At 37.0% G+C, this 66,147-nt stretch overlaps 2 protein-coding genes across 2 annotated transcripts in view; both read right to left on the reverse strand.

Moving 5' to 3' along the window:
* The window catches only part of AFP (alpha-fetoprotein), a 20,341-nt gene extending 4,028 nt beyond the window's left edge, over positions 1–16,313 (reverse strand). Inside the window, exons 1-11 of the mRNA XM_040481413.1 lie at positions 16,182–16,313; positions 15,357–15,408; positions 14,293–14,425; positions 12,298–12,509; positions 11,308–11,440; positions 10,275–10,372; positions 7,636–7,765; positions 5,714–5,928; positions 3,979–4,111; positions 3,109–3,206; positions 2,155–2,293 (exon numbers count right to left, since the gene is read on the reverse strand). Of these exons, the coding sequence (XP_040337347.1) occupies positions 2,155–2,293; positions 3,109–3,206; positions 3,979–4,111; positions 5,714–5,928; positions 7,636–7,765; positions 10,275–10,372; positions 11,308–11,440; positions 12,298–12,509; positions 14,293–14,425; positions 15,357–15,408; positions 16,182–16,266 (1,428 nt within the window). The 5' untranslated portion in view covers positions 16,267–16,313. The remainder of the gene's footprint in view (positions 1–2,154; positions 2,294–3,108; positions 3,207–3,978; positions 4,112–5,713; positions 5,929–7,635; positions 7,766–10,274; positions 10,373–11,307; positions 11,441–12,297; positions 12,510–14,292; positions 14,426–15,356; positions 15,409–16,181) is intronic.
* Positions 16,314–30,205: 13,892 nt separating this feature from the next.
* Positions 30,206–47,454, reverse strand: ALB (albumin). The gene is made up of 15 exons (XM_040481427.1): positions 47,324–47,454; positions 46,499–46,556; positions 45,486–45,618; positions 43,277–43,488; positions 42,590–42,722; positions 41,666–41,763; positions 39,952–40,081; positions 38,805–39,019; positions 37,492–37,624; positions 36,110–36,207; positions 34,924–35,062; positions 34,114–34,337; positions 32,527–32,659; positions 31,843–31,908; positions 30,206–30,365 (listed from the first exon to the last, which is right to left on the reverse strand). Exons 1-14 carry the CDS (start codon positions 47,400–47,402, stop codon positions 31,867–31,869), a joined length of 1,827 nt encoding a protein of 608 aa, XP_040337361.1. The 5' UTR covers positions 47,403–47,454; the 3' UTR covers positions 30,206–30,365; positions 31,843–31,866.
* Between the last annotated feature and the right edge of the window lie 18,693 nt (positions 47,455–66,147).

Here is a 66,147-nt window from a genome sequence, read left to right on the forward strand (position 1 = left end):
AGTCCCTTCAGTTATTTGAAATACGCTTCCAGTCACATACATACTTCCAAAGGCAAAAAATTATCTGCCCTGATGGCTTAAATCCATGGTTTAAATTTTTCATGTATATCTATCTAGTGGAACTTTCCATTTTCCTTTTGGGACCCAGAGAATCGCTTTCTGAAGGTACAATTTCACAAGCCTCATCCTTTCATATACATACATACTTGCACACGTCATACATGCATACAGGTATACATATGTATACCTGTATATATGTATACATATATGTATACATATGTATATGTATACATATATGTATATATGTATACATATATGTATATATGTATACATGTGTATACATATGTGTATATACATATGCATATGTATATGTATATGTGTGTGTATAATCCTAATTGAAAAGAAACAAGGCCAGCATGTGTATGTGTGCACGTGTGTGTGTCTTTTAAGGCTTTCCTCTTGTAGAGTCCTCCTACCTTCCACACTTCAAAGATATTTCTTAAATACCTGGTAATAACTTGTAATAATGGCCAATATGTTTTGTGTGCATACTATGTATCCAGCCAGTTCTGAACGAGTTACAGGGATTACCTCATTTAAGACAGTCATCCTATGTGGGTGGTACAATTCTTATTCCCAAATGTCAGATGAGAAAGCTCAAGCCAAGTGCTATAACTAGCTTTTCAGTGGTGACAGTGGACGGGGATGCAGGCAGGAGGCCTCCAGAACCTACACTCCCAATCTGCTACAACAGCCCATGTCCCTGCAGTCTCTCAGCACGTGGGATTCAATCAATGATAAAGGTGATGCTTAATCACAGGAATTCTCCTTCCACTCTTACCTTTTGTGGAAAATTCCAAGACATGAAGACTAGCTAGCAAATAAGTCCTTGGCACCCGAAAGAGGAAAGGGGAAATGATAAATGTACAATTTGGTTCACAATTATGATTTTAAGGGAAAAAATAATGAAAAAAATCAGCCTGTCATTTTATGACACTAGTGACATTAGAAAGTAAAGATGATTGGCATTACTAACGAGAAAGTCATTTTCTTATTCAGCTTACCCTGTTCTAAACTCTTTACCCTGTTAAAGGGGTGAGGGGGAATGTCCCTAATATGATAAGATGATTATACTACAAAAGGCAAAAATATAAGTATACTAAAAATAAAATGACTTATAGGGGCACCTGGGTGACTCTGTCAGTTGAGTGCCCAACTTCGGCTTAGGTCATGATCTCACAGTTCGTGTGTTTGAGCACCCAGTCAGGTTCTGTGTTGACAGCTCAGAGCACAGAGCCTGCTTCGGATTCTGTCTCTCTCTCTCTCTCTCTCTCTCCCCCTTCCCTGCTCATGCTCTGTCTCTCTCTCTCTCTCTCAAAAATAAACAAACATTGAAAAAGAAAAATTTTAATAAATAAAATGACTTACTTTCATCTATCAAAAGTGAAGTTTTTTTTTTAACTCAATTCACATTTTTTTCCCTTGTGTCCATTAGACCAAACTCAATGCTTATGGATGCACAGTGGAGTAACTAAGATCTATGTGTGAACTAGATGCAGTGGGATAATAGCACAGCAGCAGTAGAGGCATGTGCAACCAGAAAGGAAATTGTGAAGAAGGTATGGCATTGGGTGTTGGAGCCTGGGCTCTGGGAAGAGCTGCATATGCATTCAAATATCAGCCTCACCATTTACTACCTGGGACATGTTGGTAGTAATTACTAATTACTAATCAGTAATTACTAATGTAATTTCTTTGAGCTTCATTTTGCTATAAAATGAAGACGGTAACGGGGTATTTCAAAATTGATTTTCTTTGTCTTCTTTTTTTAACATTAAAGTATTTCGTGAGCAAAAAGAGGAAATCATTGAATTGAATGATGTGTTGGTTATTCTCTTTCCGGTTCATAAAGCTTGCTTAGACATCTTTGAATAAACTGGTTGCACTCCCCCAGCCTTTCTAGAAGGACCAGAAGCCTGGCCACATGCCCAACTGTTCAGAGCTGAGTTCATGCCCTCTCCAACTGTAACTAATCAAACAAGTCTAGTAAAACCATCTCCACAGTGGTTTTTACCATTTCTCCTAAATGGGAATTATGAGACCATTTCAAGTCAAACGGGGCAGAAACACAATGGGACTAAACAAAACACTCACCGCTCCCTCACCACAGGCCAATTGCTTGTCCTCACTGAGTTGGCAACAAGTGGCTGCTGCGGTTGCCATTTTCCTAGTGAAGGCCATCAGCTCAGGTGGGGTCAGCTGAGGGGCTTTCTTTGTGTAAGCAACAAGAAACCTGAAAGAAACAATTTTTTTTTTCACCAAATCCTGCTGAGCCATTCATGAGTTTTTGACTCCTCACTCGTTCTCAAAGATCCTCTCTTGGTATTAGAAGCCATGATGTCAGCTCATTTGTATTACCAACAAGGTATTTGGACCACCTTTCAAGATGCATTTGCTCTAACCACCACTCCCTATACTTCTATTATAGCGACATATCACAATGGGGAAACAAACTCTGGAGAGTAGACTGACACCTATTCCAACCTCCGAAGTTTCACTGATACTAGCTTTGATCTATTCAGTGATTCCACTCTGACAGACTGCAACAGAATAAATATCTTTTCTGCAAAAATCTGCATGATTTGGGGAACCCAGAGAAGTACCAATATCAGACTTTTATAAGCCATTCTTCTTGCTCTCTAGAAGAGGGGAATGGGGATGAGTACCTTCTCCCAAGGGAAATTGGGTGATCGGATTACACTGATTTCCAATATGAAATAGGGGCTGAAATTAGAGTAGCCCTGGGTGACTAATTTAGGTTTATATTTCCCTCACACTACAAAATTTGAAATCACTAAAAGTGCTGTTTAAAAAAACATACGCGTTGGGGCACCTGGGTGGCTCAGTCGGTTAAGTGTCTGAATTCGGCTCAGGTCATGATCTCGTGGTTCGTGAGTTCCAGCCCCAAGTCGGGCTCTGTGGGGACAGCTCAGAGGCTGGAACCTGCTTCACATTCTGTGTCTCCTTCTCTCTCCGCCCCACCCCCACTCATACTCTGTCTTTCTCTCAAAAATAAGTAAACGTTAGAAAAAATTGTTAAAAACGTACGCATTTTGTAAGTAATATTCTCCTAGTTTCTGGAAGAGGCCACAGCTTCGCTTTGCCAATGCTTGACTTTCCTGGATATATTTCTCCAATTCTTCTTCCTGAAAATACAAGCATTATTATGTACATTTTCTTCTCTTCCGGGACACATAACTTTGTATGTAAAAATTGACCAATAATATATTATTCTGACACCAATCTTAGAAAAACCAATTTTAGAGGGGTTTTTTTGTAATACTAAAGATAATAAGAGTGTGACTTGTGACAATTAAAACAAATGGACTGGGGCGCCTGGGTGGCTCAGTCAGTTAGGTGTCTGACTTTGGCCCAGGTCATGATGTCATGGTTCACAAGTTCAAGACCCGCATCTGACTCTGTGCTGACAGCTCAGAACCTAGAACCACAGCTTCAGATTCTGTGTCTCCCTTTCTTTCTGCCCCTCCCCTGCTTGCACTCTCTCTCTCTCTCTCAAAAATAAATAAACATTAAAAAAATAAAAATAAAAACAAATGGACTTTGGGGAGATTAAGCTTAAAACTGTGAATCATCAAGCTATGTGATGACAGAATTCAATGTTTGGATAAAGGATTACAGTTCTTTCTGTACAAATTATTGCTTTCCTGGAGCTGTTCAAAAATGAGTATTATTGTTATTCTGTGTGTCAAAGAACTTTTGGTTGCCATTTTTCTTCCTACAGTAGGCCACTGGTTGTTGACTACTAGTTAATAACTACTTAATATCTAGATGACTACTTAGTAGATGTAACTAGCTAACTACTAGTTAATAACTAGATGCTTTCATAGACACAGCATTTTTAATGGATAATTTCTATGCAGTATTTCAGACTCTCCCTAAAAAGTAAGAGCAATTCACCCCTTTATCCTGGCATTCAAGAGGGTTTTCAGACTGGGAACACTTCTCCAATAACTCCTGGTATCCTTTAGCCACTCTTAGAATTACTGGGACAGCAAGTTTAGTATGTCTTCTGGAATATTCATAGGTAAATCTGAAATGAGTGTGAAAAAATATCATGTTGTTGCAATTAAGAGACAATTTATTCCTGTGTTATATGGCATGCAAATGTTAAAATTCAAATGCATAAGCCTGGAAATCAAATATGACTTGAACTATATGCACAGTAAAACTATTAATACAAATTATAATCCATCCAATTGTTCTAAAATGCTATTTTGTTTTCTTTTGCACTCTTCACTTGGGTTTTTCAATTATGAGCTTTACAGTCATTTATTCAACAAATATTTTTCCAGTGCCTACTCTATGCAAGCATTTCTTTCAGCAGTAAGGATTCAGTAAGGTATAAGATAAAATGCCTGACCTCTCAAAAGCATACATTACAGGGAGACAGAAATGAATAAACAAAACTAGGTCATCGAATTCAGGTGGTGATAAATGAGTGAAGAGAAATAAAGGAAGACAGAATGTGGGGGGAGTGAGTCTTAATTTAGAGCATTGGTCAAGAAATGTCTCTTTGGGTGGCTCTTTTGGAACAGAACCCTGGGTGAAGGAAGGTACACAAGTACCTGGAGGAAGATCATTCTCAGCTGAGAAAATTTCTACTGCAAAGAACCTTTCTAATTGAAGAAGTGCTTCTATTAGATAAACAATTATTGTTGGATGTGTGGGTGGGTAAGTTTAAAGATAATTCTTGAATTTACTAATTGTATTTCCAAGTCATAGATATAAGTAATATTTAGTTCTGCCACCAATAAATTGTCAGTGTGGGTTTCTTCAATTTGGACTTTGTTCTTGTGTGTGTAATTTTATTTAGCAGTGCAAATTATGTGTGTCCAATCTGAATTCAAATTATGTATGTCCAATCTGAATGCAAGTATAGAGTGATATCCTTAGGGAATATGAAAGAGAAAACTGGGCCATTATTTTCATTATTACATTAGAAGCAGGCTTTTAATTTTATAAAGACCCTTGGAGATCATTAAGCCTGAAATCCTAAGAGCTACACAAATCCCTCCTCGAATAGTGTCCATAGATATACACTGTACAATAAAGGAAAATGTATTAACTTGGCTGCTTGCTTCCTATCAGTTATATTACAATAAAGTACTATACTGCAAGTATCTCTACACATTTTTATTTTCTTACAAAAATAAAACACATATTAAATAAATAGCAAATAAACTGTTCTAATAAAAGCCCTTCTATCTACCATTATCTATTGAGTTATACTTCGGAAAGTTTTGAAAACATGCACAGTGAAAAAGCACATTCATAACCATTAGCCCTTATTATCACAAAATATCCATATCCTATTTGGAAGCTCCGTAGTAGTCTTCATACGAGTAATCCATACAAAGACGACAGTGCTTCTGATCCCAGAGAAATTGATACAAAATAAAATATAGCTTCAGTTAGTAGCAGCAATAGTGAAAGTCTCATCAGTATAAGATAGATTTCATTTCCTTATTCCCTACTTATCTGCTTAAATAGATTTTGGTTCAGAACATTCTAGCATCACCCAAACATACTGAGTTCAAAACCTGTAACCATCACTCCCCATTTCAGCAACACAAAACTGTCAGCTACATACTAATCTTTACTCATGTGAACATACATTTACAGAGTGTGTTACCTTGCCATGAAAAGATCTTTTTCCCTTGAAGAAAATTGGTTGAAATCTCTGTCTCCTAAAAATCTATTTAGATTCGGAGATAATCCTTCAGGTGTGTCATCATTTTCTGCATGAATTATGCATTGACCAAGTTCAAGTATGGGCAATTTGCAGCATTCTGCTATTTTGCTTGACAGAATATCTTGCCGAGAACATAGGTAGGACATAATTTTTTCCTGTAATAGGAAGATGAGGGAGGAAGGAAGGGAGAGAAGGAGAGAAAAAAAAGAAATAGAAGACATTGTACCTTGTCTCTAATGTTAGTGCTTTCTCCCTACTTTGCTTTTCCTTACTCCTTTCTACCTACCCGTTTGTTCAATTCTTCTTTTCATAGTTGTCAGCTAAAATCTATTTTGTATTAGGAAGATTTTAAAAACAAGATAGAAATATACTCTTCAAACCAAATGACATGCACATAGGTATATATCTTTCTATTCCTATTAAAATGGGCTACTGGACAACGTTTGCTGTTGATGTCCTAATCATGGAGAGCAAACTTTCTGCTCCATGTTAACAGATCAATCTGCAGTGACCCAGTATGACCTCCAGAGGGCAGGCTATAGATGATGAAATTTCAGCACATCTAAGAATGGAACAGAACTTCCATATCCCTGTCACGGGACTAAAAATCCAAGCCTTCTCAGTAAGAACAATTAGAACCCATCATTCAGCCATTAAATCCAATTGACATACCATGTTGAAATTAATTTTTCCACTTTAAAGGAAAAGGGTGGTAATGAGCTCCAAAAATGGAAAAATAATTTAAGTGCCTATAGAAATCAGTAAAATCGTCTATTAAAACCAAGACAACTAACTTCAAAGAAAAACAAAGTAATTTTTCTAATATGCAAGTAAAAATTTGTAAAAGGAAAAATAAATGAAATAGGAAATCTGTCTTTGGGAATCTTCCCCAGCTTTTCACACCAGGACCTCTGCCTTTGCTCAGAGATTGCCTCTTTCAGCCAAACTGCCATGGGACTGGCTTAAATGAGCATTCTATCTCCACATCCAACCCTTTGGAAACCAGGTTCAAGCCTGAGTTTCTAAGCCTTTTGAATATCTAAGAGTAATGGTTTGAAGCCTTCTTGGAGAAGACGGTGTATCACCAGGGACCAGAGAGGAAGGAATTTGGGGATAGATAGGCCTCTTGTACAGTATCCAGGAAGCCTAAAGTTGGCCCAGAATAGATGAATGCCCTGCTGCTAAAATGGCGACTAACTATGGCACGTTTGAGGATTCTGTTTGGGGGATTTTCTTTTGGTTTTTAATTCTCCTAGAGCCCTTTATCCACGCCTCTCTCTGTGGCTTTGTATCTTGTGGAACAGTTTCTGGTGTTGTTTTTGTTGTTTGTTGTGTCATTTTGTTGTATTCATATCATAAATATAATAGAGCCCCTTCTGTGGCCCAGGCATCGTGCTGCCGGCCTGTGGAGATAACAGCAAACAGAAGGCAGGCCCTACATGCCTCATCTCTCCCATCAGACTGTAAATTCCCTGAGCGAAGCTTCTGCCTTAGTGTTGTTCATAGTGTCTAGCACACAGAAAGTATTCCGTATATATTTGCCAAATGAAATGATAAATGGCTAGAAAAACCAATTGGTTAAAAGTAAAGAGTCTCTCCCCCAAGATTCTATGTGGAGTTTATGATCATTGTCAGAAGAAAGAATGGGCCCTGGTGTCACGAGAGGAGAGTATCTCTTAAGTGAAAGGCAGGGTTAACAAAACACAGTTTCAGTTTTACTGTCAAGAAGTCTGCGACTTGACTCAGCCAGCTAGCTACCCTACCCTGTGACCAACTCCAACAGCCTTCTCCCATGTAGAAGGAGAGCCAAAGAAAGAAAAGGAAGTGGAATTATCTCTGTTTTGGGAAGCAAGACTCTTTACCCCATCCTGCAGACACTCCAGCACGTTTCCTCTGCAACATTCCTCATGTATGTGGGCCACATCCAGGACCAGTTTCTGAATTTCGGTAAAATTCGCTTTGGAAAACTTTTGACTCAATTTAGTAACAGTTCTAAAGGGGAAGGAAAGGAATTAGAAATCAATCCTGATTATCTACCAAAATTAAATAATACAGAGAGAATATTAATATAGTTGCAGTTCCAAAAAGAAAGAATTGAAATGCTTTCGCTGTTTGAAAAGAAAAGGGAGGGGTGCCTGTGTGGTTGCTTTAGGCTCAGGTCATGATCTCACAGTTCATGAGATCAAGCCCAGAGCCTATTTGGGATTCCATGTCACTCTCTCTCTCTCTCTCTGCCCCTCCCCTGATTGCACTCTGTCTCTCTATCTCAAAATAAATAAACAAACATAAAAAAATAAAAGAAAAAGAAAAGGGAAAGCATTATAAGTCTTGTCAATTCCAACCAATCTTTGAAGGCAATGGTTCTATAAAGTGACCCGTCCCCACAAATACTTTGGACATGATTTATTTGTCTTTAAAACCTTTCCTGTGAATTGGGATGAAATCTATCTTTTTGCTGCTCATCCGTGATGCTGAGTGCTTATAATCACCATAGTGAGTGGGTGGGAAAAAATTAAAAGGACAAACAATTAAGAAATGGAAAATTCCATGAAAATAATAATCATTTTTTTTTTTTACTTGGGAGAGAAAAAATACTCTGAGAATACAGAAGGGGCGTATATGTGCAAATACATGAAACAAGACAAGAAAGTAGAGCCCACTGAACATTCAGACATGTCAGCACACCAAGAATGGAGTGTGGCCAGAAGGGAAATAAGAAGTAAAAAAGCTTGTTCCTTCTACATATTTCCTTAAGTGTTAAGAGATGTCTAGATGAAACCACTACCCCCTAGAGCAACTGGTGTTGCTGCTTCTGATAAGGATAGATTTTCTTTATAAATTTGTAACATTTAAGCTTAATCACTTACGGATAGCAAATAATAAATACAACCATTATAATAATAACTTAATTTATATTTTATTAGTAAGAAAAAATTGAAGCAATTCACGAATCAGTCTAAGCTTCTAATAACTAGAGTTGGAAGGTAGTTATAGCAAAATCTGACCTATTCTAAGAAAACATTTTAGAACTAACTCCATGACTAACTTTAACCTAGGTCTCCACTATGTATAATAATTTTTAAATGTGTCATTTAACAAGCACACAAACTAATGAACTTTGAATGCATGTATTAGCCACATTAAAAGGTAAAGAGGAAAAAGTTAAATTCACTTTAATAACATGTTTTTAACCCAATATATCAAAAATGATGCCATTTCAACATAGGATTTCATTCATATGCAGAATCTAAAAAAGGAAACAAATGAATCAACCAACAGAAAAGCAGAATCAGACCTATAAAAATGGGGAACACACTGGTGGCTGCCAGAGGAAAGGAGGGTTGGAGGATGGGCAAAATGGGTGAAGGCAGAGGGAAATACAGGCTTCCAGTTATGGAATGAATAAGTCACAGGGAATAAAAGGCACAGCATAGGGAGTATATGCAATGATATTATAATAGGGTTGTGTGGTGACAGGTGGTAACTACATCTCTATAGGTGAGCGCAGCAAAATGTATAGTGAAGTTGAATCACTATGTCGGGCACCTGAACCTGGTGCAACATTGTGTGTCAACTACATGCAAATAAAAAAAATTATTTAAAAAAATATTTTAGGGGCGCCTGGGTAGCTCAGTCGGTTAGGCATCCGACTTCGGCCCAGATTCTGATCTCGTGGTCTGTGAGCTTGAGCCCCGCATCGGGCTCTGTGCTGACAGCTCAGAGCCTGGAGCCTGTTTCAGATTCTGTGTCTCCCTCTCTCTCTGACCCTCCCCTGCTCATGGTCTCTCTCTGTCTCAAAAATAAATAAATGTTAAAAATTTTTAAAAAAATATTTTAATACGCAGTTAACATAAAAACCAATTAAGAAGATATTATACATTCTCTTTTTCATGCTCAGTCTGTAAACTCTGGTGTGTAGTTTACACTGGGAGCACAGTTCCTCATTCACATCAGCCAAATTTGGAAACGGTCAGGAGCTACATGAGGCCAGTAGCAGCCTTGCCCTGTAGCACACCCTTAACCCCTTGGTAATTCTGATTCTTACATCTGATGCCAAAGTCTCAACTGTCAGGATACAGACAATTCGAGATCACTGGCCTAGTAGACGAACAGGAATCAGAAAAATAAATCACGATCAGGAGGTAGAAACACTGGGCTCTGAAGACTCACAGTGGGGTCCTGGGTAAATTGCTTTAATCTCTCTGGGTCTCAGTTTATTCCCATGTACAAATGAAGAGGTTGGACTGTCTTCCTCAGTATCCTTACAGCAAAGACAGAATATGAGACAGAGGTAAATTAAGTGTGCTTTATAAAGAGTTAAGCAGCAGACTATGGGTTAGCTTCCTTCCACTCCTGGGATTTCAGGATTCTAATCGCATCAGCTCTCATCAAAGGAAACTTCATTCTCAACAACAGAAACAATGAGAAAAATGAGCTCAAACTGAAAAATAGTGGTTTTGCACATATCACCCTCTTCCCTACTTACAGGGCGTAAACTTACATGGCTCGGAAGGTTCGGGGTCCAAAATTTCTCATCACTGCACATATATGTTGATTTAACAAACTGCTTTCTCTTAATTCTTTTGTAATCAGGGCTGTCTAGATATACAAGAAACAAGTTGTCAAGAAAGGATGTATTTTCCTTTGTAGGTGCTAATAATTAGAAAACCAACAGCTTCAAGGAAAGCATGAGACCATAAGGAATATTATGAAAATTGCAAACATGATACATTTTTACAGAACTTCATTTACTCTTTCTTTTAGGTTGGTTTATATACATCTATGCCAGACAGATTTATTAAAAATACTCTAAAACAAGAACATTATAACTTTCATACTTGGGATACTGAGTGCACAACTGTACTTTCATTAAACTAATTGAAACCTGATGATTTCTTAAATGTCTGCTCTGTCACACACACAAAAGTAAAGAAATGATAAGATCGCGTCACAGACTGACGTTCTGGGAATAATCACAGTCCTTAGGAAATTTTTGTTGTTTGACTTTTGTTGTGGCAAGTAATTAATTGTGGACGTTATTCTCATTCTCCAAACCCAAAAAAGCTGCTCACGTCTCCAAACCTACATTTCCTTTCATTAGGTGATGATGATGTTTACACCTCAAATTTGTTCTTAGCATCAAAAGAAATAATGAACGTAAAGTATTTGTCATAGTTTTCTTTCTCTTTTTCCTCTCTTTCTGTGCCTCCTTTTCTCCTCCTGCTCCTTCTACCGCACCTCCTTCTACCTCCTATTCCTCTCTTTCGTTTATGTTATGACCCGTACCTCTGTCTTCCTTTATCCCACCCCCAGACTCATGTCCTTAGTCATATAATACTTGTTGGCCAAAGGAATGAATACAAAACAGCAAATCCAGCTGTTTTAGCCCAAAGAATATCAGACTGCTAACATATGCTCTATTCTGAAAATGGTAGTCTGCATACAAAGCATATTTCCATTTTTAACTTTGTTTCGTTTTAATGAGCCATAGCCAGATTAAGGGATTGGTTCAGATATCTGTACAAATATAATACCTTTGTTTGGAAGCATTCGACTGCATTTTCAGTTTTGCAGCAAGGTGGAATTATTTTGCCATAGTGGGTAGCCAAAGAAAGAATTGTGGGTGCATACAGAAAGGGGTGCCTTCTTGCTATCTCATAGATGTACCTATGAAATGAAAAGGCACTGTAAGATTTACAAACATATAAAACTAGGACAACCATTAGAACTGGAATCCGGAATCATCCACCTCGACAGTCCCCATGGCAAAGATGGTCTAAGGGCAGGCTCTCTATTTCTCTGGCTTAGACATGCAAGACAGCAGCATGCAAGGCAGAAGTGATTGAGAGTTAGATATAGGATCCCCTAACAGAGAACCTGTGTTCAAATCCCTGCTTCGGAATGTACTAGCACTGTGCCCTCAGCCAATTATCTCAACTTTCTAAACTTCAATTTCCTAGTCTGCAAAATGTGAAGAAGAATGAAGTGAAAAAGGACAGGCTTCAAAGGCAGGTAGTGAGCACTAATCTGATCACGCGTGCCAAGCACAACATGGTCCTAAAAAACCTAAGTGTTCAATAGCTGCTAGCCATGTTTAACGTATCTTAAACATTCCTGAATCTCTAATTTTTTTTTATTTCCAGGTAATTTAGTGAACACGAAACACCAAGTATTTGGCTCCAGAAGGAACCACTTTGTGCGGTACTAAAATATTCCTGGGCAAACTCAAATGGAGAGATTAGAAGGAAGGAAAAACAAAACAAAACAAAACAAAACAAAACAAGGTGTATCTCACAACTGTTGGGTACCGTGAGTGTTGTGTACTCATCTACCTAGCATGCTATGGAAACAAAGTTGCGCTCCAAATGGTCCGCCTGATTTCCTAGTGCAGGACCTCAGCTGGTGCAAAATTATTGCCACTTCTCTGCCTTTTAGAGTACCTCTGTAAATTGCAGAGATACTAGATAACGCTTGGTGCTACTCTCCTTCTGGGGTTTTAATCTACCTTTAAATTGGATCCTTACCTGTTCAGGAACATGTCCCTGTTTTCTTCATATGCTTTACAACTGGTGACAGGTTCTGGAACTTGGAAGGGTGGGATGGATGACGGAGTAGCCTTTTTGTGTGCCAGTAAACAGTTATGTCTTTCCTCTTCACTTTGGCTGCAACAATCTGAGAGTCCATACTTTTCAGAAATTTCCTTCTCATGGCAAATTTCGTCCAGAAAGGCAGATAGCTATAGGAAATATTTGTTTTTAAAGAAAGACAACTAACTGTATTTTGAAATTCTGTGAAACACATGAGAAGTTTTCTAATACCCAAAATCAGAACTACAAATTAAAAATACAAATTCCAATATACTTTATTTAGTTTCAGCCAGATGAGAGTTTTCTCTCATGTCTTTTGGGAAGTGGAATTTTCGTGTCCAACCTTGAGAAATACACATGACTATTAAATTACTTTATCTTAAACGGGAAAACACCATGCAATATTTTATCCCCCCCAGAAAAAATATTTGAAATATTTCATTTTCCCCTCTTATTTTATCAACAGTTTGGCTCCATGATATCTATGAGCCTTTTAAAAATACGTAAGCCACTTTTTTTGTTGCCTTAATTTTACCAACATCGGATGATGAGACCGATAGTCCTAAGAATGCCTTAGAAATACATGTTTCATTCATCTCAGCAAATTTTATATAGCTTCTATAACTGCTAATATTTAGAGAATCCTACAGCTCTTAAGCAAGACTTTGAATTCTCAATCCACATAAAAATCATGCCTTTAAGTTTACAGTGATAAACCGCCAATCTGTAACATTAACATGAACCTCTTACTGGACGTAAAGTTGCAATATGGAATGTATTTTGCTTAATTTTTACATTAGCAGGACAAGCCAAAAATAGAGATGCAAAACAGAGAGTTTTATGAAATCACCAATTTCAGAGTTGCAAAGTATTTTATATCTTTAAAAGGGCATCTCCTCTAAAATATTCCAAATACATTGACTTTTGGCCATTCATCAATCCCACCATGAGAGAAGATTCTCTGGGCATTTTGTTCCATAATTGGGTAACTCTAATCATTACAAAGTTCCTAGGTTTTTTTTTTTTCTATTGAAATAAAATAAGCAATAATAACTATTATTTATTGATCTTCTACATTAAGGTATATTTAAAAAAAACTATTCATTGTTTAACTGAAACGCAATTATAAATGAGTTTCATATTTTGTTATTGTTTGTTAAATCTGGCAACCCTCAGTATGTGCCTCACTTTCACTACAGTGTAGAGTATAGTGTAATGAAGCCAATAAGGGTGTTAATTTTAAAGCCTGATGGCCTAGTTTAAATCCTTGTTCTGGACTCCCTCAAAAAAAGTTACTCAAACTCTCTGTGCCTCAGCTTCCTCAACTGGAAGAATAGCATTTACCTCCTAGGATTATTGTTAAGTATTTAATAAACTAATGTTTGTAAGCAAAGCTGATATTCTACCAGTAACCAGTAACCCCAGTGAGGGGTTCTTCTTGGCTCACTTGGACATCCATCTGAGTCATCAGTGCTATGCTCCATGTCATAAAATATTTTTATTATCGATGAGTATGTAACACTCCCTAGGATAATGTCTGTCACATTGTGTGATTAATAAAAAGTGACTTCTTCTGTTATTATTATATCGGTCTTTCTGACAAACCTGAACTGAAAGCTACTATTATTCCTTTTTTTACGGATAAGGAAACTAAATCTCGAAGAAGTTAAGTACCATGCTCATGGTCACCCAGATATTCAGCTTTCAGAACCTTCGCTCTTAGTCACCATGTTTATATTGTCTCTTTACAACAGGTACTCGCTGCTGTTTCTTCAACAATTCAGAATTAATCCAATTCGTCTTTCATCCAACAAGCGTTCAAATATTTAAGTGTATTTCTCATGGCATCCCTGTATCTGCTCTTTTGCCTGCTAAACTTTGGTCAAATACTATAGTGGGATAATATTATTATTATTATCATTATTCACTCACCTGATTTTCTAAACACCCTACAGGCTGCTCACCGCCCGGGGATTTCTCAATTACAGTCAGTATATCTTTCACCATTTTGCTTACTTCTTTGTAAGTGGCTTCTTGAACAAACTGAGCAAAAAATATGGTAGCTCTGGAACAAAAATACATATGAATGCTTAAGGAATAGACACGTCAAGCTGCTTTTCTTCAAATGTAGTTTTCGTTTGTTTTTGTTTTCTGTTATGTGACTTGTTTAGGGGATGACTTTTGCTAAAAAAAAATTATGTGAAATTAGATTCTAGTCATCCAGAAAGAAACGTCCGTCTTCTTGCCCCGTACCCCCAAAGTATACATATATCTATTAAAGAACTCAAAGTGGATTTTCCTTAAGAGTGGTTCCTGCTTTTGTGGTCACCCATCCACTGCAGTGAACCTACAGCTGAGGGTATCTATATTCTATAGTGCCTTTCAAATTTAAGCAAAGAATTGGTCATTAGACGTCTGCCTGTATCTACTCTTAGTTGATCAAGATCTGATCCAAGATGGTATTCATGGATTGACCAAAGAATCGTCTTAATAGGGTTCTGGGTACAAGCAGTAGCAATAAAACACTATTTTAAATTCCTTATTAGAAACTTCAGAAGCATAGAATAGACAGAACTCAAAAGAAAAACATACTCTCTACAAATAACAAAGTAGAATATTTTACCTCCTATTATTTGCTACTAGGATTTACATAGTATTCAGAATACAGAATATTGTAATATCATCCTATTGGTATTGATGTGAAAAACTCCTGCATTTATATATTGTGGTTACCACTGATCTGATACTAATCTTCAGTTTCTAAAATATGATTTGGTTTTTCCCATGGAATTTCAAGGACTCTAGAAGTTAATTTAATCTAAGGCATGGACCAACATTTCAACCTCTTCAATATCCATTTGATATCCAATATAAATAACTTCTTCAATTAACTTTTGTACTTTTCAAAACCCATAGGGCTATCCAGCCTCATTTAATTACCTAACTAAAATGATGATTGCTTTGCATATTTGAATGCATTTATGAGCAAAACTTACAGGTCAATGAAATTCATCTCTGCAGAACATTGGGAAGAATCCAATATGGAAGCTGGAAAGCAAAAGAAACTCCATGAGAAATGGTGTTTTCAACTGCAACCAGGAAAGTGATCGTTCTTACATGTAAATGTGTATGTTTAATTTAGAACTGCACAGCTGAGAAGACATTAGGGAGCATCTATCCAAACATCTTAACTTTGTACTTGAGAAAGCTAGGAAACTAAGGAATAGCTAAGATAACAAGAATAATTTATAGTAGACCTAGCACTAAAATTCAGTTGTTTGGTTTCCCCCTGTACTGTGATGCTCTAATTGGCTTGGAAATCAAAGGATTAAAAATACGTTTCAGGCCTCCTTTTGAACATGATTGCATCACAGTTTTCTTGCTTATTTATATCCCAGCCACATTGTTTCTTCTTTAGTCAAATAATGATCCATTTTTTCTGAAGTAAAGATAAAGATGTTACTTATTTTATCAGTCTGAGGGGGTTTTATATGTGAAGGAGCCAGGATTATAGACTCATATATAGAGATATAATATAAATATATTTCAAAGTTAGCATGTATGCCAATTATATAAATAATGTACAAAACATTAATTCAACATGGAATGTATAAGTCATTTGTAGATAATCTGGAGCACTGCCGTGATTTTGTAAACCTCTTGTAAAGCTACAAGTTTATCATACATTTAAAGATATTCCCCATTAAATATTTTTCTTCTGTGTGGAGCAGGAAGTATAAATAAATCAGGACAAATGAATAAATTCAAATGTAAGAATTTTGATGTAGAGAGAAGACAAAAAAGAAAACAAAATATCTTACCTATTCCATATGCATTTCTGTGCATTGTTCGGGGTTCAGAAAAATTTAGTAGGAAAGTTAAAAAAATTGATATGACCCACTTCATGGTTGTTAGTTATTTTTTCGTTGGCAATGATGGGGGGAGAGTATTGAAAATCATGCTGAAATTCTTTTATACCCTTCTCAAGCAACGCCTGTTAATTAGTAATCTTCTGTTAGTATATCAGTATATGTGTTACCTTATTTCCTTAGGTTGCAAATGGGACAACTTGTCGATAATTAACAGCAGAGGGATTATTTGCATTTTATGTCCAAGGACACAGACCTCTTTTCAAAGGAAAAAAGGGGGAAAAAATTTGCAAATTCATCCCATGTTGCAAGTGTTAACAAATACTCTTCTCAATCTACAGAGTATTCAAAGAAATGTTTTTTTTCCTGAATTGCACAATAATGAATATGTTTCAAATTAAAAATCTAATGGCGCCATAAAGATGAAGACTCCAGACTTTGTATGAAATTCAGCTAAATGCATTAATTCCTTTAAAAAATATTAATTGAATGCCTATAATATGCCAGGCACTGGACACAATATTTGACAAAATCAAACTTCACTGAAGAATACATTCATTGCTTGATTATTATATGGATTAACTCAAAAATCCTTTTCACCTAATTTCATGCCACTACAGTCCATTGTTAAGTATTTAGTATGCTGTGTATGGCTTAACAGAAAACTTAGAGCACAAACTCTGATGAACCAAGCCCTATAATAATTTTGTTTGTTACAAAATAATTTTGCATGTATGCCAAACTGAAGTGGGTCAGTTGCACTCTTCATTCAGCAACTCAAAATGATTTTGTTAACACTAACAAAGGAGCACTTACAAATGCCACCTGATTCTAGGAGGGGTTCACCTTGTTAAACCACTGGAGGAACTTTTAAAATTCCTGTTGCTTTGACTGAACCCCATACTAATTAAATCAGAATCTTTGCAGGTGGGATCTAGGCATCACTGTTTTCTAAAATCTTCACAGATTATTCACTATTCTAAAGTTAAGATTAAAAATAAATTAATTACTGTAGGAAATAAATAGATATGGTGCATTCATTTAAAAAAATTTTTTTAACATTTATTCATTTTTGAGAGACAGAGCATGAGTGGGGAAGGGGCAGAGAGAGAAGGAGACACAGAATCCGAAGCAGGCTCCAGGCTCCAAACTGTTAGCACAGAGCCCGATGTGGGGCTTGAACTCTCAAACTGCAAGATCATGACCTGAGCCCAAGTCGGACGCTCAACCGACTGAGCCACCTGGACACCCTGATATGGTGCATTCATTAAGTGGGGTGATATTCACCCACCCTAGTAATTTTGTGGCAGAATACTTAATGATATGGAAATATGCTCATAGTATGTCACAAAGTAAAAAAAACAGGTGTAAAATTACTCAGTTTTTGTAATTCCTCCTTCCTGCTCAAAAAAAAAAAAAAAAGTAGAAGACAGGAATAGTCGATGACAAAGTTATAACACTGGATTTCTCTGGATGGTGGGATTGCAAGTGAATTTGTCTCCCTCGCTTTCCCTCTCTCTTTCAAAACTTGTTCAATGGAAGTTTGAGTATGTGATTTAAAAATAAAATTTAAAATACTAATTGAGTGTATTTTTTAAAAATAAATAATACGGCTTAAGTCAGAGAAAGACACATAATATATGATTTCACTCATCTGTGGGATTTAAGAAACAAAACAAGTGAGCAAAGGGAAAAGAAGACAGAGAGAGGCAAATGGAGAAACAGACTCTTAACTGTAGAGAACAAACTGCTGGCTGCCAGAGGGGAGGTGGGTGGGGAAATGGGTTAAACAGGTGATGGGGATTAAGGAGTGCACTTGTCCTGATGAGCACTGGATGATGTATGGAAGTGATGAATCTCTGTATTGTACACCAGAAACTAATATTACACTGTAAGTCAACTACCTGGAATTAAAATAAAAACTTTAAAAAATAAATAAATGAATTACAATGCAACTCACTAGGGCAACCATTTAGGCAAAGGTTTATCAATGCCTTTTTACATAAACTTCTAGCCCTTCTGGGAGATTTGGCATAGCATCGACAAGTTCTTTATTGCTTGCTGGTCAAGTAAAATTCCCATTTTTTTGATAATGTTTGTTTATTTTCTGCCACGTGTGGCTACACTAGGTTTTGCCTCCTAAGGAACACACTAATGGGAACAAACCTCGTTCCTCACTCCATAGTGAGAGGCATTGCTGACCTTGCCTGCCCATTTGAGTATGGGTGGGTCACCACTCTCCTACTATCCCTGATGAGGAATCTTAACTCAAATATATGAAAACAACAGCATTAATTATGAAGAACTAACCCCATTTTATGGAACAAACTGTAAACAGTGTTGCTAGGCAGCGGCAAAATATCCCAAAACCTTTCACAGTGTCAGATCCATAGTTAACCCTTAGTAACATTAACTGAATGAATGCTGAATGTATTTGTTCAGAGAGGAATTTAAGGTGGAGGAAGACAGTGCATTTGGGAAATCTCAGATTCTATAAGCTCTGAGATCGTTGTAACTTTACAAACCATATTTCAAGTTTTGTGTTGGTGTGTGTGTGTGTGTGTGTGTGTGTGTGTGTGTGTGCATATATTCTGCATGGCTGGACAATCTAATGTCATTATTTCATCAAAAGGTTAGAAGGGTCACATGCAAAATGCCTAGCAAGTAGTAGGCATTTACTAAAGTGTAATTATTTCAATACGATAAATAGTCACATAACTACAAATACTGTGTGCACATCAGGCTGAGGCGTGTTGTGTCAGCCACCAATTGATCAGGCTGCTGACAAGCCTAAACCAGGAGTAACAACCTGTCTCATCAGCCCAGGTCCTATTTGAATCTTTCCTCTGATAATAAATTGGCTTTGTGCCATCCTTTGATCTCCTTCCATATTCTCCATTATGGAGCAAGTCTCTGATATTCCCTGCCCTGTGATCAGAAAGGCAGTAAAGTGTCACTGTTCAACATGTGAGCTCAGGCACCACGTTTGAATTTCTGCCCAACCACTTAGCCCTACATGACTTTGAGTGAGTTAGCTAATTTTTCCAACCTTTATTGTCATCATCTATAAAATGAGGATAGTGATAATACCTCATTCATGACTAGATGAGGATAAAATAAATTAATGAATGTGAATGGCTCAGAATAAGGTCTTGGGCAGAGTAGCACTTAATAGATGGAAGTTTTATTTATTCATTCAAAAAGTTGAAGTCTGCATACGAGACACTGTGCTTTGATGGGAATAATCAGCAAAACCTCTCACTTGGGAGTAAAGAGCAAGGACTGTTCCCGTTAGCATGTTCCTTAGGAAATGAAACTAGGGTGGCCACACATAGTTGAAAATGAACAGAAATCATCAAGTGAATGGGAATTTTACTTGACAAGTAACAGGCACCATCCCTGCTCTCACGGAGCTTACATCTAATAGGAGACAGACAGTTATGCTCACAATCACAACATGGCATGATGGATGCAGTGATAAGTGGGGTCAGGAGGAACATGTGACATTTTTCAAGGGGGTTAGGGAAGGCTTCCTGGAATAAGTAACCTCTCAGTGGAAACCAGACTAAAAAGTGGAGGTGGACCAAATAGAGGGAAGTGTGTGCTGGGCAAATGTACAGAACAGTGCAAAGGCCCAGAGGTAGGAGCATGGCATATTTAAGGAACTGGAAGAAATGCAATTTCAATGAAATACAAAGTTTGATGATGAGGCAACTTGCTCTCTAAAGAGAATGTCTGACACAGTTATCAGGGGCCATGTCTCAAAGACTTTTTACATCAAGTTTACACCTCCTCCTAAGAGAATGGCAGACTAAAAAGGGAGCTGATACAAATCACATGTGTGTTTTGAAACCATCTGTCTTATCATAAATGGGAACACGATTGTGAAGACCACTTAGGAGGTTTTTGCAATAAAGTGGTCCAGTAAGCAGCCTGGATAAGAGTAGTGCTAATGGGAAATGACAGTTGCAGGTAAAGTCAAGTGATATGAGTGAGATGAAATATATCAGTTTGGGATATATCGAGCTTAAGATAGAGTGGCCGGTTTACTCAAATAGTCCTTGTGTTACCCTGTTGACTTAGTGTAATTATTAAGCAGAGCACCTTGGTTTTGCATGTCGAAGTATCTTTAAGACCTCCAAGTGGAGAAGTTGATGGGCAGTTGAATAGTACTCCTTGTCCTTTGGAACAATATCAAGGCTGGAGATGGAGGTTCAGGAATCGTCAATTTGTAGAGGGTCATTGTAGCCATGTGATCGGAGGAGAAAGAGAGACCGTCGTGAAAAGTACCCTGAGGAACACCAAGTTTCAAAGAAGAGCTTTGAACCACAGTTTGCCTACTAACTGCAAACAATCCTTGATCTATATGTCATTGTTCAAAGTTTAGCCCTAAGTACACAGTTCACATCAAACACGTTTCCATTGGTTTGATTCTGATTCTGTTTACTTTTTATAAATTTGTGAAACTGCTCAGAAGCAACGCAACATGGTAAATGGGATTTTGGTATCAGATTCCAATCTTGATTGTGCCAATTATTAGCCATATAACATTTGGCAAATAATTTGCTTTCTCTGATCCTTAATTTTCTTACATATATAATGAAATGATAATATTTACCCTGAATTTTTATATATATTTATATATCATATAAATCTCTCTATATAATATATATTCTCTATATATAATATATTATATATACATACATATATATACATATATGAACTATACATATATATATAGAGAGAGAGAGAGAGAGAGAAGTAACGTACTTAAAGTATCTGATACCTAAAAGACACTTTTTAAATAACAATAAATACCATCATGATTACCATTGCTACTAGTGTTAAGTGTGAGACGTACTCTTCTTCCAAGCAGTTACACTGTATGTGTGTTTACTAGAAAAATGCCTTCTCTTATTCTTCTGGGATAATTTTCATATTTGTTGGTTTGAGTGGCTAGTTGTTTGAACATTTGGCTTTTATCTTTTATATCACTTTCCCTTCCTCACCAATGCTTGTAAAAACTTTATCTATCTTTTAAAGTCTATATAAAATAATTTTCCATGACCCCTAACTAGAAAAGAACTCTCTCACGTTTGACAACTTATAACACCCTTTAGACTGTTTTCACATGGTACTTCTTTCGACCTTATATCATGTTGGTAAGTTTACGCGATTCTTCCTGCATAGTTGACTTCTTGGATTCAAGAACTCATCTTTGTCACTCCTGCAATGCTTAGCATATTGTCCGGCACAGAGCAGAACCTTTATAAGTATGAAATGAAAGGCAGTGAGTCAGACTGTCATCGTCAGGATTTATGAACTAACTGCCCTCACTCATTCGTTTGAGTCAAATACCCTTCTCATGTTTACATTTATATTTTCTCTGATATTTGGAGTCTAAAAGCCCTGGGACGGATCTGAGAAGACGATAATACTGAGGGTCTTGGGAGGAAGCTGATAAGTCTGGTTGCAAGTCCTGTAGATTGAAACAAACTCTACAGAGAAGACATAAGCCACATTCCAGTAAGATGAATGTCTTCAAAGTCCTCTAGCCCCAGTTGGGTCCTCTTGCCCCTTTAGATTTAATTATATTTAGTCCCATGTTGATCCCACCTACAGAGAGCAGCCAGAATTACCACTGCTGCCCTCCCCAGTTTTCTAAAGCTCTGAAGTCTTACACTTAAGTCCCCCTGGGGACTACTGCTTGCATTTATCCTTAACATCTCTGGTTCTTATTTCTTGGTGCTGCTAAATTCTCTTTACCTGTGCTTTCTCTTTTCTGCTGTACATTTGCCTCTTCCCAACCCTGAACCCCATGTTGCATGTCCCCCAATCACTTTTTCAAAGAGCCCCCAACACAAGTTTGTATCAAAGAACTTGAAATCAAACATGAAAAGGGCTTTTCAGCTCTATCAATACCACCTGATTCCTCGTTGAGCCCTGACTGACCTCCTCCTTTCTTGTTCTCTCTTCAGTCCTCATTTCTTATCTTTTCTTATCTCGTTCTGTCTCCTACACTCCCCTTCCTATTACTGTTTTCAGGCAGAGCATATCATCTCTCCCTTTGCTTAATGTGAGCCTGTCTAAATTATGCTTTGGAGGGAAGAGGCCAGCTTTCACATTTGCCCCCCCCCCTCCCCAAGAAGCTATCAAAGTATTTTCCTTCATTCCTTTATCAAAGAGATTTTGCCTCTGGTTTTTAGAGGGGATTTTTTTCCTTCCTCCTACACAAAGAACAAAGTGAGAGGGGTCAGAATCAGAAAAGGCAGGCAATCTGCCTGTCAAACTTGAAAGGACGGCAGTGTCATGAGGTCAGTCAGCAAGGTGAAGGAAGACATCAGTATGAGTCAAGCACAGATAGAGTGAAGTCAGTTAAGGGTCGCTTGGAAATACATTTCGTAGAAACCTATGTTCCATTAACAGAATTTCTCCTTATATGGATCGGCTGTTTCTGGTAGGTTCAGCACAGGTCCTTAAAACAGCTGAACTGGACCACATACTCAAATAGATGATACTACTTGAGGAAAACAATCATACTTTGTGAGCATCTCCAAAAAGTCCTATACAATAACTTGTATAGAAAAAAAATTTTTCTAAATACTTTTTGTGCAATGACATACACTTTCTCTGATGAGGAAATACTTCTGACCCCTCTTTTCCTGCCTGCGATAGCAATGACGGGTTATGAGACATAACAAAGGCAGCCTTTAGCCTTACACCCTCATCAGTGTCATTACTGGATACTCTCTTTCCTTTGCAAGGTTGTGAGATGGCTTATTTTCATAGGAAATTTAGAAAATATCCCCTACATGATCCAGAGATTTCATATAATTCTTATGGACTGAACGTTTGTGCCCTCTCAAAATTCATGTGTTGAAGTCCTACACCCCAATGTGATGATATTTGGAGACAGGCCTTTGGGAAATAATTAGGTTTAGACAAGTTTATGAGGGTAGGACATTCATCATGGGAATAGTGTCCTCATGAGAAAAGACACAAGAGAGCTTTGTTCTCTTTTTTTTTTCCTCTCTCTCCCTGCCATGTGAGGACATTGCAAGAAGGTAGCCATCTGCAAGCCAGTAGGTGAGCGTTCACCTGAAACTGAACCTTGGACTTCCCAGCCTCCAGAACAATGGGAAAATACATTTCTATTTAAGCCACCCAAGTTAAGTTTTATATGGTATTTTGTATGTCAGCTAAGGTGGACTAAAACACACACAGACACACACACACACACACACACACACACACACACACAAATCCCTGTAAATATACATTCTTCTCCTGGAAAATACATGGAATACGGGAGGCCTGGGTGGCTCGGTCGGTTAAGTGTCCTACTTTGGCTCAAGTCATAATCTCGTGGTTTGTGAGTTCGAGCCCCGCATCGGGCTCTTGGTCGACAGCTCAGAGCCTGGAGCCTGCTTCAGATTCTGTGTCTCCCTCTCTCTCTTCCCCTCCCCTGCCTGCTTGTACTCTGTCTCTCTCTGTCTCTCAAAAATGAATGAATGTAAAAAAAAATTTTTTAATACATGGAATAAAAAAACTAGAATTATTATCTATTATTCTTAAGCAAATCACACTACTTCTCAGAACATAGACTTTATATTTCTAAACAAGTCCTCTTTATTTAGGGAAATGCTTCTTGCTTTTGATGTTCCTAAAAAAGCATAAGAGCTACGTGTTTCTAGTATTGTGTGGGAGATAAGAAGTTTGTAGTGGTTTAAACTGTGGCCCCACAATTTCTGTCACAAGAAAAGTAATAAAATGGGCCAGAGCATACCTCTGTTTCCATCCTCAATACCTCACAATCATTCTTGCATTGAATCAGCTTTGTTTCAAACAATAAATCTGTGGTCCACCCCATCACAAACTTAGAAAAGCTAGCTCTCTTACGCAAGACTGTTCTGAATATAGAAGAGCCATTCTTTCATCACTGAAAGAAAGCAATGGATCAAATATCTGGATTTTTTGTGGTGGTCTACATTTTTTTTCTTATTGCAATTAAAGAAAAATCAAGGGATCATCTTTCCAATAATGCAGTCTTCTTGATTTTGGCACATACTCTGCTTGATAGCCACTGGAGCTAACTCTGCACTCTGCTCTCTCATAGCCTCTGCTCTTGTGCCCAAGTGGCAAGCCCAAAGTCATAGGCTAACCGAGTCTGAAACTTTAGAGTGTTCTGCCTTGTTGAGGTCTCCTTTTATCACTGGAAGTGTTCTTGACTCCTAATACTCAGCTGTGTGGCTCTTCACATCACCAACCAATTATCTGACTCGAGTAAGAGCCTTCACCTATTCAGACAGGATGGACCTCCTGTCTCCGTCACTTACTACACCCTCCCCCCTCCCCGTGTTACTGCCTCTTAGTTTCCAGTGACACTGTCTTTAATTCAGTTCTTCCCTGGAGGTTCTTAAGACCAGCTCTGTAAGGAACCAGCCCTTAGGGTGCAGATATCAATGGATAAGCACATAAATGAAGAAATATGCAACAGACAGAACTGAATAAGACCTAAGTGGAGACAAAAAGTAAATTTGGAAAAATGATCTGTTCTTTGGCATGCAGTATTTTTCAGCTGTTGTCCTGGTAACTGTTTATAGTCTAGTGCTAAAGAAATTACACAGTTTCACATGAATTAAGTGGACAAAATGTTGTTAATCTATATGTCAACCATCATATGTAACATTTTATAAACAAAATTTTTTCATTAGGCAAAAAAGATTCTACCTTTCCCAAAAGATATATTGCAAAATGCTAACACACTTTCTTTGGTGTCATACAAGTATTCACGTACTTATTTGTCAGTTATGCACATAAGAGATAATTTGGGTAATTTTAGATCAATTGAGCTGATGCAAAAGTGACACCGTCAAATGGAACTATGGCTAATCAGCTTTAAACATTCAGTTCTTGAGGTATCTTAATTTGGGGTAATTTCCTTTATTTGACATTTTTAAATAAAATGTATCATTATTATTATTATCTTAAAGCACAAATTTGCATGATTCAAATTTGCATAAAATTCACTTTATTATATTTACTATTTCTGAAGTTCAAGAAATTATTATAAGCAAGGATTCTGTGATTTATACTTGAGAATATTTATAGCCCATAGCATAAATCAGTTTATTCCTCTAATTTTTATTGAATCTGCATTATGCAGCAGGTTATGTTAAATGCCAAGAGATATACATAGACTTCTTTTTTTTTAATTTTTTTTAACATTTATTGATTTTTGAGAGACAGAGAAATATAGAGTATGAGCAGGGGAGGGGGATAGAGAGAGAGAGGGAGACACAGAATCCAAAGCAGTCTCCAGGCTCTGAACTGTTTGTTACCACAGAGCCCGATGCGGGGCTCAAACTCACAAACTGTGAGACCATGACCTGAGCCGAAGTTGGACGCTCAACCGACTGAGCCACCCAGGTGCCCCGAGATATACAGACTTCTAATTGATGCCCTGTCTGGTGAGAAACACTATCTAGTTGGAGACAGAGATATATAAATGAACTGATACCATTAAATGGGCCTGCTCTCAAGAGTCAGAACCATGTGTATTCAAATTCCAGGCCTAAGATTCAGATTTTACGTTTCAAATGGATATAAAATCTATTATAATTATAATAAAATGTGAATGCTATAATAATTTAAGTACAAAGAGTGAAGGGGCATCAGGAAAAGAAGTGAGCCACTTAATGCAGGGAAGTTTCCTCAAAGAAGGTGACCTTTGAGTTGAATTAAACAGATAAAGAAGACAGAGAAAGACATCCCAGGTAGAAGGAAAAAGCATGCATAAAAAAGCATGGTGTGTTAAGGAATAATATGAAGTTCAAACTGATTAGAATCTTGAAGGGAGGGGCGAGTTAGTAGCTCAGCTGGTTAAGCATCTGACTCTTGATCTCAGCTCAGGTCATGATCTCATGGTTCATGGGATTGAGCTCCACATGGGGCTCGGCGCTGATAGTATAGAACCTGCTCAGGATTCTCTTTCTTCCTCTCTCTCTCTCTGCCCCTCCCCTATTCTCTCTAAATAAATAATTGAACTTAAAAAAAAAAGAATCTCGGAGGGAAAGTGAAAAAGATATATGAAAGATAATCACTTTATAAAGCGACTGAAGAGGAGCAAAGAAAGATTTAGGTGAGAAGGATGGGTAGAAATTGTGTGATTCAAGGTGTAATGTCCATATATGCCACACATCTGGTATAACGCAGTGGTCATTACACTGTCAGCCACCCTTCGGAAATCGAATTCCTAAAATGTTGACAATATTGATAAAAAAAGAATTACTGGGCCCATGTTGTTCAACTCCAGGTGAATCCCTTCATATTTTATTCCATATTAATGATGTCCTCCGGGTTTATGCAATACCAGCATGGGCCCATGTGAAGTATACTCATTTATCACTTAAGATTTAGAGTAATGAATAGAGAAGCGATACTTACATACTTATTTATTGTACAGTCGTGCACATGAAGTTTCTTCCTGATGTGCAGACACCCTATCTTCCTGTTCAGATCCAGGTATCATCTCTTTGTTGGTACTATCTTCTTTATTGTCAAATGCATCTCATTCTTGGCTAATTTTATATCTGCCATCTCAAGAGTAAGGTAGCGATGTTGTTATTATTCACAATGTGATGGCTCCTTGGAGCCTATTTGTATTGAAACAAATAAATCTTCTTGCCTCTGTACTTCTCAATTGTCATTTACTTAATGTGATATTGGTTACATCATTATTCGTGGTGATGCATCATTCATCATGTCACTGTGAATTCTGGCTTCCAGTGATTCTCTTGAATGTTACTGTGCTTCATTGATGACAATCACAAGTGCAAGTCTCTGGTCATCTTAAATCGATCATTATGAATTTCTTAGCACAAACATAGATCAGCACATCTTCCACCCATATTTTCTACGGAACTCTTATTATATCATAATCACTGCATTTCTAGAATGTGATCTCTTTCAATGTTAACTGTGTTTTGGTTTCGACACACAGCCACCAACAGGGACGATAGGTGAGGGTTCTGTGGTGAAGAAAGGAAAGTGATTCCATTTCTGCAAGGGATATTTGGCAGGGTGTAAAACCAACCCTGGGGAGCATGACATAACCAGATTGACAGAGACAAGAGAGGACGTCAAGTGGAAGGGCCTAGTAGCATTGCAGAGCAATTGTCTCCAGAGCACTTGGAATAGATAGACATGTCTACCTCTGAAGACGACATGACTTGATGTGGAGTGTTTGAAGGGATTGGAGTGACCATCCTGGGTGTCCATGGAAGGGAATACATAAAGGACACCTGCCACCACCCACCATCTTTGTGTACTGCAGACAGAGACTGCCCTGTTGGAACACAAACAAAAAAAAGCTACTGGGTGGGCCCACACATGTAGCTCAAGCCAAAAGTTAGTCAACCTCCCAACCCTAAATTCGTCTTGTGTCTAGTGTGAGTGAGTCACCCAAAACTCACCAGTCACAACCTCACTGAAGAGGGTAGGAGAAACATGGAACTGACTAAATAACTTTGAAAAATAAGGTATTGACTGGAAATTATAAGTTGTATATACACCGTACTCTAGTTGCTAAATTTGTTTCACATGGAGATATAGGCCAATAAATTTGAAACTCCTTCATACGTATCCTGGGGTTGAACAAATAAGTAAACACATGGTAGATAATGGGAGCCAAGTTTCTCCCTATCAAAGAGGGAAGTAATAAATATGAGGAAGAGAAAGACTTGAGTGAACTTTGCGGTTCTGGAGTAGGCAGAGACATCAGTACGAACTCAAATGTACATAGATAGGTGATAAATGATGATAGATAGATAGATAGATAGATAGATAACAGATGATACAGAAATAATTACAGGTATCTGTGTATACATGGGTTAGTATACACACCTACATTTCTTAGCTCTGTTCCCTGAAAGAGTCTAGAAGCAGTGATACCTCACTAACAGCAATTGCAACCAGTACCCAGATCATGGTCTAAATACCATTATCTGTGAAATAGAACCAGGGCTCCTTGAAGAAATGGCTGTTTTCCAGGTCTGGGGGAAGGGAAAATAATAAGATGGGCCAGAAAGTAGTGTTCAAAAAACAAAGTACGGCGGCATATCAAAGGGACCCAGAAGCCAACTGAAAGAACTCAAAAAGGCCAAAGCTGAAATAATTTGAGTAACAAAGTAAACAATGTAACATTGACTTATAACCCAAAGTACAAAGCAAATATACATGAATTCATATATAAAGTGAATGAATAAATTAATAGAGTGAAGTGACAAATCTTTCTTACGGAAGAATTCTAAGTAATACCTGTCAATACTCGCACTTCCAGGAGCTTCATCCTCTCCCTCCCTCATTTTAAGTGTAGGCTAGATTCAGTGACTGGCTTCCAAAAAGACAGTATGTAAAGGGAAAAATAACTTTACAACGGAGTAATCTGGCAAACGCTACCTCAAACAAGTGCTTGATCTTAACATCCCTGGTAATAAATCATACAGATATCATGTGTTCCCTGATACGGTATGAAGAGCACTTCACACACACGCACACACACACACACGTGCACACACATGCACACACAAACACACACACACACATACATCACTGTGTCTGCACCATTCTGGTGGCCCAATCAGGTACACTGTGCAGCAAAGAGCACACTGCAACAACTATCCAGCCTGAATGATGTGCTTTCAAGGCTGCCCTCTCAGAAACAGAGCCGTCCTTGGGCTCCTGGACCACGCAGTCTCAAATGTCTGAATTCCCTGGGTGAATCTGACCCCTTGGGAAGCAGGGAAGCCAGACTCTGGGAGTTCCATGTTTCATAGGATCTTTCTCCGAAAGTCTGAAGTCCTCCTTCAGTGTCAAGGTGGCAATGCCATCCAGACAGGGCCCCCAGACTTTATCCCGTGTGGGTTCAGTTCTATGAAAACATCTTATTCAAAATTTCTAGATCTGCCTCCTGGGCCTTTGATGGGCCAGTGCCTACCATCTCCACTTCTCCCCTTCTGGGCTCTCTCCCACCTTTGTGATGATTACTTCCAGTGTGGAAAAGTATTTGATACAGTCAGTGATGAGGCTAAAGTAAGTGGTGGGTGAGAATGGGTAGGGATAGGGAGGTGGGGGACTGTGGAATGAAACATTCCAGAAATGGAAGGATCCGTTTTTAACTTGGTACTAAAATCTTTTGTAAGCTTCATACTTATAATGAAACTATAAAGTAACATTATTAGGGACACAATAAGCAAGTTGTGGATGGCATGTACATATGAAACCAATTCTATAAAAATTCCTAAAGCACAATATAACTAATAAGGCTATAAATGACTTTAGGTATGTAAATTCATTTTAAAAAGTATATAAATTCATAGATAAATTCTGGTATCCATGGTTGCCTCGGGGAACAGGGATAAGGGGTTAGGTATTGAGTATAACATCTCAATTTTTACAAGAACACTTTACTTTCCAATTCTTGCACTCCCTTACTCCTATATATCTGGCTCACTCTCTCTTGTACTTTCGTCCAGATCTTCTGTCCCCTCCCCCAACAGTGCTTCTCCAAACTTCTTAAACTTCTTACACTTCGTGTATTGTCATCGTAAACTGGCTTAAATTTCTATCTATCCTGTTTTTTTTTTTTTCAGTTCAATTAGCCATCCTTATAATTACCTCTAACCTCTTTGTCCCTCACATTTCTTAGTCCTCGGAGTACTGAAAAGCCATGTTCTCATGGCTTCGCCCATACTAGTTTTCATTTTTTTCGTTCAGAATGATCATAATATTAAAATATTGCTTTGAATGTTTATAATCCATGACTCAAGAGAACATTCATGTTTCTTTTCATCAATTAGCCCCCAAAGAACAAGACTAAAGTGCGAAAAGAGAGGCCAGTGGGACTTGTACAGAACCTACAAAAATTTTCAAGATGGCGATTCATCTGTGAAACATAACAGCCTCGGACAATTATGTTAGCTTATTTTCATTTTTTATTAATTACAGCACAGAGAAAAAGGGCAAAATGTTTAAAGAAATGTGTGTTTTCTAGACAGGGTGTTGGTTTTGCACCAACAGAAAAGAAAAACAGATGAATAAGCTCTAGATCTTCATTTCTCTTACTCTCGGGGCAGGCTGAAAAAACAAAAAGACAGATATAAATACTGTTAGTAAAATGGCATGTATTTGACAAACCTATTCAAGTGAATAGTAAATTGCTTAGATTGCCTTCCTGCAATTTCTACCAATGAAAGCCCTTCAGCCTGTCCTGGACTCTTGATTCTTCTGTTGGGCTGGTGGAGAGGACACACCGATAAGTGTTGTAAAGTCCTCACTTCATCACTGATGTCATAAGCTCCTCAGGCTTCAAGGTCCCAGGTTTCATCATCCCTCCTCAGGGTCACTTACTTAACTCCTGCTTGTTACCTACGTTAATGACCAACAGAACAAGTGCTTTCTCAAAGTAATACCTTTCAGAAGAAATTCTTGCCATTTAGCAATAAAACAAATCACATTTTGAAAAGGTCAAATTTACAGAGATACAAAGTTACTTCCTCATCCGAACGCACAATATGTAGGTATTATCAAGTGGGCAGAGAGTAAGTGACAACCAAGTAGAGGTGGTAGACCTTACAGTCAGTTTGGAAAATATGAAAATAAATTCATGTTAGAAAATAGTTGGACAATTTGTTTTAAAAAAAAGGGAGTTGAGGGGTGCCGGGGTGGCTCAGTTGGTTGAGCATCCAACTCTTGATCCAACTCATGATCCCAGGGTGGTGGGACCAAGCCCTCTGTAAGACTCCGTGATGTGTATGGAGCTTGCTTAAGGCTCTCTCTCTCTCTCTCTCTCTCTCTCTCTCTCTATCCCTCTGCCCCTCCTCTGCTTACTCTCTCGGTCTAAAATGAAATAAATAAATAAATAAATAAATAAATAAATAAATAATTTACAAATTAAAAAAGAGAGTTGATTCTATTTTTTAATTTCCCCCCAAATATTACAACCCAAATCACTGAAACATGTTTAAGTTTAAACATTTAAATTTTGAAGTGCACCTTAGTAGCAAATTAATCACTATAAAGTGCAAGTTCGCGTACAGTAGATCTATCATATTCTCCAATGAAATTAATTTGATACTGGGCAATTAGGTTGCACCATGTGAAATCATTACTATGCAATTGGTTTTTATCTTTAAAAAATGCATTTGCATATGGTCCAGCCTAACACCTAAGTACCCCACTGCTGAGCCATCATTTGGTTTAGTGATTCTGTCTACTATGTCATAATAGGTCAGAACAGGACAGTGGTTAATTCTCAAGCTTTGGTTTGGATTTTGAATTGTGGCTCCACCTCTCACTAGGTGGGTGGTCCTTGGGTAAATTATGGAAACTATGCTGTGATCTGTGCCTTTATTTTCTCATCTGTGAAATAGGAAAAATAATGGCACTCAATTCAGACAACTATTGTGAGAATTAAATAAATTAATATATATAAAGGTCTTAGAACAGTGATTGGCACTGGTCTATATGGCTCTTGGTAAATAGCAATCTTTGCTATTTTAAAAATAACTATTATAATTACTTTTTAAAAAAAAATAATGCAAAGTATAGTTACCTGAGATGTTGTGATTGTGTTGTTTTAGACTAAGGCAGCTTGAGTTGTAGCAACAAGTTTTGGACCCTAAATAAAGAAAAATGACAGATTTGGGGAAAATATTAGCATCACTATTAGGATAAAAAATTGACATTTATACAGCCATTTGTGATTACAAACTAATTTTACATGCATCACATTCTTTAATTCCAGTTTAGTACTAGAATATCTACAAGGAAGCTTACTGACATCCACTGTTCCCAAAGGAATAAAAACATTACTGTCAAGTCATAGAGGGAAACAGTAAATATAAACTTCCCCCATTAACCTGTAAAATCAAACTCAGATTCAACCAAGTTACAAACCAGCATTTTTCAAGAACATGTTTAAATAAATTAGTGTTCTGGCTTCATGCTATCTCTACCAAAGACTTGAGCCTCACAAATATGTATCTATATTCATAAATATCACAACTTTGGAAACAGAACAAATACTGTAAACATTTCCCAATATGCTCCAGTGAGGCAGGAGATAAAACAAAAACAAGAGCTATTTAAGTAATTTTGTTGGGTAATTGTATGTGGAATAAGATTCTGATCCTAAATGTACAGAGTATCCCTAAGATAGATGAAGCCCTAAGCCCTCGCCTGATCGAACATAACAACAAAGGAAATCAGCCATATGAAAATGAAGAAAGTCCAGCACCTCCTCAGCAAAGCAGGCCTCCTTGTCTTCAGCTGCGCAGCACTTGTCTACAAAGCTTCCAAAATCCCCCATGACAGTTTTCAGTTGTTCATCTGTTGCCTTGGGCTTGTGTTTCAACAGCTCAACAAGTGCACTGCATTTGAATGAAAACAAAACAAGAACGATAAAAATCAGAAAAAAGTCTACTCACATAAAGAAAAATGGAGATGGAAGGAGAGTGGGAGATGTAGGCTTCCACTTATGGAATGGATAAGTCACAGGAATAAAAGATGACAGCTTAGGGAATACAGTCATTGGTATCGTAACAGTGTTGTGTGGTGACAGAGGGGAGCTAGACCTGTGGTGAGGACAGCAGAATGTATAGACTTGTAAAATCACTATGTTGTACACCTGAAACTAATGTAACACTGCATGTCAACTACACTTCAATTTAAAAAAAAAGGAAAAAGAAAAATGGAGATGGTAAAGATAGCTGTATTATTGTTTATAAGTCTTGGAGTGAGGCAATTCTGAGCTTGAGGCCCAGGCTTACCACAATAAGCTTTAATATTCTCATTTGCATAATGAGAATAAAATCTTCCTTCCTAGGGTTGGTGGAAGGATCAAATGAGATAATCAATGTAAATTGCTCAGCACATCTAGTGTCAATAAATCTCAATAAATCAATAGATCTCTTTACCGTAAATGTCTAGAAAGGATAGGTCATTGCATTTTTACATTCTTCACATTTTAGAAGTTATACAATATTGAATTGAATTTGATAGTGATTTAAGAGCTAAAACTGATCCTTAAAAGTTTAATTGTCTTGTTGGACTTCATCTAAAAAGTTTCTAAGAATCTTTACATTTGGTCTGTGAAATTTACTCCATTCAGTTAATACTGGGAAGGCCATCAGTAATAAAACTAATCAAACTTCTGGGAGGTGATGGTTCTCTTTCACTGACATCTGCAGAGATAATAGTACTAGAGAGAGAGTCACATGGGTATGATAAGTTTTGCAATATTACTCGTAAATCTATGACTATGATTAGAACCTCGAGAGATGATAGCAACTTTATGGTGCTAAATGTCATGCACTTTTAACTCCTGTGACATCAATAGGGCATCAAGCCTCAGAACTCATTTTTCTATATGGTTTCCACCCAAGTTCCATTCTCAAAAGTTATATCTTGGGGATTTGCCTTGTCTGTTGGCTGCCATAGAACAAACTTAAAATAGCCATTCATGCCTAGAAATAAATTCACCAATTCTTTCTACTAACTAACTTGCTCTTTGCACAAATGTATCAGTTAACTGTTCATCTTTTTCTACTGGACTCATCTTAAAACATTACTCCACTGCAGCTTTTATCCACAAGATTATTCTGAATGATTTGTAGGCAAGATTGTAATATAGAGGTATTTTGCTAGGAAAACAAAAAGCTATCCATTTTATTCTTGACACTTTAATCAGCTTACTAAGGTCAATACTTAATTAAATACTCTTTTCTAAGGAATATAATCACTGCTTCAGAAAAAGTTACTCATTTCAATTTACAATTCTCACTCTCAAAATGATAAATGCTTACAGTAATGAAACACTACTCACGATTGTTTCTTGATTTGTTTCTCAGCCTCAGGAAGTGTGCATAAATCTGCATGGAAGGTGAATGTTTCAGCACTAAATTCTTTGGGAACATATGTTTCATCGACTTGCAGAGCAGAAAAGCATGGTCGTCTGTTCACCAAGGACTCTGTGCAGCATTTGGTAACTCTCTCGCTCACAGGGGTCTTCTCATGCAACACACACAACCGGTTCAGGACCACGGACAGCTAAAGAACAGGTGGAAGAGCAAATATTGAAAAAGCATAATAAAAGTTTTCCATGAACCTCTACTTTCCAATGGACGAAAAAACATGTTATATATTAACTAGCAAGACTGAATCCAAGGTTGATTTGAGGTAGCGATTTGCTTATCTTTAGAACTACAAGTAATAAGAGGCTTTTTAAAGTATTTTCTCCTTTAAATATGTCTACATTTTAAGAATTATTCACTTGAGAAAATAATGATTAAAATAATTTGATGTGAGTCCTGAGATATGTGTTGGAGTGGGAAGGAAACAGTCTTATACTTTAAAAAAGACCCCAAAGATTAAGAAAGATTTTTAAATGCCAGGGGAAACATTGAAAACTCATGGAATTTTTTTCAAAACAATTTATCATTTTGGGGATCTTATACAAATTCTCACTGTGATGGCCTGGGTAATATAAGTGGCCAAGTCCTGGTGGCCACTACCACACACATACACACATGTGCATGCAAGCACATGTAGTCCCCCCTGCTTCCGAAAGTTAGCTTTGTCAATATCTAACGGCAAAAATTCATCATGCTTAACTTATTGTACTTAAAAGACTCACATAGTCTTCAGCACAGGACAGTCTTTCTGATTCAGGATGCGTACAACACTTGCTGCCCACTTTTCCTAGGCTTCTTGAGACCTCCACGAGAGTTGGAGTTGACACTTGAGGTACTTTCTTGGTGTAACGAACTAAAAGCCTGTAACAAAATAATCCATGTGTTTTCAGCCAGGCAAGAAACTGTCTTTCTCAAACACAGCGGGTCAAACAAAGAACACTTAGCCAAAATCAACAAAATGACTTTCTGTTCATAAAATTATCTCCATATCCAGGTCAGTGGAATAGCATGGGGGAGGACCTTGTCCTGAGTAACTAGGTAAGCCTATCTTTGATTCCACCTGTGCTGTATACTCTTAAGAAAGTGACTGACCTTATTAGAATTCGGTGACACTAGTATATTTATTAACTGCTTCTTTCTTTCAATAAAACCCACTGACAGCTTGACATATATCAGCCTTGTGCTAAATTTGAAAGATATGTATAAATTTTCTCATCTATAAAATGGGAGAAACTATACCTGACTCAATAGGGATGGTACAAGTATTAAATTAAAATTTTTAAAAAGCATGCAATCAACCTGGCATGATATCTAGCACATAGTAATCATTTACTCAGAATTCCAATCACCACTGAAAGTCATATATGACTATAATCTACTAAAAGGAAGAGACTATACCTGGTTCATTGTTGTTGTTATCCCTAATACCCATAGTTAGAAGAGTGCTAACATAAATATCTACTGAATGATGTGTCTCTTCTTGTCTTTACCTCCATAGATAAGGCTCTAGTAGATCAGGACATTTGTCCATCGGCTTATATGTTACTTCTCGAGCTACTATCATTCAAAGCCTACCATTTCCTCCTTTGTAAAGCATCACTGTATTTTGTTTGCCCATAAGCTATTCTTTAACCTTCAAGGGGCATCCTCAGCTCCTATATTCCAAGATGTGGTACTTTCCTTTCCAATCTCAAGAGACCAATTTTTTAAACCACACTCAAACATAGGATTCTCCATCCCATTAACCATTTTCTGTCTCCTCCTCCAGTTTTTCTTGATGGAGAAAAATGAGAAATATATACTGTATTTTCATGATTAAAATCTCTATGATAAATGGTATCTATATTAAGTTTTAATAAATTACAAATTGATCAAGAAAATAATCAGCCAATAAACAAAAATACATACGCATTTTGGAAGCCATATTCTCCAAGTTTTTCAAAAAGTTCACAGTTTGTTTTGACTAAATTGTGAGGCTCTTCCACAAGAGGTTTAAATTCATCAAACTGAAAGAGAACAGAATTGTGTTGACAGAATTCTACCTTAGGACCATACGAAGGTTGCTTTTCATCCTTCTAGGCAGAAAGAGATCCTTCCACCCTTTGCCCAGTCATTAATTAGATCTTTGATGCCAAATCTATTACAATATGTCCAAACTATTTATTTTATTTGGTGAGACTGTATAGTAAAAGGGATTAAGAAACTCAGGCTCTGGTGTGCTACTGCTGGTTTTTGAGCCAGGCCACTTGACCCATTTTCTAACTATGTAACTTTACTTTCCATATCCAAGGTTCAGAACCCTTACCTCTACAATAGGGATGGAAAAAAAAAAAAAAGAAAAAAAATAGGAAAAAAGAAAAATAAATAAACAAAATGGGGATGAAGATGGTATTCACCTCAGAGAATTGTTCTATAAACCACCTGAGTTAATACAAGTAAAACAGTACCTGGAAGATAATAGAAGCTCAATAAATGATGGCTATGACTTTATGTATCATTATCATTAAACCATATCTCTAGTTGGATTCTGAGCTCCCTGAGATAAGAGACTTTACCTTGGTCAAGGACTCCAGTATGGTACCTGGCATAGAGTAGGTTCTTGGTAGAACAAAGAATGACTTTTCTTTGATTCTGAAGTTTGGAAACCACTATATATGCCAGGAGTGCTAACTATCTTAAACATGTTACAATCTGTTGGGGATGGCTAAATATGGCAAAAATCCTCCAGAACAGGTTTTCTCTCCTTACATAAATTCTTGTAAGACAATTCCTAAACTTTTTCCAAAAATTTTGAAAATATTCTAGATGACTAGATCTCACAGTCTTCCTTAAGATGCCAATTCTTTTTTTAAGGAATATAAAACTATTTATTAACCACTGTTTACCAGCATTTACAATAAAGTAAACAATGTACAGCTGGATAACATTCTAAGACTCTACTTCTTGATATTTGATCAATCTTGGAATCCGGTTAACTATATATCTAAGTTCCTTAATTGACATTAATATTTATCTTATTTTGTTCCCAGGAACACAAAAAAGAAAAAAGCATGGTCAAGGTTTTTTGAAATTAGAGGTTGCACCCTTTAGATCTTTCCCTTCTAGGCTATTCTAAGTCTTATTAGCCATCTATTTTTCCTATAATGTTTAAGAGCACAGAATTAAAGCCATGTCAAGAAAAGATATAAGTTGCACTATTTAACAATTTACATTCTTTCATTATTTTTCTTTCTCATTATGAAGGCTCACCAGCCAGACAGCTCCATTTTTTTTTCCCTTGAGAAACCTACCACATGGGCATAGCAAGCAGGAGGATCATCGGTGGCACAGCACTTCTCTAGGGTTGCTTCATATTCCTTGGCAAGTCTCAGTAGCAATGAGACAGAGTATTCAGGGTGCCTTCTTGAGTATTCATACAAAAACCTAATTCAGATGAAAATAAAATAGATTTAATTGGACGAATGAGCAAGACAAATCACCTAATTAGCCTCAAGAGTAACTCATATCCCAAATATCTGAGTTCGACTAGACCCCATGCAAGGAAAGTTAATGACTAAGAGTCTGGGGTTCAGAACTAAAGCTACCTGCATTCAAATCCTGGCTATGTCACCTATTTTACTATATCACCTTAAGCAACTTATTAAAACTATTACAGACTTGGCTGCCTTCTCTGTAGAATGCAGATAACAGCACCTATCTCACAAGGTGGGTTGCAAGAAATGCATGACATAATCAATGCAAAGCATACCCTGTCTGGCACATATTAAATGTTTGATGAGTGACCCCTGTTTTTATTATGTATTTTTTTTTTATAATTTGGACTATATCTCAAAAAGGTTCTGATAGATAAATAGAGATATATTCTTAATTTTTTCTTTTTCCCCACTGCATGAATAAAATCTTTAATCTTTATGTAAAATACATAGTGCACATCACACTGTTATAATCCAACAACAGAAATGCAAAGTCTAACACCCCACTTACTAACTATATGTAATCATTTATTTTGTCACAGAATTTCATGCTGCCCTGCCATGCTACTGTTATTTCTGGTCTGTTCAACCAAGTATAAAGCAGACTTTATGAACAACTAAATATAAAGCAGATTCCAACTTCTCTTTATATTTTTTTATATAGATAGATAAATGGCAGGTAGATAAATAGATACAGATATACAGAGATATAAAGATGTATTATGTATATTCACACATATATATTGTAGTAAGTTCAAGAAATACTCTTTGAATGAATAATATGTGTATAATTTATGTATATACAAATGTTCCTAGAGGTATTTCCAGAAATATCCCTGAGGAGAAAAGGAATGGAATGGGGGCAAGGATAGAAACTTTTACTACTTCCCTCCTCTTCCCTATTCTCTATCGATTGAGTTTTTACGATAACTATGTATTAGTTTATAATAACATTTTAAAACTAATTAACTTTTGCAAAAAAAAAAAACTTAAAAACTAGAAGAGGGAAGGATTAAAAAGTATTGTAGACAACACAGAAATTGTAGCAATGCCAAAGGAAAGCCTAATATCTCTTCCTGAATCTTGAGACCATAGAAAAGCTATGGAGGGATTATTCTTTATCCACTTACGTGCCCAGGAACACATCCTTTGCCTCCTGATAGTTCTTGCAAACTTCCTTATCTTCAACAAAATCAGCAGCTAACGGGGACAGGTCAGCAGGCAACTCATCTCTTTCCGCCTCGCTGATGCAATGGGATTTTTCCAACACAGGCTTACCGCAGCATTCCTTCAGCTTAGTGGAGATTGAATCTTGATTTTCACATATATACTTGGCAAGATCCGCCTGTAAGCAGGTTGATAAAAATTTTTCAATGTAAATTGACATCGCTACACTTTCTCCTCAGACCTTTATTATGTTGGCAAAACATCTTTATTGTATTCTAAGACCAAACACATACCAACATGCCTTCCATGAACACTTTCAGTCTGCGCTCCCAAGACTAGAGACTCGGATAGAATTACTAAAATATTTCCACTTGATTACAAAAGACCGGTCAGTAACAGGGGCCCATATTGGTTATCTTTAATTTTATATTTCTACCACTAAGGCATTTAAATTTTTAAATTAAAACTCAGTATAATTTTTCCAAATATTTCCCTCAAATTAAGTACAGGCATTTTGAAACCAGATAACTAAATAAAATGTGAGATATTTTTGAAAAACTAGTCAAGACCATAGTCACAGTTTCTATTTACACATGTAAAACATTTGCCTTAAATTTTCCAGAAAGTGTCCTGAGAGATTAGGATTCTGGTATTTGGTCATATTTTCAAGTTTGGGGAAAAGAGATCTCATGCTAAATATTTGCATAGTTAACAAAGATGGTTAACTAAGAGAATATAGAGGGGCAAAAAATTACATAATTTCCAAAGATCTCTTTAGCAACTAGCCCTTCTCCAATTCCACCCACCTCCCAAAAAAGTTTTCTTTGAAATCTACCTTTCTACCAGCTGTCCTACTTCAGTGAAAGCCTTTGTTCTCAGAATATGACTGAAAGGGTTACAAATTAGTGAATGCGTTTATCAGATCATTTCATGAGTGAGGTGGCCAGGTTTAAATACGCGACAACAACAAAAAAGTACCATAAGGCAGGCAAAGAATTGAGCAGATTGTGCACAGAAAACAATCTCAACCCACTGTCAGCTTCACGAATAATACTAAGCAAATTCATACTTCCAACTGAACCATGTGTGTTACCAAAGAGTATACTTTACCCTGTCATCTGCACATTCAAGCAGGTCACCATGGCAGCATTCCTTGTGGATTTTGGCAAGATCTGTCACTAACTTGGAAACCTCTGCAAAGTCAGCCTTGGGAAATTTCTGGCTCAGACGAGCTACTGACCTAAGAAGAAAATTTCCCACCCAAACATTAATAACATGCAATATTTTATGTAAAATCACTAAGAAAATACTACTTGAACCAAGAAAATTCAGGACAAAACAGCATAAAGAAATAATTTGTAAAATTTGTTGGTTCTTTTTTTTTTTAATGCTAGTTCTGAACCACATGGTTATCTTAGGACAAAATATTTCTTTAGGGCAGAATTAGCCATTTTAAGAGTGTGTGTGTTGGATAGAAGTCCAGCCATTCATAAAAACAAAAATCAAGAAGAGATTCTAAAAGAGGCAACATAAGGGACACCAGGCTGGCTCAGCCAGAAGAGTTTGTGACTCTTGATCTCAGTGTTGTAAATTCAAGTCCTGCACTGGGTGTAGAGATTACTTAAAAATAAAATCTTTAAAAAACAAAGTGAAATAAAATAGGCAACATGTGGAGAAGCATCAAGTTTGGAGCCCAGACCTGGTTTCTCAATCTGGCTTTATCACTTATTAGAAGTGGGACCCTAGGCAAGACTCAGCCTCTACCCAGTCACAACAGCATGCTAAATTGCGGACTGATGTGAGGATTAAGTTAGTTGATCCATGCAAAAACATTTTACAAACTGGAACATGCCATGCAAACTCCTGTTATCTTTTTTTTAATCGAGCTCCCTGACTTCTAAAGGTGTCTGAGAAAAAAGAAATTCATAACTTCTACAAAATGAGGGAATTTTGATTAAGCATACTTTCACCAAGAAATTGATCCAACACAGTGTCTAAACTCTATGACATGTAAAAGGCGAATATCCATATGCCTTCCCAAATCAAGTCAGAGTCTCCTAAATCTGTTCAAAGCTTCTTCTTCCCCCAGACCAATCACAGCCTGTTTAACTGTTTATCATTTCCTGTTGGGGTTGTTTTATTTACTGAGTTAGTTGATTTTGGTGGAGTGGATGGTAGACACGGCAGGCAAAGATAGCTCAAGTGATGGTATCTAGAGAGCTCGCAGAATGTCTATTATTTTCATTCCTGTCCTGTTGCTGTTGATTCATTGTTGACTACCATGTGAGGGATAGGGGAGAGGGGATTTCTCTTGGCTTAGAAACTGAAGAATGTTCCTTCAACCAGCGAAGTAATATAAAAACAGAGGCCCAGACAAAAACAAGAGATTCACGACAGAGCTGAAAATGAATACTAACCTCGATGGCTAAATTTAATTATCAGAACATAAAAGGACAAATATTTCCACATAATTGATGGGGAGGGTGGGTTAAATTAAGTAGAAGACACTGACTACTGCTCTGTAAAAATACTGGATCATTAGAAAGGGATCTTTAGTTTTTATAAATAAGTGGGAGATTAGATACCTTAAAGACAAAAAAAGATACCCTCTAAATTCTTTGACAACTTAGCAAAAATATGATAAAAAAATTATGAGGAATTGTCACTGATGTTCTGATTTTCACTGCTGTTAATTTCTGCCTTTTAAACAACCGAAAAGATGCGTGTGAAAGCATCACATAAGGTGCCACATAAATGTACATTTTTGTCATCTGAACCATAATCATCTACATCATTACAAAGATTCAAAGTAAGTTTAAAATACCATGCTTTGAAAGCTCTTTCTCCGAATTTTTGGAGGCTGGCACACTTGAGTCTCTCTTTGGCGGATGAAGCCAGTACTTTTTCTCTCAAAGCATCAACCTGCAAAAAAGAAATGATTTGGGAAAAATTAGAAAAGGAAAATTCCATGCGAAACACCCCTTCATAAGTTCAGGTGAGACTGTGCCACATGGAATTTTAAAGAGATCATTTACACCTAAATTCCCAAGTGCTTACTATTGGCAAATAATTATTTTGCTATGGAGGAGGAGGACAATCAGTCTGGTCATAGCGTAAGCCTCTAGGTGGTTAAGAACCAGCATGGAGGCTTCGCCAGGGAAAAGGGACCTGAAGGGAAATGTGGAGGCACAGAGTACACTAATATCCCAGGGAATACAATTTTTCTGACTTCTCAATTTCACTTACAATTGATCTCAACCCCTCCTCCACCAACTCTCACAACATCAATAAGCTCCTTAGAGAATACAGTCCATAATAAATATTTATGGAATGGGTGAATAAACCCAGCCTTCTAGAGGCAGTTGAATTCTCTGCTTCGAATTCCCTACCCAGTAGAAAAAAGGCTCGTGAAAAGATTAACAAAACTGTGGCCCCTTGCTGTGCAGTTTTACAGATGAGTTTCTGTATGTCACTGTAGTGACCCACGCCATAAAAGACGCAGGATATTTAGACACATACACAGTGATTTCCTCTATCAGATCCACCATGGCAAATCTGAGAAGGAGGAATGAGGAGGTCAGAGGTCTTCAAAGAGGGTGAAAGATCTTTGGGGGAGTTAAGAGTGAGGGAGGCTTTTCTGTCCTTGTAAAGAAGTTTGTATCAGAGACAGGCGTTCCCTAAATCTAGCCATATGATGTGCAAAGTCTGAGGTTTGGTTATGAGTTGGCCCTCCTGTTCTGAGGAATACCTTTGGTGTCAGGCAGGCAGCTTTATCTGCAGCTTCGCAGCACTCTGTAAAAACTCCTTTGTATTCTTCAGCGTAGTAAAGGAGTTCTGGGGCATAAAAGTAAGGATGTCTTCTGGCAATTTCATATAAGTATCTACATGTTTAAAAAGAAAAACAGGCAGTCATGCTTCTGCAGCAAACAATATTACAAGAACAATTGTAATCAACAATCTCATCTAATTTACCAGTTAATCTCAATTTGCACACGATGACCTTGACTTTGTACAGGCTAAACTTATACATATAAATTATATATATATTTATATATGTATAAAGTTTTATATATATGTACACACATATACCCACACACATGTGTAAAATGGTTAAATTTTTGTAATATAATGTTTTTGACTAAACCAAAATCAGCTCTGAGAATAAATACATATCTTCATAATATTTTAACAGACCTCATCTCAGTTTTTTATACAGAACATGTCCTGTTTTAATGAACTCCAAAAGATCTTTGATCACATTTTTTTATCATGGAGAATTTTGTAGTATCAAATATAACTTCTTTGAAAATTATCATTAGAATGAAAGCTTCTAAGCCTTAATGCTGAAAATGTTTTTTATGGTAGCAATTGTTATCATAAGCCTTGATCTATTTCCTAATGTTTCATTTTGCAGCATAAAAATCTTATTACTTACTTTCCCAGAAACCTCTGTTCATTTTCGTGGAAGGCAGTGCACATGGCATCAGCCTCTGGGGTCACCAGCTGACCGAAGCCAGGATTGTCATCTTTGTGCTGCAGGAAGCATTCGTTTCTCTCAGGTTCTTTTTTCTCACAGCAATCAGCCATCTCACCATACTTGTCGCGAAGAGAGGCAACTGTACACAGTTTATCTCCAAAGAGCTCATGCTAAATGGAAGAGAGCAGATTTCAAATCATGGGGAGGTACTTTGTTTTCTTTGCACCCAAAGAGCAGTCTAAAAAGTTTCATGTATCGGTTAACCTTGGTTAGGAAACCATGTAAATTTAACATCCACTTTTTTCCTCAGGTGTAGATAGTTTCCCAGGATTTGACCATCTATGTAATTTTTGCAGGAATTATCCATCACATGATTACTGACAGTGAATAAAAAGGAAAGGCAACAAGACAATCAATGGCTTTAAGGAATGAACATTGCTCCTATTTCTACGGGCTACAAGCTGGAAGAGCTAATAAAAAACTCAAGGGAAAATAGTCTTCTAAGTAGTAGGTGAATTCACATGAGGAAAGAAAGTACTCAGAGAGTTTCTCATTTGATCTGCTCTTTTCTGAGGGTCCAGCTTTTAAGTAGATGCCATTCAAAAACTGAAGAGTAACACAATTTACTGTTTATTAATTATTATATGAAAATATAGATCTTTTTTATTCTAGAAACATTTGTCTCAAAACACATTCCATTAAATGTATTCTTTCTGTCCCCCTTAATTTTTATCATGAAAGTAATTGGAACTCCAGGGAAAATAAACTGCTGAAGACAGAATTAATTTGCAAAGGAAATATATTTCTAGAAGTCATATTTAGAGTCCTAAGATCATGTTAAAAATATTGAGTTAAAGTACCGATTCTACCTGGAGGGGAAGATACAAAGAAGGAAGTAAGAGAAGGGAAGCCTTCACTGGTAAATAAAAACTGACCTTGCCCCCAGCAAGGTATATACAGATTGAATGGGGAAAGAAACAAACCTCTTCCTGTATTGAAGACCTACCTAGAAATACCACAAGTTCTAAGTTCTTCAAAATGAATAAATGCCCTGATTGTTTATTGTATGTAAAAATATGACTATCCCTAAAATGAGGACTATATACTTATACTATCATTTTACCCAAGTAACAAAATTGACACAGAAATCAGATGAGTGCCTTCTGAAGATAAAAAAACATGCTCTCACTATTAGCCTCTATGATAGAAAGCACACTTCAGATTTTAAAAACAGACTTTTACAAATAACGAATTTCCATTTAAATACACTATCACTGAAGAAGAAATAGAAATTGGCGATGAAAAAGAATGAAATCTTGCCATTTGCAACAACGTGGATGGAACTGGAGGGTATTATGCTAAGCAAAATAAGTCAGTCAGAGAAAGACAGGTATCATATGATTTCACTCATATGTGGAATTTGAGAAACTCAACAGATGAACATAGGGGAAGGGAAGGTAAAAGAAGATAAAAACAGAGAGGGAGGCAAACCGTAAGAGACTTAAATACAGAGAACAAAGTGAGGGTTGATGGAGGGGAGGGGAGTGGGGGGATGGGTTAAATTCGTGATGGACATTACCGAGGCCACTTTTCAGGATGAGCACTGGGAGAGCACTGGGATGAGAGAAATCACTGGGTTCTACTCCTGAAGCCAAGACTACACTATATGTTAATTAGCTTGAATACAAATAATAAAGAAACAAATAAACTATCACTATTGTGTGTGGTCTTAATAAAGAAATGTTTTTAAACCTCTGGCTGTAGCTAGAACATCTCTATTGTAGAAGAAACAAAAGCTAGCCTTGCTTTTGACACTTGCTTACAAAGGAATAATTGAGGAAACTAAACTTGGATTTTTTCCTTTGAAATTATCAGGATTGGGGCGCCTGGGTGGCGCAGTCGGTTAAGCGTCCGACTTCAGCCAGGTCACGATCTCGCGCTCCGTGAGTTCGAGCCCCTCGTCGGGCTCTGGGCTGATGGCTCAGAGCCTGGAGCCTGTTTCCGATTCTGTGTCTCCCTCTCTCTCTGCCCCTCCCCCGTTCATGCTCTGTCTCTCTCTGTCCCCAAAATAAATAAACGTTGAAAAAAAAATTAAAAAAAAAAAAAAAAAGAAAATATCAGGATTACCGAAAAGAAGAAATGATAGTCAAAATCAGAATGTACTTACAAGTGACTTTTCACAGTTGGCTGCTGACTGGTCAGCCACACATCCTTTTGCGAACTCAGTTACTTCATTCACTAATTTTACATGATCTTCAAATGGACACTGCTGGAGATACTGAGAAAAGGCAACCAGTACCCTGAAACAAAGGACATAGAAACATGAAACACGGTGAAATTTTAATATAAAGTAGTTTGCTATGCTAAACAACAAATCGTGTATCTGTATATGTTCTGTATTATATACAACTTACTATTAGCCAGAAAGTCTATCTACATCAGCTATTATCTGAAGCCATATGTGGCTGTCTAAGCAAAGAAGACATGTATTTATGCCATGTTTAAATAGATGTGCACACATGTCAGCAGATGCACAAACAGAGCAGGCAAGCAAACTGTATTCTAAATAAGTCTAATTATGAGGACTAAGGACATTACATAGGCCCTTTGTCTATTTAAAACACACACACACACACACACACACACACACACACACACACACACGTCTCTCATTTAATCAGACTGTAGCATGAAATTGACCTTTAAAAAATAAACTATTTTCTCACTTTTTATTAGATTAAATAATATTAAAATGGTCTCAAGAGCCACAGACCTATTTGCTAGGTAAAGGAATTTAGTAAGTGAGCAGCAAAAGAAACCATATACTAAAGTCTTTCCCACCATGCAGGTTATGTAAGCATTCCAGAGGTACACTGTCCCATATAAGTGGCCAGTAGCCACATGTGACTGTATAGACTTAAATAAATTAAAATTAAATGCAACTTAAATTTTTGATCCTCAGTTGCACTTGCCACATTTAACATATTCAGTAGCCTCATGTGGCCAGTGGCTACCATATTGAACAGCACTGATATAAAATATTTCTGTCAATGCACAAAATTCTATTGGATAGTATTGTTCTAGAGCCTGGACTCTGATGATATGGGAATATAAGGTCTTTAGAATAATAACCAACTCTATTAGAAACTTTCAATTTGACTCTTCAATATCTTAACTTACAGGCCTCTGAAATGTTCTTCTCCCAAATCATTGAACCGATGAGCAATCTCACTCTGTTCTGAAAAGGAGAAAAGAAAAAAAAAAGGTTTACATTCTGAAGAAAACAACTTAGTTATAATGTTACTTTTTGTGTTTCTCTCCATGCGAATTAGATAGTCATTTGCTCCAAAACCTTGGCCTCTGATCCCTACAGAAAATCTGAGGATGATGGTGAACTATTTGTTCTGAACTAAAATGGAAGAGTTATCTATCACCAAAGATACTATTTGAAAAATCATGAAAATTGTTAAATATTTATAGCTTTATATTCAAACTTGGATAAGATCTAATGCTCCTGCAGTGTCCATTAAAAGCTACTGAGAGGACAGTCTGAAATGAAAAATATACATTCTGTTTATAAGATTAACAACACAGGTTTTGGGTTTTGTTTCTGTTTTGGGATTTTTTCATATCTCTATCTATCTATCTATCTATCTATCTATCTATCTATCTATATCTCAACGTGCAGTACCTAGGCCTTTGGGAATGTGGTGCTATGAATTCTAACGTTAAACTATATTCTGTGAAGTTGAAGTCACTCTCGGCTCCTTCATGTGCAGAAGGAAATTACAGCTACTAAACAATTCTCACCATTTTTTTCACCTAGGATGTTAGAAATATATTAATAAGATAACTTCCTAAGGGATCACAAATATAAAATACCATCACAGTCTGGAAATAAATGCTAACGGAAAACACTTCTTTAAAGATGCAGGGTTTTTTAAAACCATTCTTTTACGAGGAAAATAAAACAAAGGTTGAATAATAGGAAAATAGAATTCTTACGTGCTTCTCGACGAGTCACGCCCCTGGAATAAGCAGAGCTGAAGAGGAGGAGGAGGGAAATAAAGGTTACCCACTTCATTGTGCCAAAGGCTTGTGGGGTTGATAGAAGAGAAAAGGTAGGACGAACAGAGGGAAATTAGCACTAATATACTTCTTTAACCAATAATTGTAGATTATTAACCAGACTCATCTTGGTATTTCATTGGCCCCCAACTGATTACAAAATTCATATTATTCTTGCCAAAAAAAAAATCGTTTGACAAAATCCATTGCGTATGTTTGCCATCTGGAACTGTTTTTTCCACAAGACCTTGTCAATTCATTAGTTATGTAAAACATCAAGTTTTACATAAGACTTTAAACGATTTGTCCCTATTATTCATTACCATGTTCTTTATTTGTGATTTACCATTTGAATATTTTAATTTTTAATATGTGCAAAATTCTAACCAGACCGATGACTTAAATTAGAAATTAAGACTTACTAAAAGAGCTAAGCTTTGAACTGTATCTATTACTAACTCCAGCTATGTTTTTATCATCAAGTAATGAAAAATTTGTGCGCGCGCGCGCGCGCACACACACACACACACACACACACACACACACACGAGGGCTTCCATGTCATTCTCATTCTCCTGAAATGTTCTGTCTAAAAAAAAGTTGATGTTACCTCAGATGCAAGCTAAGAAAAAGCCACAGCCCCAATAGCAACTAAAGTGGATGTCCAGGTCTACATTCTTATCCCAGCTCTGGTCCACAAATGATTCAGGTCCTGTGGCAGGATATCTAGATGCATTGTAGGCATATCTCATAGAATTTTCAGTTAAGGAGACATGGGGAAGAAAATGGGCACAGTGACAGTAATGACAATCTCTGCCATAAAAATATACACAGGGCAGGTTGAGCCTTGATTAAACCTCTAGAGGTTATAAGAATCCTAAACCTTCACCAGAGATCACATTCTTTCCATCCCTGCTTCACACTTTTTTCCTTTCTTCCTTTTAATAAAAAAAGTCACATGTTCTTCTTTAATGTTATTCTTATTTCAAAATAAATTTAACATTATGTCTGAAAACAAAGCAAACATGACTCTTCCCACCCAAGATTCTGATCTCTACCTGTGAAGGGCTGTTCTATCTCTGCCCTTTTGCTTTAAAGATAAAGAACCACAAATTTCAACCAGTAGGAAAATTGACTTTGTCTGACACTACAAAGCAATAATTAGTTTTAAGCCAGTTATTTCACTTAATTAAATAACCAAGTCGATCAAAACTGGCAGTCAAGTGTCGTATGGCACACGGAGGCATAGAGACTAACAAATACCCCCAAGAGAAACATTACCTTTTTTATTCAGTCACATGATGAAAGGAATACATTTTCTATGATCATATTTTATTTTATGTCATTTTCAGGTATGGGTGCTACTTAAATAATCAAACACAGAAGAGGAGATCCTAGATAAGGAATAGGAGATAATAGGTAATAGATGATAGATACATAGATAGATGATAGATGGATAGATACGGAGTTTTCTTAAGTAGCACCAGGGAGTGCTGAATAATGGAGCTATACTTATCTTTCACGCCACAGACAAAAAGAAATCAAAGAATATCTTCCTGTAGAATTATTCCCATTAGGATAGAAATGGAATAGAATAGACTAGAAAACCATTTTTAATTCCAAAAGCTTATATTAGAAAATTTAAAAAGAATACTATTTTATAACTTTCTAACTTTGTAAATAGAAAAAAAATAATTTTTGGGGTAAATTATATGTAATTTTTTTTGTCTTCCAAGAGAGTAAGCATCTTTTATTTGAATTCAGGGTGCAACCCTAGCTTTTCTATCAGTCCTTGAGGAAGGCTTGATCAAACAGGCAGTCCTCATCATTGGATATAATTGTATCGCTAAATCACAAAAACAGGCCTTTGTCATACACACATACACTTTGTGCATGTTCTTTGATGTAACAAATGAAAATAATATTAGTCTCTCCATCTACTTTACACGGCAATACTAACTATATTATAATATGATGGTAAATATAGATCACAAAAGAAAAATCAAATTCATCATGGTTCTAGAAACTTAGAATTGATTTTCCCATATTTATAAAGATCTCATAACTTCCAAATATAAAATTGAAAATGCCTGAAAGAATTTGTCCTTACGGTACCAATATGGTGTTTCCATGGATATATCCTTATGAGAAATTAGTAGATGGCTGAGAAATTAAAATATTTAATTCTTAACAGTATCTGCATGCTTAAAATCCATCTTAATTAATAAGAAACACTTGAACATTTATATTTTGTGGATTCCCAAAGTAAGAATTCCTACATTTATCTTCTATTAGTTCTGCATGTACATTCTATATTGAAAGGAATAAAACCACATATATGTTAGTTTTTCTAAATATTCTGTTCTTCAAGTTTTTAAACTCTTATGTTTAGTTAGTCATCAAAGGACTCTGGCATGGGAGTAAATGTAAATGTTTAAACCAAGAGTTATAAATATGGCTTACAGAATCTAGTTTCTAAGTAAATAGGAAACTAGCTCCAATGATTTTTAGACATTTTCCCATTTTTGTGGGAGAAGTTTAAAAAGAGAGTAGGTAAGAAAATTCCTTCATATGAAAAGAATAGTATACTGATCATTTAGAACAGGAAAAATAGCTTAGTTGAAATATAAATATACCTGGAAATTAAATCTAAGTATTTATCCTTTTTCTTCTTTTTTTTTTTTTTTTTTTTTTTGACCAGATAGAAATGGAAGTTTTGAAGCACATGAAACAACTCTTTGGACCAGTCCCTCACTTCCTTGTCACCTTCATCATAACCTTAAACCTATATATACCTTTCTACTACCCTCTGGGATTCCTGAAGCTTCTCACCAAGTCATTCAAACCAGGTTTCCCTCCATCTGGCCATCTTCTTAGTCCAGCCCTTATGCTGTTTCTTTCTATAATAGATGACTACTACTGGATTACCTTCTCTTGAAATAAAGTGAGGCATGCATAACAATGTGGAAACCATCTCCAATAATAACCTCAGTATTTTAACAGAAGCTTTCGAGAGACAAACACTTAAGTCATTCCAAAATATGAGAAATTTGGATCCATTTGGAGAGAAAATTGGAGACAGGGAAATCTTTTCATAACCTTCTTCCTATTATCCTGTGGACATATGCAGGTTCTAGCTGACATGAAGGGCCTGCACTGCTACATAAGGAGTATAGAAGAGTAGACAAGTGAAAGACCATGAAGCATCAAACTAACCAGTTGAAACATTTAACTGAGTTAATTTCTTATTCACTTGTGAAGAATACATTTCCCATTAAAAATTCAGAAAATTAATTTTCAAAATGTATAGACTTACACAGACATTTCTAAAGGCAAATTAAAAAATTGTAATCCAAATATCAATTGTCCCCTTATCTCCCTCCATAAGCCAATCCCCCCCAAATACCCACTTCATTAATGAGAAATACAGAATTTGCTGGAGATTTCATAGAAGACAAGAACATTTATATTATAATAACCACACGACATAACTATCTTTGGCTTGTTCCATCTCTTAAGTCCCTCCCTCTCCAAAGCTCCCATGACAGAAGGGTCCCTATTTCTGCCTCTCCTCATGGTACACTGATCCTGTGGAATTTACTGTGAATTTCACAATTCTTTACTATGCAGTTTAATTCAGTTCAATGTGAATTTCTAGCTCCAAACTCAAACACACATATCCATTTATATCTCCATGCCATATGGGTCAAGTTAGATTAAATTATCTTTAAGAACCCTTCACCTTGAACATTCTCTGATTCATATTCCAAGGTAGCAGTCTTATAAAATGAGAAAAGGGCCTGACTGGTAGAAGGTAGAATGAATATATGAAGTTAAGGTTTGGGGATCCAAAGTTGAGAATTTGTTCATTGCTGACCTGCCCAATGGCTCCTCAGGCATCACTCTCTACCTAGTTCAGGTTGACATTTTTAAGAAATAAAAAGATACTTTAAACTTGCCTAAACTATATAAGTAAAATGACACTTTCTCATATCTTTTTATCATTTTTCCATTTCAAGAAAAATATAGCTAATGCCTGAAAGCCATGCTTATTCATTCTTCATATAAGTTAACAACCAATAAAATCTATAAACATATGTTTTGAAATTGATGCCAGTAACTCTTCTTTTATAATAATAGCTACAAATGGAAATCAAACAAATGAACATGCTGCGGAGAGTTTAATAGTGTTAAAATATTCCTCTGCTAAAACTTTAGTGGATCATACACCTGAAACTAATGGAACATTTTATGCCAGCTATACTCAAATTTTAAAAACTAACACAACAGATGAATGGATAAAGAAGATGTGAGATATATATACATATATGTATACATATATATATACACATATATATACATATATGTATATATATATATATATATACATATATATATATATATACACAAACATACATACAAACAACATATAATGGAATATTACTCGGCTGTAAAAAAGAATGAAATCTTGCCATTTACAATGACATGGACAGAGCTAGAAGTATCATGCTAAGCAAAATAAGTCATCAGAGAAAGACAGATACCATATGATTTCACTCATATGTGCAATTTAAGAAATAAAACAAATGAGCAAAGGGGGAAAAAAGAGAGAGAGAGAGACAAACCAAGAACAGATTCTAGAGAACAAACTGATGATTACCAAACGTAGGGGGGGAGTGGGTGAAATAGGTGATGGGGATTAGGAGTACACTTATCTCAATGAGCACTAATAAGTAGAATTGTTGAACCACTACATTATACACCTGAACCTAATAGAACAATGTATGTTAACTATACTGGAATTAAGATAATAAACTTAATTTTAAAAACTAACAAAAACTAACAACAACAAAAAACTTCAGTGGATCAAATTTAGGAAGTTTTCATTAAAGGATGATTTTTTTTTTTCTTGATGTCTTCTAAAGCCTAGAATTTATTAGATGCTTTGTAATCTCCCAGTGCCAGAATCTAACTAAAACTCTAGCCCACCACCCAGCTGAACCTTGGAAGTTAAGTCTTGAAATTCTCATCAACTTTTCAAGCATCTACATATGGGCTAACATTAAGAAGTGAATTATTTGATCCAAAAAAACTTGTAACTCTTAAGAAATATATCAAATAAATAATTGGCCTAGTTCATCTTTTATTTTTTTTTATTTTTTTTTTTAATTTTTTTTTCAACATTTATTTATTTTGGGGACAGAGAGAGACAGAGCATGAACGGGGGAGGGGCAGAGAGAGAGAGGGAGACACAGAATCGGAAACAGGCTCCAGGCTCTGAGCCATCAGCCCAGAGCCTGATGCGGGGCTCGAACTCACGGACCGCGAGATCGTGACCTGGCTGAAGTCGAACGCTTAACCGACTGCGCCACCCAGGCGCCCCTTAGTTCATCTTTTAAAGAGAAATTCATTTGTAGCTTAACTTTAATAAATGTACAATGTAAATATTTTCAAATGATTTTTAAATATAATTATTGCACATATAAGCATTGAATTTTTCAAAATTAGTTTGTCATCATAGGGGCACTAAGAAAAGCTCTTTTATTAGAATAATATCTACAGGAATAAAGTTTTTATATATAAATATAGTTAATTTAATAATAATTTGTTGCAACAAAAATGTTAATTCAAGTAGAATAAAGACATAATTTTAGTAACATATGATGTTGATAATGGCTCTCTGTTTCCAAAATGCTTCTGATTCAGTTATGAGACATTCAGTATATTTAACACTAATGGCTTAAGTTATTCAATAAAATCCATACAATTACTCTTTCAATTTAATTTTAATTTTGTCTTCCCACTAAATATTTATTTACTCATTAAAATTATATTAATTAATCTCGCAGCATTTAATGTCTTGAAGGCAAATGACGGTTATTGATGAGTCCAAATTTCTCTTTGTTGTTACACGGAAAATTGGCAAAAAAATGCACATCAAGAAAGATGGTATCTACAGCAAACATTGTGCTGGCATCAACAAACCCACTATTTATTTAAGAACACCAGCATTCTTGCTGACAGGGCACAATCCAGAAAATCATGTTTTATACTTATTTTAAGTAGTACAATCTAGTCTTTCATTCATGCTAAAAATGTATTGACCACTGAATGTCAAGTATTTGCTGGTGTATGAGGATACAAAAGATTAATAAGACAGTTGCTGACTTCAAGGAGCCCACAGTTGAATAAGGGAGACAGACACATCGAAAGATCATTATAACACAACATTATAAATTACTGTGCATGTGGGATACAAGATACTTTATCCTGGGGTGATAAAGAAGTATCAGAGGGGCACCTGGGTGGCTCAGTCGGTTGAGCAGCTGACTTCGGCTCAGATCATGATCTCACGGTACATGAGTTTGAGCCCCACATCAGGCTCTGTGCTGACAGCTTGGAGCCTGGAGCCTGCTTTGGATTCTGTGTCTCCCTCTCTCTCTAGCCCTCCCCTGTCTGCGCTCTGTCTCTCTCTGTCTTTCAAAAATGAATAAATGTTAAAAAAAATTTGTTTTTAAAAAGAAGTAGCAGAGAAGCTCTAAACACAAGGGCAATCTCATGTGTAAATAAGATGTGTGGGCTCTTAACTTCTTGACTAACTGTATGATTCAACAGCCTGTAAAGCTTCAAATTTGCATTCTCTGGTTCATTTTTGCTTGTGAAGTAACTCTGCCTGAAGAAATGAAATGAATGGGTATAGGACTGAGGGAAATAAGGATGGTATGAACATGTGTGATTTCTAAATAGCTGATAAAAGACCAAAATACAAAAAGCAAAGAGTTGGGCCCCAATTTAGAAGATGATGGAAATTCTTGCAGGAGCAAGAAAGAAAGGAAAGGCAGACTGGCAGACAGAAAAGAGAGGCAGAATTTGCAATTATTTAGATTTCCAGGTAAAGCTAAGGATGAGATTGGACATTTTAATATTATAAGCACAAAACAATATTCTTATAGAAACTTATAAAATTTCCATGGGAAAATAGTTTATCTAAGATGATTGACAAAGCTGTGGACCACCCAAATATTTAGTGATGAAAAATTGTTCCTGATTCAAGATATATTTGTTTAACCATGTGCCTAGAAGTCTGAGAGGGCTTTTCTAGGGATCTAACGTTTATGCTGAGGAAGTTTTTAAATGGACACAAAGAATAAGGGAAGAAAATAGCTTTCTAGGCATAGGGGACAGCATGTGCAAGTGCTTGAGGCAGGAGAGAGCATGAAAGAAACTGAGAAACTAGGCAGAGTTGGAGAGAAGCACTGTGTGAGATATGAGAGTAGATGCCTTTTATGTCATCCTAGCTATGGTATTTTTGTTTTATTCTGAAAGCAACGAGAAGTTGAATGATTTTATTAGCGCAATGATATATCTTATTGATGCACAGAAAGATTACACTGGCAGCAGGGTAGGGAAGAGACTAGAAAGGGCAAGTGTATATATAGGAAGACTAATCAGGAGACTAATGCAGTAGTCCTTGCAACAGATGGTGAGATCTTGAGTTACATCAGTGATGTAGAAACAGAGACAGGTGGACAGATTGAAGAGATATTTAGGGACAGTACTAGCCAAGCAAGAAATCCTCTTCTTTAAAACCCATGCTTTAGAAGGCCTCCATTGGCCTCTTTTGGCTATGCACTGTCTCAAAAGCCATTGAGTCCACAAAACCAAGAGAATGCAACCACCAAAACCTGTCTTCCTCCTTTCCTGAATCATGATTCAGGCCCCCAGACCCTAGAACTCTGTCTAGCCTGCCCTGAAATTTTTCAGGAGCCTTGAGAGGGCCTTTAACTTGGGTATATCTTCCCAAGGGCAGACCATGTCACTGATATATTCACTTCTAGGCCTAAGAAGTGGCCAAGAGACAACTGTTTGGAGGAGATGTGGATAGAGCTGCAACATATGAGGAAGCATTTCCACATGTACATACCTGAGGCCCTTCATAATACAGAATGAATACAGGGTTGGGCAGAAAGGAGAGATAGGTCAGAGGTTGGCTCTGGTTCTTCCCAGCTCAAAACTTCAAGGAGATAAAATTAGCAGGACTTGATGTATTGAAAATGAATGATGAGGGGCGCCTGGGTGGCGCAGGCGGTTAAGCGTCCGACTTCAGCCAGGTCACGATCTCGCGGTCTGTGAGTTTGACCCCGCGTCGGGCTCTGGGCTGATGGCTCAGAGCCTGGAGCCTGTTTCTGATTCTGTGTCTCCGTCTCTCTCTGCCCCTCCCCCGTTCATGCTCTGTCTCTCTCTGTCCCAAAAATAAAAATAAATGTTGAAAATGAATGATGAGAAAAATAGGGGTCATAATGACTTCTAGCTTTCCACCTTGTATAATTCAATGTTTGTGGTATGACACACCCGTCCATGGTACATTAGACAAAGACCAGAGCGATGTAGAAAGATCATTCATTAGTATGACTTAGACATGTTTGGTTTCAGGTATCTTTGATACCTCTAAGAAAAGATGTCAAGTAGATGGTTATAGAGTCCAGAGGTCAGAGGTAAGGCCTAAGCTCGGAATATTATTGGTGAGTTATCAAGAAGTACAGGATTGAGTTGGCCTGGGGAGTTGGGATGAGCACTGGGTGTTGTATGGAAACCAATCTGACAATAAATTTCATATTTAAAAACAAATCCTAAAAAAAAAAAGAGAGGGAGAGAGAGACAGCCTGGGGAGAGAGTTGCGTGAAACAAGGACAGGCCCATTATGAAGTACTGAGAAAGATCAAAGATCAAAGAACAGATGGTCAAAGAAGAGGGGGAGAAAGCAAGGCAATGTTATATCGGGGCACATAAGTGGAAAAGGTAAAGAGTTACAAATATTACTGACATGAATGGTAGGCAAAAATTGAAAAAACAGGGGTGCCTGGGTGGCTCAGTTGGTTAAGCATCCAACTTCAGCTCAGGTCATGATGTCATGGTTCATGGGTTTGAGCCCTGTGTCAGGTTCTGTGCTAACAGCCCGGAGCCTGGAGCCTGCTTCAGATTCTGTGTCTCTTCTCTGTCCCTCCTTTGCCCACACTCTCTGTCTCCCAAAATAAATAAATAAACAAACAAACAAACAAAAAAAGAATTGAAAAAAACATCTGTTGCAAGGGAGTTACTAATTTCCTGAATAGAGCTGTGTTTGATTAGAATGATAATATCAAAAACCCAGATTGGAGTGGCTAGAGAAGTAAACAGGAGGTGAGAAATAAAATCTGTAGTATTAATAAATCTTCCAACAAATTTGGATGGGAAGGGGGACAAAGAAAGAAGGTTGAGAGTCAATGACTGTTATTACTTGTGATCATTTAGAAGCCAGTGAGAAGGGTTCCACTCATTGTGATTTCATTTTCTCTGTAAAACAGTGATTGTTAAGAATGAAAGGCTTGGGTGTCAACTATACTCAAAAATATAAAATAAAATAAAAAAGAATAAAGAGTTTGGAGTTGAATATTCGAGGGAAATGGAGAAAGCTAAAGTAGTCATTAAAAATGAGGGCACACACTGAGCAGGGAGACTTATTGCTTTTGGCTAAATTGTAAAGTAAGAAAAATTAATCCATGGCACTCATCTCCCTCTCCAAACCCTCACCAGGGCTCATGATAATCCCTCTCTCCCATTCCACTGCCCTCTACAAACCTCAAACACATGCTTTGGACTCACCCCCAGCACTGCTCTTCTCCCAGGTGCCCAAAGCCCCCACTGGTACCCTGCCTCCAAGTTCTATGTGCCTCCTCTCTAATGGACACCCCACACCAAAACTGTCATTTCTGAATTTATGGGCAAATTCAGGTAGGTGCTGAACATCAACAATCACATAAAACTAAATCCACAAAATCTAAGAGCCTCTCCTTATCTCAGTCCCATGCTCACAATCTTCTCAATGCTGTGTTTCCTCTACAAAACCACACCTAACCTTCCTAGAAATAGAGCCATCTTAGAAGGGACTGCTCTGCTGTCGATGACTTCCTAATGGATGGAATCTCAGAGAGCTAACAAATGAAGGACAGAACCTGAGGATGTGGTTCCATGGTTCTTCAAATCTCGCCAGGTAGGTCCTAACCCACTAGGACAGAAGGTTCACTAACCCTTATAAATAACCACTGGGGCTTGAACTTGGTGCTTTTACTTTGGAATCTCTATTTGGTTGTTCAGAAACATTTTTCTTTTTCTGTCTTTCTTTTCTTTCTTTCTCTCTCTTTCTTTCTTTCTTTCTTTCTTTCTTTCTTTCTTTCTTTCTTTTTCTCCTTTCCTTCTCTCTTTATTTCTTTTCTTTCTTTCTTTCTGTTCAATTTTAATACTATAAAATTCCTTCCTTCCTTCCTTTCCCTCTTTCTCTCTCTCTCACCATTGAAGTTGTTACATTGACCTTTCCTTACAACTGAAATGCTGCAATATATGTCCTACATCCTCAACATAAGGCCCTTGAAGGCATAAACCATGTCTTATACTCGTTATCTAACACCAGATCCATGAATTCCTTGGTTATAGGAATCATCCAAAACTTTCACTGAATGCCAGTTTAATTTGACTAATCAAGAGGCAACCACACTCATATGGTAAGAGGCCTTGAGTAATCTGATATACCTACTGTATGTTTTCCCACATTTTTCGTTCTCATTGAATTTCAGTCTGGGAATTCATTTAGTTAGAGAGAGAAAATCAAGGTAACCAAGTTAGCAGAAGTTGACTTACTTTGATCTTGACCAACTTAAAAAACTAAAAACATTCTAGCCAGTAGGCTTACCAGGGTCTATTTAAATAACTCCATGATACATCCTGTTGGCTCAGGAGCCACATTCATTGCCCAGAATGTTGCTCAATTCTTAGCATGTGCCATACAGCTGACATTTTCTTGCCCTCTCCATCCATATCCAACCAGTTCCAAAGCCAATACTAATTCACATTTATATTCTTTTGTATTCAGTTTAGTTGAGTAAGCAAAGGGGGTGCTGGAGTTCAAATATGAAAATCTTTTCAAGGACTCAACCATGTGAAGCAAGGCCATTTGTTGAGAAACTTTGTCAAAGGCACTTACCACATGAGTGTTATTGCTTCTTCATCAGCCAAATTAAACTGACAGCTAGTTAACCTAAATCAGTCCATTTAGGAGTTATTCTGGGGTTCATTCTAACTATACCTAAAAAATGTGAGCACGTTCCTGGGAAATATAAAATATGAAATGTGTCTACCAGGATGGAGAGGGGAGGGGATTTTACTCTGTAGGAAAAATCTGGTGCAATCAGATATTAACATAGACACCCTTCCTTTTAAACTCAAACATGTTTTTAGAGGGAAAAATTATTATATTGCATACTATTTCTAATATTACTTGTTATCCATACTCTGTGGTAGGTCTAACTTATTCATATGTTAGAATCTCTCTAATTATAGCCTTGATCATCTAGGAAGAATTTCTATACCCTGTGAACTTTATTTCCTAATGCCCTACAACACAATCCAAAATCTGTATTAGCTTGCTCCTTATTGCCAAAAATCTCTACAATCTACCAACTATAATAAGATACTGATTTTCATCTATCTTTAGAATAGTTTTTCAAACAAGGTCATGAAATAAATTTAGAGTAGCATGGTCAATATTTTTTAGTAAAATAAAATGAAGAGAATTGATCAGAGTGCATTACATATAATAGGATAAATATCATTCTGTGGAATATTTGCTATATACCTCCATATCAGGTCATCGTGTGAAGTGTATTTCTTACTATGGTCACTGTCAAAAAACTTAAAGATCCTTTCCTCCCCTTAAAATCTATTTGAAATAAGCTCAGTATGTCAGTATGTTCAAAATCAATTTGGCATTTTCCCACCAATCTAACTTTTTTTCCAAATCTATTCATGTGGCTTATTATACTGTAATTCTCCATGTCATTCATTTGATAAACTTATAGTAATTTTAATACTAAAAAATTTTTGATCCATCCTTCAAAATCTCACATGTATCCTTATCCCAGGACACTGACACAACTCTGGTTCTGGCTCTCACCAAATCATGCCTGAGTTATTAGAGCAAACTCTTAACTAATAGTCTTACCTTGAGTCCCTATATACTCTGATTAGTCCTAAAATTTTCCTCTCCTTAAAATCCTCTGATGTTTATTTTAAATAAATTCCAGGCTCCTTTCTCTAATATTCAAAATAGCCAGGAATCAATTTCCACTAGTTTATAATATAAATAAAAGCAGAGCCTATATCCCCATCACTGCAATATTCCCAGTGGATAACACATGACTGGCACACAACGTATGTTCAATAATACTTGTTGAATGGGAGCACCTGGGGCTCGGTGGGTTAAGCATCTGACTTCAGCTCAGGTCACGATTTCTCAGTTCACAATGTTGAGCACCACCCCCCCATCAGTCTCTGTGCTGACAGGTCAGAGCATGGAGCCTGCTTCAGATTCTATGTCTCCCTTTCTCTCTGCTCCTCCCTAACTTGCGCGCGAGCACACCTACTCTCTCTCTCTCTCTCAAAAATAAATAAACATTAAAAATTGCTTTAAAATAATATTTGTTGAATGGGTAAGTAAATGAATGGACAAATCAATGAAGAAATGGTCTCTGTAACATATCTTTTATTTCTCTTTCACCTGTCCGTTTCTCCATTAAGTCAGTGATACTCATTGTACCATTTTTGCAAGCCTACAAAGTATCAAGGTATACAACACTGCACAGGTGAGAAGACTGTGTAAGTTCATTTCCAGACCAAAGTGTCTCTTAGGCTGTCTCCCACCATGATGACTGACCCCTGCTTTCTATTTACATACATCCTCCTCCTCTTCAGAGCATACCTCAGAACCTCTCTCCCTAGCCTCACGTCTTTTCACTCTCTTCTGCTAATCTCTACTACTTTGTTTTAATTCTTATTCACATCTTTTGAGTTTTTACGGTTTTATTAAATTTTAATTATTTTGTAAGAATAAAGCATTTTCCAATTCATTATAATCTCCACAAAATCTCAGTCTAGTATTAGACAGTTAGTAGATACTTGTTAAAGCCACGAATTACATTAAATGAGTAAAACTTTGCAAAGTTATTATATTGTGAAAAAAACTAAGGAAAGTTATTAAATACATTTATCTCTAGCAAACTTAACATTCATATAAGTAATCACATGCACTTCTGGCACATAGTGGATTCCCCATAAATATTTGTTGCACGAATGAGCAAACAGCTTCCAGTCTAGTGTCCATAAGCCCCTTGATATGCATAAAAGCACAATAAAAGTTCATGAGCTTATTGTCAATACTGCAAATAATAGTAATAGAAATTTTGTGTTTATTCATGGTAAGGATGCAGACACAAAAATCTCAAGTGACTGTCCATTAGGTTAAAACTGTATCGGCTCTGCTAAAGTACCGGTGAGTATATCAGAAAGAAAATGACAGTCATTGATTTAACATTTATAACGTGCCAGGAGTGCTCAGCATGAGCTCATTTGCTCTTTAGAACAACCTTAGGAGGACAGCACTGTTACTGTCTCTATTTTACAAATGAGGAAACTGAGGGTAAGGTAAAGTGAGATTAAGGAGTTTGCCCAAGGTCAGAAGTTAGTAAGCAACAAAGCAGCGATAATGAACTCACACAGTCTTGTGACAGGAGGGTATAGATCTAATCTATGTATAGATTTAATCCGGGTATAGATCTAATCTCTGAGGTCTTTTCAGAAAAATTTGGGCAGTTATTCTCTACTAGCAGTCCCTAAAAAACTTCCATTATATTCACAAAGTTATGTCCATTGGCATTGGCAGTCAAAATATTTCTCCTCGAGTTTGAGCAGCAGAAGCTGGCATGGGGATATATCCCTTTTGTTTTCTGCTTTATTCTTTGTTCCCCTAAAATAAGGTCTCCAAGTGTCACAGAGTCCTTGCTTTTTATAATGCCAGTGGCTATAGCAGCAAGATAAGCAGTTGGTAGAGGTGGCGGTGCTAGCCAGAAAGGAAGACAGACACTGGTTACCATGTCAGGAATTCAGCACTAAAGTATCCGTGAGTATTTTGAATTTTAAGTAATCTGACAATATGTTAAAGCTGGAATCCACTATTCTATATCATTTGATTCCACTATTAGTAAAACAGTCATACAAAGCTTTATTTTAAAATATATTTAACCAATATTCTTTTCAATTCTTGTTTTGCCACTTCTAGAAGATACGTGGAAGGAACACTCTTTCATAACTCTAAAAGCAAAGTCCTCCAACCCACACAAAGACCTGCCCTTCTAGGAAGATTAGGTTTGAGCTTGTTTGCAGTTTGGCTGTACTGATGATTGCCTTTCAAGTTGAGTAGGTTAGATGAGACATCTGTGGAATTTGTTTGAAGACAGATGGGTGCTCAGATACAAAAATGCTGGATTAAGCAGAGGCAGAGTGGACTGGAATGATAAATACAAATGCAAGCCATGTAAAGGGAGCAACCAAGAAAAAAAAAAAAAAAACAAGGTACTCATGGTAATGAGCATCCTTTTCATAATAATTATCTAGGAGTGTTGTGGGTGACATATATAGGCACTCCATAGAACTGCCACTGCACATTTTTCTGTCTCCTTCTCATTTCCATTCAGTTCACTCAAATTACTATCTAATGTCCATTAGATTTACCATATACTTCTAGTATCTATGCTAGCTACCACATGAAGCATTATCATGCATCGGTTAAGAGCACAGTTACTTCAACTTTTTGTGCATTGATTTTCTCTCCTCCATAATGGGGATAATGTTCATTCACGGGGTTACTATGAGAATTAAATCAGTTAATGCGTGTCAAGTGTACCCAGTGCTTGGAACATATTGGCACTCAATGCATTTTAGCGAGCATTCCCATTATTACCATGAGAAAAAAACAGGCTGGGACCAGCAAAGTCTCTTACCTAAAGAGTGCTCGAATAAAACTGCACCTATAGACATACATACACACGTACTTTAAGAAGACAAAACAGCATGTGGCTAACCACAGACTGGCCTCCAGAGACTTGACAGCTGTCCATGTAGCAAGAGCTGGAGACAGCTCTGGAGGCAGTGTACTCAGAGATGTGACTTGATCTAGGTCTAAGAATATGGGTTCAACCTGGACATGTTGCTATCTTCATTATTCAGATCAATACAATTTTAAGAGACTAGAGCAAAATCTTAGGACTGGCTTGGGGAAGGGTGGGGAAAGGTAGATGGGAGAACACAGGCCAGGTTGAAGGAAGGTAATTGATAGCTCTGTTGGGCCCTTAACGTTTGGCCAAACTTAACGTTCGAAATATGTTAGACATCCTGATAGAAATATCATATTGTTCAATATGTGAATCAGAATTCAGGGGAGAAATCCTGGCTAGAGATAAAAAAAAATTGAAAAACTCATACAGAGATGTGTTCAAAGGCCTGAATTTAAGTGAGATGATCTGATCACCCAGGAGGAGAGTGTAGACAGAGAAGAGATGGGTACTGAGGACAGAACCCTCATTACTACAAGACGGAGGGGTCTGGGGGTGGAGGAGAAACCCTCATCAGAGACAACTAAAGAGAAGGAATGGCTATGAAGTAAGAGGAAAATGTAAGAGTGTCTGTGGTGTAGAAATCTAGAAAAGAAGACCCAGACCTTATGCCAAGTAATGTTGCTGGTTACTGGAAGTTAAGATATCTACGGCTACTTTATAGGTACCTTGAAGACAGCAGAAGCCTTAAGTTTCTACTTTTCTCATTTGTGCATCACCAACAGCACTTAACACTTAACTGGGTGGCTCAGTCGGTTGAGCATCCAACTCAGGACTCTCAGGTCATGATCTCATGTTTTGTGAGTTTGAGCCCCACATGGGGCTTGCTGCTGTCAGCACACAATCTGCTTTGGATCCTGTGTCCTTTCTCTCTCTGCCCCTCCCCCCATTCACACACACACACACACACACACACACACACACACACACACTCTATCTCAAAATTAAATAAACATTTTAAAAAAGCAGAGCTAAATATATGATGAAGCATACAGTGAGAACTCACTAAGTCATTGCTGATTGATTATACACACAGGTAACACAATCAAAAATCAAAACCAGATCTACCTTGATAGGAGAGGTAATAAATTTCTGTTTTTACTGATCTCTAGTTCCACTGAATTGGAAATGGGAATCTCTGTGTAATCCCATTTGGCTATCTTCATGAACAATTACTAATGATTGACTAGTCACATCACACTCTGATTTAGTGATGCAATATCTATCTTGGTGTCCATTCCCCAGATATCTTGACCCTAAGATTTAAATAATCTTGTGCAAAAAAAAAAAAAAAATGAGATAGATTTATTGTTGTGTTTCATTTGGACAAATAGATGGTTGAAATCTTTCTTGAGAATATACATTGTATTAAGACCAATTTGGGACCTTTATGAAATGCACAAAAATATGAATATGCACAGCAATTCCTCCTACAATTTTACAAATGGAAAAGCAAAGACAGGCCAACAAAATCTATAATACAAAACACTAGGCCATGATTGCTAGATAGAATTATAAGCAATATGCACTTCTATTCATTCATAGTACTTTAAAATTTTAATATAACTTAAAACTTTAAAATCACCTCTGCACTTTTTTCTAATTCCTTTTGCACACAGCAAAGTATCCCGTCGAAATCCCTCAGTATACTAAAGAATGAATTCACTTACAGGTTTTAAAACTATAATATCGGACCATCCATTGCATTGAAGGTCAATGACCTGATGTTTACACTTTAATCCTTTACCACAGATAATTTGCAAAACCCAGGTGGACAGCAAATACTTTACAACTCTAATCAACAAAGAGTGAACTATGTTCATTGAAAAGTATACTCTGGGCAAATGAATTACAGAAAGTCCACACACAAAAAGTGACCCTCAAAGAGTAGCCTAGCTTTTGGGAGAAGGAGAAATGCTGAGTCTAGTATTTGCACTTTTAGTTGGGGAGATCTCATGAGCAGAGATTCAACAAATGAGTCCCAACATTCTATAACATGAGTAACAGCTAATAGCTCTGAAAAGTTTCAGTGATAAATACAATAAAACAGTCACTAACTTAAATGTGACAGTGATCTAATTTGGGAAAATACTAAGAAATATTCATTACGTCTCACATGTTCTGCTAAGCCCATTTTAATGCACCAGTGGAGAGACATTTATAAGGGACAAGGTGCTGAAGTAAAACTAGGGATTATAATACTAGTTTTCTATACCTGGAAAGATCACTTTACCTTTTCCAATATGAAAATTTTTTGAATATTGCCATGGGTGGCCCTGGTATACCCAAATTAGAAAAATAATTCCAGAGACATTAAGCTTAGTTTGTAGAAGTTCTTTCTCCCTCTAATCTGCTGTCAAAAACCCATGATGTACAAAAAGAAAACGTAGTTCTTACATTGCCACTTCCATATTTGGAGAGAGAAGTGACTAAGCACACAGACTGTCCAGGTATGATCTTGCCTCTGCCATTTAGTACCTTTTGCCATTGGACAAGCTACTTAACTTCTTTATGCCTCAGTTTCCTCAGCTATAAATTGGGGATATGAATTGTGTTTGAAAGGATTAAGTGATTTAATACATGTGAAATGTCTGAAAAGTACCAGACACATAGCAAGTAACTCAATATGTATTGGCTATTATAATTACATCTTTATTATTGTTATACATTGTAAGCACACAAGCACATGTGTATGTGGATATTATGGTGTTTAAAAATAAAAATTAAAAAAAAAACACAAGCAAATGGAAATGAAGCATCCAAGATGTTTAGCAAACAGAATATACTTTAAATGTCAGGAGAGAGAAAGAGGAGAAAATACATGGGCCCACTCACATATATCCTTCATTACTGAATGATATGTGCACAGTAACTCTAAGAAATATTTGCAAGGCTCACCTACACGCTCTTTGTAAAAACCTTTACATTTTCCCTGTTTCAAAGTCTTAAACTGATACTGTTAAAAGCAGCCAGACAAACAAAAAACCAGACTCTTAAACATAGAAAATGAACTGTGGTTTGCCAAAGGGGAGGTTGGTGGAGGGATAAGCAAAATAGATAAAGGAGATTAAGTGGTACAAAGTTCCATTTATAAGTAAGTAAGTCACAGAGATGAAAAGTACAGCATAGCAAATATAGTGGACAATATTGTAATATCGTTGCATGGTGACTACACTTATGGTGAGCATTGGTCAAGGTATAGCATTGCTGAATTAGCACACACATCTGAAACTTATGTAACATTGTATGTCAACTATACTTCAATTTAAAAGAAGCAGCCAGGGGCGCCTGGGTGGCGCAGTCGGTTAAGCGTCCGACTTCAGCCAGGTCACGATCTCGCGGTCCGTGAGTTCAAGCCCCGCGTCGGGCTCTGGGCTGATGGCTCGGAGCCTGGAGCCTGTTTCTGATTCTGTGTCTCCCGTTCATGCTCTGTCTCTCTCTGTCCCAAAAAAATAAATATTGAAAAAAAAATTAAAAAAAAAAAAAAAAGAAGCAGCCAAGAGGCACCTGAGTGGCTCAGTCGGTGAGTGTCCCACTTTGACCCAAGTCATGATCTCACAGTTCCTGGGTTTTAACCCCACATCAGGCTCTGTGCTGACAGCTCAGAGCCTGGAGCCTGCTTCGGATTCTGTGTCTCCCCCTCTCTCTCTGCCCCTCCCAAGCTCTGACTCTCTGTCTTTCTCTCTCAAAAAATAAATAAACATTTGAAAGGAGAAGAAGAAGAAGAAGGAGAAGAAGAAGAAGAAGAAGAAGAAGAAGAAGAAGAAGAAGAAGAAGAAGAAG

Source organism: Herpailurus yagouaroundi, unplaced genomic scaffold (genome assembly GCF_014898765.1).
Source record: "Herpailurus yagouaroundi ecotype Mexico unplaced genomic scaffold, PumYag 28, whole genome shotgun sequence".
NCBI classification, from domain to species: domain Eukaryota; kingdom Metazoa; phylum Chordata; class Mammalia; order Carnivora; family Felidae; genus Herpailurus; species Herpailurus yagouaroundi.

What these genes read in the sequence shown, in the direction of transcription:
- ALB (XM_040481427.1), bottom strand. Translation starts at nt 47,402, where the DNA reads ATGAAGTGGGTAACCTTTATTTCCCTCCTCCTCCTCTTCAGCTCTGCT. An exon ending in CTGCCTGCCTGACACCAAAG is followed by an intron (nt 41,764 to 42,589) that starts GTATTCCTCAGA and finishes TCTTTTTTGCAG; the next exon opens with GTTGATGCTTTGAGAGAAAA. An exon ending in AAACAAATCAAGAAACAATC is followed by an intron (nt 32,660 to 34,113) that starts GTGAGTAGTGTT and finishes ATTCAAATGCAG; the next exon opens with TGCACTTGTTGAGCTGTTGA.